Source organism: Artemia sp. Qi Xiang Cuo, chromosome 2 (genome assembly GCF_049724085.1).
Source record: "Artemia sp. Qi Xiang Cuo chromosome 2, ASM4972408v1, whole genome shotgun sequence".
In the NCBI taxonomy this organism is placed as follows: Eukaryota; Metazoa; Arthropoda; class Branchiopoda; order Anostraca; family Artemiidae; genus Artemia; species Artemia sp. Qi Xiang Cuo.
In genome coordinates this window covers 58,895,286-58,967,374 of record NC_142795.1, presented here as the reverse complement: position 1 = coordinate 58,967,374, position 72,089 = coordinate 58,895,286, and the positions used below count along the sequence as shown (strand labels likewise).

General features: G+C 36.7%; 1 protein-coding gene across 1 annotated transcript; it reads left to right on the top strand.

Annotated features, from left to right (window-relative positions):
- The first annotated feature begins 17,431 nt into the window (after positions 1–17,431).
- LOC148955437 (uncharacterized) lies at positions 17,432–66,084 on the top strand. The gene is made up of 4 exons (XM_089108201.1): positions 17,432–17,465; positions 41,712–42,333; positions 44,390–44,570; positions 65,721–66,084. The coding sequence occupies exons 1-4, from the start codon at positions 17,445–17,447 to the stop codon at positions 65,875–65,877; spliced, it is 981 nt and encodes a 326-aa protein (XP_088964327.1). The 5' UTR covers positions 17,432–17,444; the 3' UTR covers positions 65,878–66,084.
- Positions 66,085–72,089: the final 6,005 nt, after the last annotated feature.

Below are 72,089 nucleotides of genomic sequence, written 5' to 3'. Positions count from 1 at the left end.
TTGTGGTCAACCTTTCAAATATAGTTAATTATCATTTTAGTGGAAATATATTAAGACGCCAATACAACGTTTCAAAATACCACATTTTATTAAGATAAGAAATATATCCTGTCAAGTTTTCTCTTTAACGGTAAATTGAGAAATTACCACTTACTAGCATTTACGTGGGTTGGTTAAAGGAAGGTGTGGTTGACAAAAATGTATAAAAGATACATTTTATCGGAAGTTTGAGATCGAATACTAACTTTATGCCGGACTGAACTCTGGTCCGTTGTTTTTAGAAATACCTTGGAATTTTGTCTTATCATTGTAAGTGTCTAAGTATCTTATTATATATTATTGTAGTTTCTGAGACTTGTGGTCTACTTGCGACAGCCGGTTCCAGTAGAAAGTGTATATCTGATTATTATTATATGTTAAATGAATAAAAGTATTGTATTTTAGACAACCTCTCTACAATCTACCTTTAGCCCCTCGAACATACCCAGTCGGTACGCCTCATTAGTTCGGTCAAAGCCTAAGGCACCCTAACAAAGTCTAATTACCTTAGGGCCATAGTTTATCTCCCCTACAAAGGGAGAATAAAGGCATCTACGACTACAACACCCAATTACCATAAAATACACTTCACAACAACTTCATAACAACGTTACTTGGCCAGGGCGTCATTTAAGCTTTGCTGTAAAATGAATTTTATCAACAACAGTGCGTTTTATTTGTCATAACACCAACAAAAAAGGGAAGAAAACTGCCAAGATTTACCAAGATTTACTCAAGATTTACTGAAAACAACCAAGATTTACTGAAAACAACTAATAAAAGCTGACGACAGTTTATAACGATAATTATCACTATAATCATGTAGCAATAAAACTTTTGTTTGTAGCAATGAAACTTTCTGGCCGTCCTGATAGCGGCAATGAAGATTGATCGTATCAAGTCTAAAATTATACCTTCAACTGTGAACTTACACTTTATAGGTACTCCGATAGCGCCGCTTATAGCGCTAAAGATTGTGTCAACTAGGCTAGCGCCGACCTCAATTAATGGGAGAAAATTGAATATGCAAACATATAAATGTGGCCTCTTTTTTCTCGAGCTATCTGGAGATCCGATTTCCTGGAAGCATTTACCTTGGAGACATGCGAAATAATTACCTATTATTAGACTAGATGCAGACATATAAAATGAAATAAACACAGATAAAAAAGGCAATAGATATATTGAACTTACATACTTAGGTGCACAGCATTGGGTCACTTCAAATGACAATAATAGTGACAACGATGGAAGAATATAAGAATTTTGTCTGAATGGTTCTGAATCTACATTACGAATAATTTTAAAAAACACTTTTACCCCACTACCAAACGCAGTTCTTTCGTCCTGCACTGTAAGGACTGCCTTGCCTTTGGCTCACGTGGCCCAAGGACGCGAACCCTTGTCCAATAATACGTCTTAAATATTTTTGATGATTTAGGCGTTCACACGGTTCTTATCGTTTAAACTTCCTTAGAAATATTGTGCGTAGCACCTTTCTTATTGCTCACTGTCTTAGCGAAATCCAAAGACTGCAGTTTCTTTTCTTTGCTGATTAAGGACTTTTTATTTTTGAAACTAGATTTAGCTTAATTATAGGAGTCAGAATTATCTTTAGAAAGAAGGAACTTTATTTTGGTATTTTAAATACATCGTGTTTTACTCATGGTACATATTATCCTTCCTATCAGTTAATGATGTCCCGTCATTAATAACTGCTTGCCTTCGGGCTTTTAATACGTTCGCCATTTATTAACTATTTATTTTACATAATTATCTTAGATTTATGTTGTGGCTTAATCAGGAGTGTTAAAATTTTCCCTATGACTTTTCTTATTTAATTCTACATCCCTATCTAAAATTCCTCTACCGGACTAAGATTATTCATGGTTCTAGGCTAGCTACTATACTAAAGATTTTTAATTCAATTTTTACAAGGCTTTTTTTTTATTTTTCTGTCTATATGGCATACTACATTCTATCTACGCTACATTAAATGAATGACATGATAATATTACACCTAATTCTACTAGAACGTCTAGCAGTACATACATGAATGATTTATAACAAACAATATTGGGTTTACCATATTCACTGGTAATATTAAAACACTTTCACTATTGGGATTTTTTAGTTATCAAAGTTATTAGGAAGTGACATATGTAAATTCACATCTATTTCATCCCCTTCGTGTCCTTAGTGTACTCCATCCTTCTGATGCAAATTATTGTCCTTCACTCCTTTTGTTTTGGCAAAAATTTTGAAGCATTTGCGTTATGGTTTCTTAATGGAACAGTTCGAGCCTGATTGTGTTCACACGACAAGTTAACTGGGAAATGATGATTCCCACTACAGGTATTGGCATATGCTATCAGGGTTCATTCTCACCTGCCTTTTTTATAGTTCATAGGGTGCCTTATCATTAAGGGGTCGAACACTGGGCGTGCGTTTATTTTCTTCTCAGCATATCATTTTTAGGATATTTTGGGGCACATAGGGAATGTATTCTCGCGTAAAATTGTTCATTTGTGCCTTTTATAAAATTGTTAGCTCATGGCTTGCGTCGATTAGCCTTTGCGGTGATTCCTAGGTTAATCACGGGGTAATTGAAGTTTGGATTTGGAACGGGTTGTCATCAAATTATAGTGACCCTTTTAACATATTGTCTTTAACTTCAACTTCAAACATCTTCAAATATCATTTAACTTCAAATATCGTTAAATATCGTTTATCTTGTACTGATCGATGGGGTTCTCAGAATTAAACTTCAAATTGTCTTTAACTTTAACTTTAAATATCTTCAAATGTCTTTAAATATCATTTAACTTCAGATATCGTTAAATATGATTTAACTTCAAATATCATCACTATACATTAAAATGATTCTGGGGTCCATAATGAGTATCAAAGGCGATATCTATGTATTTATATCTTGTACTGACCGATGGGGTTCTAGCATTTATGTGATTATATAGTTCGATAAAGCACTGGATACTGAGATTCAAATATAATGTTACCTGACACGTAGTAAGATTCATGGTCGAAGAAACAACGATCAAAGGTAACTGTTGTTTTCGTAGCCGAAGCCGGGATGAAAATTGCCTGGAGTCTATGGTGAGTACTCTTCGTTGGTTGAGATATGATGAAAATAGATGCTACTAGGTTGTATCTGTGCTGGGCGACTCATTGTAATGCTCAATATCCAATTTGTCCATCCACTTCCTGTAATATAAATAACGAGGCAGAATCACACGTTCTTTAAAGTAAATATTTATAGTACAAATAAGTCACGTTTTAATTGGGTTATAATAAAACGACATGATTCCCATTGGGAAATTCAATACATAGAAGTTTCTTCTAAGTTGTTATGGCCTAACGACGTTATAAAATATAAATTCTTCAACTTTAAGTGCGGTCTCTTATTAAACTTTCTAATATACACTACTACATACACTTTATTTTAACTTCTTTCAACACTTAGTTAATTTTACATTAGATTTAAAATAATCATTTAAAGAGAGTTTATGCTACATGGTTAATATTGAGTTATAATTTTACAACATATTTCATGCCTGCGTTATTCGCGCACGTCCGTGCTGTTTATGAAACGCATGTTGCAGCGTCATAACCACACGGTTTTACGTAAACGATACTACAATGAGGGAACGAGACATAACAAGGACGAGTGGAGACCTCTATGCCCACTCGTATTCTAATGTCTTCCCTATTTCTTGGCTTAGACGTTCTCATTGGGCTCCGGGTTTAGCCTCTGCATTTCAGCTGTTACCCCGTGTTCTTCTCTTGGTTTCGCCTTCTTAGTCTCAGAATTTTTCTTTAATTACAAGTCAACATTGGTGCCTCATATTCGCCTTTCGAATAAGGTAATTAGATGCAGGATTTCCAAGCTTGCCCGCGTAGATTCCAGTTGATGCTTGGCAAAGAATATAAGCGCAATGAAGAACTGACATCAATATCTTTTTATAAGGCTATTGTTTGAGCAAACCCTTCAGCACTAAATAAATAAATATGATATTAAATTCTTATTAGAATCCGTTAAGCAAAAAACACCTTCACATTATTAGGGAATTCCTTGTGGGTTTTACTTAGTCGCCATTGGACATACACAGGGTTTGAATCCATGTATCTTAACTGATCAAATGGTTTTAAAATTTTACATATTATTATTGAGATATAATTCCACATCCGCCGTAAATTCTACATATAAACGTACCAATAGCCAACTATAGGTAAAGTTCGGATCGGGTTTTTTTGTATCCCTCAGTTTAAAAGTATTTTTGCCCCTAATATTGACTGATGGCCCATACATTAGGACTGCCTCTATACATTCTCCAGCTTATAATGTGTAGCCCTAATGAGTCATACTTAGTTACCATCTGATGTATACAGGGTTTTCTTACGCCAACTTCAACCAATCAAATTATTTCAAAATTTAAGCATCACTTTTGAGCTTTACAACAAATACCTGAATGCTCCATTTGCACTAGATTTATCTCAATTTATTATAATTAAACTGTTTTTAATCAAATTCAATTCAGCTTGAAAAAAATTAAATATAGCTCAATTTAGTCAAACTCAATTGCTCTAAAACATGAATACGGTGTCTGTGTAATGTACTGATGTTTTAACCTTGTTTCCTCCCCAGGCTTCCCACAAAACATGGTCCAACGCCAGTTGTCGTCCACAGTAGACTACTAGCTTCCTACCTTTGGTTATTTTCGGTGATCGTCGACGTTTTGACATCACTTGTATTATTTTTTTTTCATTAATATTGACTTGGTTAACTTTACTTTCACGCTGTTAAATTTATTATGGTGGATCACAAGTTGATTTTTATAAGGGATTTGAAATTCTTCTTTACATTAATTAGGGATATTTCCATCTGTCAGGTTTTTTCACCGTTCTGCCTGACTGTGTCGTTATTTTCTCGTCTGTTTCTTGCGGTTTTTTCTTTTTCGGTCTTTCTAGCGAAATAAGGTCAAACTTTTTGTATTAATTTTTCAAAAATTCTTGCCCTTTTAATTTCGTTTGTTTCCCGTGTGCGGCTGCTGAGGTCGGCCTTGATTTCCCTATTTCTTTAGCTACTATATGGTCTGATTCGCCGTCAGACTCTTTGGAACTAGTTTCCCACGAATCCGGATTAGAACTTTTAGAGGTGGCACTTTTTGAGGTATCACCTGCCCTTCCTTCGTAAATTTCTACTCCTCTGGAAGTAGAAGGTTTATTCTCTAAGTCCTCGTCTTGAGTCCTCAACTCGGGAGATTTGAAAGATTCTTGAGAGCTTTGGGAGGAATCGAGAGTTTTTGCGGGGTTCCTCCATTGTTTGAATGCAATGTCCTCAGGGGGGTGGGGCATTTTTTGCACTAGGGTTTCCCTCCATGAAGTCCACTGTTTAGGTTTGACCTTGGACACAGTTATATCATGATATTGACCTTGCTGGTCATCCTTTGGAGTTTTATTCCCGGGCAATGTAATTTGACTCGTTTTTATGGGAAAATTTATGAAATCCATAGCTTCTCGCAGGTTTGTTTTGGTTAAATCTTTGGGAGAAGTTTTCTTTACAGTAATACCGGGGGTTTCTACAGCTCTGTTTAATTCTTCCTGCAATGACAGAGGCCTTTCTATTGGTGATGCAGGGGAAACCATATCGTCTGGAAATCTTTTTGGGGGACAAGGGGTCGAAATTCTATCGGGGGAGAATTGGGTTTTGGAGATATTGTATAATCTAAATCTCCTGCGCTCGCCGATGAATAACTTTTTGGACTTTTTGGCGTTTTTATTCTTACTGGTATTAGGGATTTTTTCTGGGATAATTATATTTTTCATAGCTAAAAATTCTTCAAAATTCTCCTAATCACTGTCATTCTCGAAGTAGTCTTGCTTGAAATTAAAGGGTTTTAGGTTTGCCAATCTTGACCTAGGGGGCTCATTTTCTGCATATGACGAATCAGTAGAGGAGGGATGTGATACCCATCTCTCTGGAAATTTGGCTCTTTTTATTCGGCTAACATGTGCCTTGTAAGTTCTTCCACTATAGGGATTTTCCATTTTAAAAGTATAATCGTTATCGTACCTTTTGACTATTCTTTACGGTCCAGAATATTTGTTGGAAAGTTTTTTTCCTTCCGTTTTTGCCTCGTTCTTTAGGTAAACGAAGTCTCCTACTTTGAAACTTATACTCCCCTTGACTTTGGGTTGGTTTCTTAGCTCTTGGTTTATTTTACATTTTTCCAACTCTTGCCTAACTATTTTATAAGTTTTCCTCATCCTATTTATGAATTCATGTTTGTAATCTTCCGAGCTATTATAATACTGCCGAGATTTAATAATCTCATTATACGAGATTCTAAAATCACGACCAAAAATTAAATAAAATGGATTGTCTTTGGTTATTTTGGAATAAGTAGTGTTGATTACGTTAGTTAAACAAGGTAAGAATTTATCCCAGTCACTCCTGTTGTCTTTCGTATAAATACTTAATACGCTCAAAAATATTTTATGCCTGTTTTATATTTTACCATTGGCTTTTGGGTGGTACAGGGCTGTCACCATTTTCTCTATGTTAAGAAAACCATTAAGGCTTTTGTTACTTTTGAAACAAAATTGCTCCCGTTGTCACTCAAAATTTTATTAGGAACGCCAAATTTTAAAAATAATTTTGCTAACGCCTTACTTGTGGCATAAGCACCTTGATCTTTTAATGCTTTTACAAAAGTAAATCCGGAAAAATGATCTATAACCGAAAGAATACAAGTATGGCCTCTGCTAGAAACAGGCAAGCCTCCCCTTGTTCCGTATAGTTCAAATGAGATAATATCGAAGGGGTACTTTGCTACCGGGATCCTTCCCATTGGAGGATTAGGATAAGCTGGGGGGATTTTTCTTAAGTTGCATGCTTCGCATGTACTTACAAATTCTTTAAGTTTTGTCATTGCAGACGGCACGTAGAAATACTGTTTTAACTTATGGAACGTTTTCATAACTCCTAAATGCCCACCTGTATCTGAGTGAAAATATTCAAATGCAGGCCCTATTAAGTTTTGTGGCAATACAGGTATTATTGAGGTTTAGTTTCTATTTGTCTCAGCAGTCACGATTCTACATAGTATTTCTTCATCAAGATCATAGTAAAAATTATCTATCTCTTTTCTAAGAGTTTTTAATTTATCCGGTAACGCATCATCATTCACAAAATAATCAATTAGTGCTACACACATTTCGTCCTTTTTTGCTTTCTTTTTATATTTTCAAAAGACAAGGGACAATAGTTAATCTTATTTTCTTTTACTGTGTCTTTGACTTTGTTTTTCTTACGTTTGTGTTTGCTCTTAGCATTGGTAGCGTTAACTTCATTTTCTTCGGCTTCCGATGGAATATTTTCTGGGTATCTACTCAAAAAGTCACAAGCTGCGTTTTGTTTACCTTTTAAATGTTCAAATTCGTAATCTAGGTCTCGGATTTTCATAATCCATCTAGCTAGAATGCCCATGGGGATTTTAAATGTGCGCAGGTACTGCAAGCTTTTATGGTCTGATCTTAGTATAAATTTTCTACCAATTAAATAAGGTCTAAATTTGTCTAAGTGGTGGATTATAGATAATAATTCTAAGTTTGTGGCGGAATAACTACTTTCGCCCTTTGATAAGGTTTTACTCGAATAGCATATAACTTTTTCTGTTTTTTTTGATTAGAAGGTCCTTGTAAGGGATCAGGGTTTCCTATGGGAATTATTTGCGAAAGAATAGCCCCAATGCCTTTTGAACTAGCATCGGTTGTAACCACAAATTCCCCGTTTTCGAAATCAGGAAGTGATAAAATCGGTTCAGAAGTGAGCACCTTTTTGAAACGGTCTAGGGAAGTTTGAGCTTCCTGGGACCAGGTAACATTATGGGAATTTCCTTTGATTAATTCCTTAAGGGGATTCGCAACTCGGGCATAATGGCGTACGAATTTGCTAAAGTAGCCAGTAAGACTTAAAAGTCCCCTTAATTCTTTCAAAGTCCTGGGGGGCTTGAGGTTTTCAACACATTTTATTTTATCAGGGTCTGGGGATATCTCTCATTGGGTTACTACTACTCCTAAACATTTAATTTTAGGTTGAAATAAATTTACTTTCACAGGCCGGCATTTTAAATTGCCTTGTCTGAACTTCTTGAATACCTTAGCTAACGTTGCTAAGTGTTGTTCAGTGTTTCTCCCACACATATGACATCGTCGACAAAATGAATTATATTCTTTAATCCTCTTAACAGGTGCAGTAAGGGTCTACATAGCGCACTTGAACTTGTTTTAAGGCCAAATGGTACTCTCAAGCATTCATAAGAATCATATTCGGATGCTGAAAATGCAGTTTTATGGACATCTTTTTCGGCTATTTTCACTTGTTGGTAGCCTTGGGTAAGGTTCAAAGAAGTAAAAATTTTGTTTTTGCTTGAAATTGAGTCAAGAATTTCATCTATTCTTGGTAGAGGAAATCTACTGGTTTGTTGAGGGCTCTATAATCTACTACAAGTCCAAGATCTCCATTCTTTTTTGGTACTAAGATCACTGGTGCACTATACGGACTTATACTTGGACGTATGATTTCATTTTTTTCTAATTCATGAATCTTATTTTTTAACCATTCTTTGTGCTTATATGGCACACGATATGGCTGGTTTGCTACGGGATTACCAGTCGTTAAAATTGAATGTTCATAAAATGGTATCAGCCCGATGTCATCTTCAGATGCAGAAAATACATCTTTAAAATTCCATAATAATTCACATAATTTTTTCTTAAGTTCCAAGTCCGTAATATGATCCATATTAAATTTGTTTAAAAATTGTGATTTAGTTAAAGGATATTCGTTATTTGAAGTTCTTATGCCGTTAACTAGGTTTTTTTTAGAGATTTCCCATCAATTTAAATCAATTTCCATTTAAACTTGGATTTGGACTAAAAGCATCCCCTTTTTAACTGTAATATCATTAGTTTCGTGGTTACTAGTTACCCAAATAAAACCTTCTTCTTTGTCATAAGATATAACCTGTTCCTCGCATAGCAGATTTCTGGAATTTCAGATGGGGTCGCAAGCCATATTTCTGATTTGCTAACCACTGACTCTATCATCTGTGATATTTGAATTTCTTGCATCGTTTTGGGAGGGACTTTTGTTTTCCTTATCGCGAATCCATAATATTGCTCTTTATTTTCATTATTTATTAGATTCATACTGGCGCTATGCTGCGCCATTGCGGCATCTTGCGGCGTCACGTTGGGTTTTACTATGTTCTTCCATAATTCCGCTATTTTCTTAATTTCGTTTGACCTGTACTGTTGCAAATCTCCTATTTTTGTTTTCGCAGATTCAATACTTTTTTTATTTAAATTTACTTCATTTTTGCAATGTCTTTCAGGGTAATTGAACAAATTTCCAATTATGCCATGTCTTTGCGAGACACGAGGTTCAAAATAATGCGACATTGTACCACCAGAAATTTTGTTTACTGTTATGTTGTCTTCGTAACCTCTGTTACAATTTCTTAGGGTAGAAATTTCTTTCCCTACCTTAGCTGGGTAGACAAGCTTCTCATTCGCTACGTCTAATAGTATTATATTAGACCTTAGAAAATTTGCGCCTATAATAGCCTCATATGGAAAGTTATCGCATATTATAAAATTTGTTATAAAGGTCCTATAGTCTCTTTTTACGCTTAGGCAAATTGAACCTTTTGCGTCCAATTTATGGCCTGTCACACTACTCAAATTGGGATTATTAGGGTTTTTCTGTCGCCTAATATGCAGAGGCCATATATTAAATATGCATGAGCTTATAATGTTTACTGTACCTCCGCTGTCAACTAAAGCCTTAAAGTAAACGTTTTCTACACAAAAATAATTAAATATAGGTAACTTGTTATTAATATAACTACAAGACGGCACTAATATTGTCTTGGACCTATTAAATATTCCGGGCACCCTCTGGGTCCAATTTCTATTTCTGAGGGGCCTGAAACGTTTCCCTGAAGATTTATTTCATGTGTCGGTGCCTGTAATAGATATTCAGACATATGAGTTTCCGTAGGCATATTTAATTGATTTACGTCTGTCTGTCTTCGCCATGTATTATTATGGTAACGTGGATGTCTCGTGTCAGTGCCACTTGCTGGCGCTGACTGCAAATGCCGTTGGCTTGCAAAATTTTCATTTCTCATCGGCAAATTTTCGTGATTTCTATGTTGCATTCTCGCATTATATTGGCTTGGGCGAGTATTTGGGTTTTCAAATTGGTAATTTATTTGTCCGTCGGGGGGAGGGTTATACAAATTTGGTTGGTACGTGTTGTAAGGTTCTGATTGGTGCAATCCCCCTTGGCTATAATCTATTGCACGACCGGTGCTATAATTTGTTCTGTTGAACAAATAGTTGCCCTAATTTTTCGTATTACCGACAGCAATTCTTGGTAAGGAATCGGGGACGTAATGGCGCTCTCTCGCGATATGGCCAAAACTATTACAATTATAGCATCTTATTATTGTAGGGTTATTTTCGTAATTGGATTGTTTGATAGGCTGAAATCGTACTGTTTTCTGCTTAGCGGGTTATGCGTTTTAGTTCTTTGTGGCACTGGGGAGTTATCCCTTGAAAAGAATTTGGGGGATGCCTGATCACCCTTGAAGATTAGGTTCACGTTTGAATCGCCTTGGCTATTTATTTTTGCTTTACTCTGATTAGCGACCATTGTATCAACTTCGATTAATCGTTCTACCTCCTGAACTGCAAGATCCAACGTCTGAATATTTTTGGATATTACCACTCTATATAGTTTTGGGGGTAGCCCTTGCAAAAAGGTATTTAGTATGACTTTTTCATACAGTTACCCCGAACCACTTCCGTATTTTGCCTCTACAGAAATGCGTATATTATCAAGGTATTCTCTTATATTCTGTGAAAAGTCAAAGCTCACTGCTCCGTTTTTTAATTTATTTATGGAACTGGTTTCTATAAATCTCTCTTTGAATGCTTTTAACAAGTTATCAATCGTATTTATTGGCAAGTTGGCGTTATTGCCTATGGTATCTTCAATCTGTTTTAGAAAGGTTAGGGCCTGGCCTTTTAATCGTAGTAGGAGCATGTCTTTTAAAGCTCCAACGTCTGTTTTTGTTAGTTGTACGAACTGGGTCAATTGGATATTAAATTCGTCAATATCTGATTGACCATTGTATTCCGGGATAGATTTTGCTATTTCTATATTTTTCGCGACTAATTTCTGCACTATTAATAAGTCATTAAGTTCGTCCATTTTTTTTTAATCAATTCAAAATAATTTTTTTTTTAACTTAACCTAGTTTGGGGGAGGCTATTATCTCCTATGAGATATAAGGGGTTTCCTGTCGTAGCCTAGCGGTTATAGGCCTAATCACTTTACTTGTATGTCTGTATCTCTCTAATAATTAATTTCGAATTACAAAGTTTATAGCGTAATTAGTTCGCAATTTTTCCTCCAATTTCCGACTGTGCCATTTGTAGCAATAAAACTTTTGTTTGTAGCAATGAAACTTTCTGGCCGTCCTGATAGCGGCAATGAAGATTGACCGTGTCAAATCTAAAATTATACCTTAAACTGTGAACTTACACATTATAGGTACTCCGATAGCGCCGCTTATAGCACTAAAGATTGTGTCAACTAGGCTAGCGCCGCCCTCAATTGATGGGAGGAAATAGAGTATGTAGACATATAAATGTGGCCTCTTTTTTCTCGAGCTATCTGGGGATCCGATTCCCTGGCAGTGTTTACCTTGGAGACATGCGGACTAATTACCTATTGATAGACTAGATGCAAAAATATAAAATGAAATATACACAGATAAAAATGCAAAAGATTTATTGAACTTACATACTTAGGGGTACAGCAATGGGTCACTTCAAATGACAATAACAGTGACAACGATGAAAGAACATAAGAATTTTGTCTGAATGGTCCTGAATCTACATTACGAATAATTTTAAAAAGCACTTTTACCCCACTACCAAACGCAGTTCTTTCGTCCTGCGCTGTAAGGACTGGCTTGCTATTGGCTCACGTGGCCCAAGGACGCGAACCCTCGTCCAATTATACGTCTTAAATATTTTTGATGATTTAGGCGTTCACACGGTTCTTATCGTTTAAACTTCCTTAGAAATATTGTGCGTAGCACCTTTCTTATTGCTCACTGTCTTAGCGAAATCCAAAGACTGCAGTTTCTTTTCTTTGCTGATTAAGAACTTTTTATTTTTGAAACTAGATTTAGCTTAATTATAGGAGTCAGAATTATCTTTAGAAAGAAGGAACTTTATTTTGGTATTTTAAATACATGGTGTTTTACTCATGGTACAATCATACCTGAAGGACTTAGCATTCTTTTTCTTTTTCAACGTTATAAAAGAGAAAACATTTAAAAATCAATCGTTTTTCAGCATAGCACAAGTGACTCTCTGGTCATTTGACGGCTCAGGACCGTTAGCGTAGGCTATTCCTGTTTGTGCGAATTTCTGTTCGGTTTAAGTTTAAATTAAATTAAAAAAAACAATTTTTTTCAACTGAAAGTAAGGATCAACATTAAAACTCAAAACGAACAGAAATTATAACGTATATGAGAGTTCCGTCCCCTAGTCAATACCTCGGTCTTTACGCTAAAGTTCAAATTTTGTTCCAATTCTTTAAGAATGACCCCTGAATCACAAAGGCCGTTTAATTAGTATAGGTAGCTCTTTTGAAAGTACTAAAAGAATTTAGCGTAAAGAGTGAGGTATTCACTAAGGGGCGAACCCCCCTCATATACGTAATAATTTCTGTTCGTTTGAAGTTTTAATGTTGCTCCTTTTTTCAGTTGAAAAAACTTGTTTTTTTATTTAATTTCTGATCGTTTTTTAAAAGTGCTGGGAAATCCGGCGCCCTCTTCATAGAAATATTCCTTCGCCCATGAAAACATCCTCCATGGAAAGATCCTCCTATGTAACTCCTTCCTCCGACCCCCCCCCCCACCAGAAGAAAATCCCTTCTGAAAATGTCTGTATACTTCCCATTTACCAATACTATATGTGAGGGCAAAGTTCATTACTTGCAGCCCTTCCCCCGGTGACTATGTGGGATTAAGTAATCTTTAAAGACATATTTATTGGATTTTCGACTATATTGAACAAAATGGCTATCTCAAAATTTTGATCTGGTGATTTTAGGAAAAAATGAGCGTTTGAGGGGGCCTACTTGCCTTCCAGTTTTTTTTTTTTGTACTTAAAAAGGGCAGTAAAACTTTTAATTTCGGTTCGAATGAGTCCTCTCGCGGTATTCTAGGATCACTGGATCGATACAATCATCCCTAAAAAAAAAACAACAAATAAACATGCATCCGGGATCTTTCTTCTGGCAAAAAATTAAAACTCCCCATTTTTGCAGATAGGAGCTTGAAACCTCTACAGTAGGGTTTTCTGATACGCTGAAATGATGGATTGATTTTCATTAAGATTCTATCAATTTTTACGGGGGTTTTCCCCTTTTCTCGAAAATAAGGCAAATATCTTAGGCTCGTAACTTTTGATGGGTAAGACTAAACTTGTTTAAACTTATATATTTGAAAGCAGCATAAAAATCCAATTCTTTTGATGTACCTACTGGTATCAAAGTTTCATTTTCCAAGAATTTTGGTTACTATTGAGCAGGGTCCCTCCTTACTTACAATTACCACGTTACCACGAACTGTTTGATTGATTATTCATTGTACTTTCGGTTTATTTTAAGTTTCAATTATGATTTTGGTTTTGCTCGTCTTCCCTTTAATGTGGCCTGGTAATTCTATTTTTGACACAATTTTATAACAAATATCGACCCCCTCCTATCTTGTTACAATCTTGAATACAAATAAAAATTGGTCACCTATTCTCTTACAAGTAACCATATTTTGTTACATTTTGTTATAGCTGTTTGTTTATTTAAATAAACGCCTATTAAGCTTATCTATTAAAATGAGTTCTGATTTATTTAAAAAAAAAAGACAAGGGTTTCAAAAATCAGAGAAACCATATTTGTTTCCGGTTGAGCTCTCCTTGGTTCTGAAACTTTAATTGATATATCATAGCTGCTCGAAAGTTTAAGGAGATTATTATAAAAACAGAATACTTCGGATGAAGAGTCAATACAACCGCTTTTTCTTAAAATGTTTTTTGTCCTGGTTAACTCCTCTCTGTTTCCCTCAAATCGAAATTCAAAATCAACTTGGTCCCCCCACTAAATATTCCCTCAAAATTTTAACTGGGTGCCTAAGTCATCAATTTATACCCATAGCCGTATCTGAAATATTGATGACGTACAATTTTGACAAATTGTATGAAAATATTGTTGTTGTTTTTTTTTTTATTTATTTTAACAACCCCAGAAAGTTTCACTGCCCTTAGCCGCTTTTGAAACATTGCATATAAATAATTGACAACCTGGATGCCAATAATGTTTTTGATTTGGTAATGTCTCTTAAAAAAGTTCTGAAATTTTCAAATTTATACCTTAGCTGTTCTTGAAATGTTACAGATCTGTACACACCAAGTATTTGGAAATATGTGCACGCATAGGGTTTTTTGATTTTATGTAATATCCTTCCCAGTATGTTCTGTAAGTTCAACTAAATACCCTTAGCCGTTCCCAAGACATTGGAATACGCCCTGTTGACAAACGAAATGCAACCAGCGTCCTTTTTTTAGTTCAAAATCTCCCTCAACATGCTTTTAAACTTTCAACTTAATACCCTTAGCTGTTCCTCAAATATTGTAGATACACTACTACTACTACTAACAACTCACCGCAGCACCAGGCCGCCTGAGGCCAACACAGCTACGCAAGCTCCTCCTCCACCCCAATCTTTTCAAAGCCTCCCTTTTTACATCCGCCCACGAAGTTCCCATTTCTTTTAAATCTTTCTTTATGACGTCCTCTCACCCCAGACGGGGACGACCTGCTTTCCGTTTAACCCTAGATGGTTGGCCGAAAAGAACAATCTTCAGCAGCCATCCCCTCATCCGCACAACGTGCCCTACAACTTTTTGACAAACTGAATACATAAACCACCTTTATAGTAAAACTAGTATGTGAACAATGGACAACTAGCACAATTTACAGCTCTTACCCCAGGGCTGTTGAGGATCATGTCATCCCCGGAGGCATAGTTATTTGATCTTTAATCGATTTTGGACAAAATAGATAACTCAGAACTTAATTCAGATTCCTTTGGGGATTGAGGGTGGGGCATCTAAGAAGGACGTAGAAGGAGGGTTGGCTGAAATTCAATCACTCTTGACTCTTTAAAAGTAACCTAGGACTCCCAGTCTCGAATCAAATGTGTCTTCTCTGAAATTTCTACGGGAATCTTTCGCATACGAAGTGACCTGGTGAAAAAAAAAACATGAACCCAAATCGCTGTTTACTTAGGCTGCGCTATTGTGCTTTCTTTGTGCTCTCAACCTTTTAAATACATAAGTTCTTTTGTTAGATTAAAGCTTTGGTTTAGTAACTGTATTTTATAAGGAAGAACAGATCCAGAAAGTCTTGGTAAGGAGATTATCAACAATCATTGTCTTTCGCTTTAAAAAGCCATTAATATCCCCTACTATTGAAGAATTCTTTAATTTCTTATACAGTTTCTGTAAAAATATTTGATGGATCTGCTTTTCAGTTCGGTGCAAAAATTGTTACTACATTGAATATTTAACACAGCACTAATAGGACTCCACTTACGTACCTTAAAAATGAAATTGGCGATAAATATTTTAGTAAATAAAGTTTAAAAAACGCATCAAAGTTTTGTTTATATGTATTTTTGTCATGTTTTTGTGATTCTGACAAAAATTTTGAGGCGGAAGAGGGAGTAGTAGTAACCAAGAGTCTTTAATATGGAATTTTGATAACAAGCAATACATAAAAAGAATTGGCTCCTTATACTGATTCCAAATATATAAAATTCGAAAAGCGCAGATGTGTGTTTATTGGTTTAGCTTTGTTTTGTTTATTTGTTTGTTGTTCTTTTTTGCCAGGGTGATTGTATCGAACCAATGGTCCATGAATGTCGGAGAAGGGCTCTTTCGAACAGAAATTGAAAGTTCTAGCACCATTTTTAAGTCTTCAAAAATGGGAGGGCAATTAGCCGCCCTCTCACGCCTCTTTTTTCCAATGACATCTTTTAAAATTTCAAGACATCCATTTGATTCAGCATAGTCGAAAGTCCAGTGATTATACCTCCAGGGATAACGTTATCCCCCAGTATTCCTGAGGAAAGGGCTATAACTTGTGAAATTTGCCCATTGTTTACATATAGTATTTGTTATTAGAAAATATACGAACATTTTGTTGGGTGATTTTCTTGGGGGGGGGGGGATTATTCCGCGTCAAAAATTCTCCGTTGTGAAGAGTCTTTTGGGGGGGGATTTCCAGGGGAAATTTGCACAGAGGGAAGGGGTAGTCGGGCATGATTTGAAAAATAGTCAGAAATTAAATAAGAAAAGTTTTCTTTCAACCGAAAGTAAGGAACGACATCGAGAATGAACAGAAATTAATCAGCTTATGACGGGGCTGCCTCAATTCCTCGACCCTCACTCTTTACGCTATAGTTCGACTTTCTGTCACAATTCCTTGAGAAAGACTGCTCAAACACATGGTCCTTTAAAATTTGAATGAGAAGTATGTTTAAATACTTTAAGACTTTAGCGTAAAGATCGATGACTGAGGAAGGGGCAGCCTCCCTCACATACGGAATAATTTTTCTTCGTTTCAATTTTTGATATTACTTTTTATTTTCATTGAAAAAAAAACGTTTTTTTATTTAATACTGACAAAGTCTAAAGTTGTATTCCCTTTTTTTAAGGTTATGTCAAAAACTAACTCAGGCTTTTCAAAAGGATAAACAAGATATTAAGGTAGGGTCAGACTAATATTTATTACGATTCACTGGATAAACTAAATAATTATAGAATAGCAAGTATATAACATATTGAAAAAGTGAGTAATTAATCTCCCAATGAGTTTTATGAGGAACATGTCGGCTACACCTTCTCATCTCGGTAGGCTAAATCCTTCAGTATATTGATATGCAGAATGTAGCCTAGTAATTTGTTGAGCCCTTTAGTTTATTATCCCTCATTCAAAAATGAGGCGTTTTGAACAACCACGAAGTAAATAAACACTATCGCACAAGCAATCGTTTACTGTGCAAGAATGCATTGCAAGTAATTCGGTAAGTTTCTTCTCTACAATTTAAAAACTACGAAAAAAACTACTTACTGTAAATTAATGCACAAAGGTTATTACTTTGACTGTCAAGGTTATTGCCCCACCCTTTGGAGCTCTTGCACATTTGAAATGGTAGTCTTTAGTAAGGTTTGTTAACATGGTGGCAAGGAAAATTTTGGTAAAGTTCTAATATACTATATACTATATCTGTCTTAAATATGTTTTCAATTCCTTTTGTAGATCCGTTGAACCCAATTATTTGTTCTGGAACATCTTTATCTTAGTTGACTAGGCTTCAGAGCAAATAAAGATTCTCTCATATAGGTTCTATCATCATCGGTGGGCAATGGGTTGCTTTTTTTTCTTGTTTTGTTCGTAACCATGAGCGATTGAATATGCCAAACAAATTTACTATTTTTCTTCCAGTTAATTGTTTTGATTGAAATTTATTGCTCAAAATGTAACCAAGAGGGTAACCGCTTTTGGGAATCACCTATATCATGTGGCACTTGCCAAGTATATTGAAAATGTGCCAAGCATGACGGAAACTGCGCCAATTGTAGTGAAAACTATACCAAGAGTGGCAGAACTATGCAAGAAACGTGGTATTCTTAGATCTACTCGAGGCCGCGAAAAATGGGGGCTTACTCAGATTTAACCATCTAAATTATGGGAACAGAATTTTATTAAATATAGGCTACTTTTGTCAAAGCCCAAGGCTCTATTTTAGCTATCATTAAATTAAAAATAAATATCAAAGGAATTAAAGAGAAATGTTAAAACTAAAAATGCCCTGAATAAATGGTTGGCAGTCTCGTCTCGGCCTTCCTCTCTTTGCGGTAAAATTGAACTAGTGCTGACTAGTGACAAGAAGCATTATAGGGTGCAACAAAAAAAGTAAGCAGGAATTACAACTGCTTTTTCTTTTCTTTTTTACCAATTGGCTTTCAAAACATTTGAGCCAGAAATTTTATTGTTTAAAACAAATAAATCTGTAATAATAGCAATTAATAATAATAAAAATCATAATAGTAATACTCATTATGATACTCAATAAATGTCATTAATGATAGTATTAAGATTAATAACATGAAGCAATAAAAGCCGTAAATTGTTTTCGACTCAATGCACAAGCTCAGCTTCTTGTGTGGATTTTTTGTTATGTTGTAGAATGGACTTGAATAAACGATTTCAAGGCAACATTCTTATCGCATTATCAGGGCCGGATTTAAGGCTTTGACACTTTTCTGTCCAAGCGTTTTCGGAGCTCCGTATTCATATCATAGGAGGGAGGGCCAATTTTCCTTAAGAAAATCATCTTTATGATGACAATCTTTATTTTGTTACAAAATAGCATGACATATGTTACTTATTTGAGAATCAAATGTTTCTAAGTTGGGGGTATTAAGTAAATTAAATAAATCACCAAGGTATTGGAAATAAGTTTAATGTATTGGTAGATAGTAGCACACAAATACATGTACGCACTATACATTATTTGGTAGGTAGGACTATTTATCTCTAAAGCCAATTGAGAAAGCCCTTACTTTATTTCTTGCGAATGTGTCTATGATATCATCGTATAGCATCTCTTGAGTCATCCTTCCCTCAATAGCAAGCAGTGATAATGATGTTAATATGTCGTGGCTGATTGAAGATCTTAGGCAGTTCTTCCCCCGACGAAAGGTGAAGAAGGATCCTTTTTCTGTAAAGTTTGTGGCTGGCGCACTAAGAATCTTTTTTAAGGGAATATCAATGTTTGGATAGATGTCAACTGCATCAAAATGACGCAAACCTTGCTAACGTCAGTAAGAGTCATGCTTTTTTTTTCTTCATCGGTATTTTGCACCAGAAGGGTTTCAAACATAAGTATTCAGCTACGATCACAGGCTAAAGATCGTCGGGATAGAAACTCAATAGCTCACTAGTAGTATTGGGTCAATCTAAGGTATATGGCAGTCAACAAGACACATAATTCAAAAGACAGTACCCTTACCATACAAAAAGACACATACTAAAACAAGACAAATATCCATCCATACAAAAAGACACATATCAAACAGTTCGTGGTAACGAACTGTAAGTAAGGAGTGACCCGGCTTAAAAGTAACCAAAACTCTAAACAACGGATTCTTGATACCAATAGATACATCAAAAGAATCAGATTTTTATGCTGGTTTGAAACATATAAGCTTAATCAAGTTTAGTTATACCCATCAAAAGTTATGCGCCTGAGAAAACTTGCCTTATTTTCGAAAAAAGGGATAAACACCCCATAAAAGTCATAGAACCTTAATGAAAATCACATCATCAGATTCAGCGTATCAGAGAACCCCACAGTAGAGGTTTCAAGCTCCTATGTGCAAAATATAGAATTTTTTATTTTTTGCCAGAAGAAAGATCACGGATGCGTGTTTATTTGTTGTTTTTTTTCCCCAGGGGTGATCGCATCGACCCAGTGGTCCTAGAATATCGCAGGAAGACTCATTTGAACGGAAATGAAAAGTTCTAGTGCCCTTTTTAAGGGATCAAAAATGGAGGGCAACAAGGCCCCCTCCAACGCTCATTTTTTCCCAAAGTCAGCCGATCAAAATTTTGAGATAACCATTTTGCTCAGTATAGTTGAAAAATATAGTAGCTAAGTCCTTGAGGATGGGGGAAAGGGTTGCAAGTTATGAACCTTGCCCAATGTTTACATATAGTATTGGTTATTTGGAAGTATACAGACGTTTTCAGGGGGGATTCTTTCTGGTAGTGGGGGGAGACTGGGGTTACGTGGGAGGATCTTTGCAAGGAGGAAGTTTTCATGGGGGAAGGGACATTGCTATGAGTAGTAAGTTATATAAAGCTTCTAATTACACATGAAAATATACATTGAAATTGCTGTTGATTTGAACGGTACATGAAAATATACATTGGAATTGCGCAAGAAAAACCCATGGCTGTGGCATTAAACTTACACTATAATGCATGTTATAAAACTAAAGTCAAGGTTTTTTAAACTTGGCAAGGTATAATGTGGTCAACCATGTTTTGAGAGTATGGTCATAATTATATAACTTAAGCAGACAGGTTTTTTTCTGTTATTAATAAGAATTTCATAAGAATGTACGTCGTGAGTTGACGTGTACATTTTTATTTAAAGCTGGTATGGTATAAAGTAGTCAAACATGTTTTGGGGAGCATGCACGAAATTATGTAACTCAACATCCGGCTAATCTGCCTTGGAAACAGTTTGACGTGTTCGGGGGGATTACGTTCCTTGGCGTTTGATTGACATTTACAAAAAAAGGGTTTAGCATTTGCAAATTTGATCCTATTAAGGTGGAAAAAAAGAGTCTAGCATTTGTGAGTAATTCGATGTGTTGTCAATTTAAAATAGTTAAGAAATAAAAAATTTAACAAGAAATGGCTGAAAAGAGTTTTTTTAGGGGGGGGGGAGATGGGTTGATTGTGTACTGTATAATACATAAGTGATTAAAAACGGACAGAAAATAGAGGCTTTTTCCAAAAGATTTAGGATTCATTAACTTTATTGTTGCCAGTCAAAAGCTATGAGTTTGAAAAAATTGCCTGAGTATCGAAAAATTAAGAAACACCTTCCAAAAGTCGACAGGAATGGGATTGTCTTGAGGGGGGAATTTTCCATGGAAGAGGTGGAGGGTATTTTTACGTGAAAACTCCTTCAACCATGCCCAGCCCCCCGCGATCAGCGTTTGATTACATTTACAAAAAAGGGTTTAGCATTTGCAAATTTGATCCTATTAAGGTAGAAAAAAGAGTTTAGCATTTGCGAGTAATTCGATGTGTTGTCAATTTAAAATAGTTAAGAAATAAAAAGTTTAACAAGAAATGGCTGAAAAGTGTTTTTTTTTTTGGGGGGGGAGAGATGGGTTGATTGTGTACTGTATAATACACAAGTGATTAAAAACGGACAGAAAATAGAGGCTGTTTCCAAAATATTTAGGATTCATTAACTTTAGTGTTGCCAGTCAAAAGCTATGAGTTTTAGAAAATTGCCTGATTATCGATAAATGAAGAAACACCTTCCAAAAGTCGACAGGAATGGGATTGTCTTGAGGGGGGAATTTCCCATGGAAGAGGTGGAGAGTATTTTCACGTTAAAACAACTTCAACCGTGCCCAGCCCCCCGCGATCAGAAATTAAATTATAAAAAAGTTTCTTCAACTGAAAGTAAGGAGCAACATCAAAACTTGAAAACGGACAGAAAATAGAGGCTGTTTCCAAAAGATTTAGGATTCATTAAATTTAGTGTTGCCAGTCAAAAAGCTATGAGTTTGAGAGAATTGCCTGATTATCGAAAAATGAAGAAACGCCTTCCAAAAGTCGACAGGAATGGGATTGTCTTGAGGGGGGGATTTTCCATAGAAGAGGTGGAGGGTATTTATACGTGAAAACAACTTCAACAGTGCCCAGCCCCCCGCGATCATAAATTAAATTATAAAAAAAGTTTCTTCAACTGAAAGTAAGGAGTGTACTCTGGCATGAATTGCTTTCAAAAACTCGGATGATTTAGTTGAAAATAAGGTTTTAACAAGAAATGTCTGAAAAGCGCGATCAGAAATTAAGAATTGTCTTGAGGGGGGAATTTTCCATGGAAAAGGGGAAGGATATTTTTACATGAAAACAACTTCAACCATGGCCCGCCTCCCCCGCGATCGGAAATTAAATTATAAAAAAGTTTCTTCAACTGAAAGTAAGGAGCAACATCAAAACTTAAACGGGCCAGAAATAGAGGCTGTTTCCACAGATTTAGGATTCATTATAAAAAATTTTAACGAGAAATTTCTGAAAATTGTTTTTGGGGGGGATGGAGCGATGACAGATTGGATGTCTCAGACTAGTGATACTGCTCTACTGTGGTACGAATTGCTTGTGAAAAACCCAAATGAATAACTTGAAATAAAATTTTTAACAAGAACTGTCTGAAAAGTATTTTTTGGGGGATGGGGCGATGACAGAGTGGATGTCTTAGACTAGTAATAGTGCTGTACTCTGGCATGAATTGCTTTCGAAAACCCGGATGAATTAGTTGAAAATAAAGTTTTAACAAGAAATGTCTGAAAAGTATTTTTTGGGGGATGGGGCGATGACCCCACAGAGACGACACACACACACAGAGACGACACACACACAGAGACGACACACTCAAAGTGACGACTTACACATAGAGACGACACACACACAGAGACGACAAACACACAGAGACTAAATACATATAGAGACGACACGCACACAGCTAAGACACACACACAGTTAAAACACACACAAAGATACGACACACACAAAGAGACGACACACCCACAGAGATGACAAACACACAGACACGACACACACACAGAGACGACACACACATAGAGACAACACACACACAGAGATGACAGACACACAGATACGAAACACCCACAGAGACGACACTTGCACAGAGACTAAACACACACACAGAGTCAACTCACACACAGAGAGGACAAACACACAGAGACGACAGACACAAAGAGACGAATCACACACAGAGAGGACAAACACACAGAAAAGACACATAGAGACGACACATGCACAGATATGATACACACACAGAGTCAACACACACAGAGAGACGAGACACACACACAGAAATGACAAACACACATAGAGACGACACACACAAAGAGACGTCACAAACACACAGATACGAAACACACATAGAGACGACACACACACATAGAGACAACACACACACAGAGACAACATCCACACAGAGACGACACACACACACACACAGAGACGACACACACAGAGACGACACACTCAAAGTGACGACTTACACATAGAGACGACACACACACAGAGACGACTAACACACACAAACGACACACACACACACACAGAGACGACACACACATAGAGACAACACCGACACAGAGACGACACACACAGATAGACGACAACACAAAGAGAGACGACACGCAAACAGAGACGACAAACACACAGAGACAACACACACACAGATACGAAACACCCACAGAGACGACACATGCACAGAGACGACACACACACACAGAGTTCACTCACACACAGAGAGGACAAACACACAGAGACGACAGACACAAAGAGACGAATCACACACAGAGAGGACAAACACACAGAGACGACAGACACAAAGAGAAGAATCACACACAGAGAGGACAAACACACAGAAACGACACATAGAGACGACACATGCACAGAGACGATACACACACACAGAGACAACACACACAGATAGACTAGACACACACAGAGAAATGACAAACACACATAGAGACGACACACACAAAGAGACGACACACACACACAGATACGAAACACACAGATAGACGACACACGCATAGATACAAGACACAAACACACAGACAACACCCATACATAGACGACACACACACACAGAGACGACACACACACAGAGACGACACACTCAAAGTGACGACTTACACATAGAGACGACACACACACATAGACGACAAACACACAGAGACGACACACGTAGAGAGACGACATGCACACAGAGACGACAAACACACAGAGATAACACACACACAGATACGAAACACACAAAGAGACGACACACGCACAGAGAGGACAAACACACAGAAATGACACACACACACACAGAGACGACACACACATAGAGACAACACAGACACAGAAACGACAACACACACGAAACACACACAGAGACGAGACATACACAGAGGCGACACACACACACACACATACACACACACACACACACACACACACACACACACACACACACACACACACACACACACACACACACACACACACACACACACACACACACACACACACACACACACACACACACACACACACACACACACACACACACACACACACACACACACACACACACACACACACACACACACACACACACACACACACACACACACACACACACACACACACACACACACACACACACACACACACACACACACACACACACACACACACACACACACACACACACACACACACACACACACACACACACACACACACACACACACACACACACACACACACACACACACACACACACACACACACACACACACACACACACACACACACACACACACACACACACACACACACACACACACACACACACACACACACACACACACACACACACACACACACACACACACACACACACACACACACACACACACACACACACACACACACACACACACACACACACACACACACACACCACACACACACACACACACACACACACACACACACACACACACACAACACACACACACACACACACACACACACACACACACACACACACACACACACACACACACACACACACACACACACACACACACACACACACACACACACACACACACACACACACACACACACACACACACACACACACACACACACACACACACACACACACACACACACACACACACACACACACACACACACACACACACACACACACACACACACACACACACACACACACACACACACACACACACACACACACACACACACACACACAGAGACGAACAAACATACAGAGAAGACACAAAAACAGAGACGACCCAACTTTTTGGATATCTCTCTCACTATGACTCTGTTTGTGTGTCGTGTCTGTGCGTGTGTCGTCTCAATGTGTGTGTCATCTCTGTGGGTGTGTCGTCTCTGTTTTTGTGTCTTCTGTGTATGTTTGTTCGTCTGTGTGTGTGTGTGTGTGTGTGTGTGTGTGTGTGTGTTTGTCGCCTCTGTGTATGTGTCGTCTCTGCGTGTGTTTCGTCTCTGTGTGTCTGTCATCTCTGTGTCTGTTTTGTCTCTATGTGTGTGTCGTCTCTGTGTGTGTGTCGTTTCTGTGTGTTTGTCCTCTCTGTGCGTGTGTGGTCTCTTTGTGTGTTTCGTCTCTGTGTGTGTGTTGTCTGTGTGTGTTTGTGGTCTGTGTGTGCGTGTCGTCTCTCTATGTGTTTCGTCTCTGTGTGTTTGTCGTCTCTGTGTGTGTGTCGTCTCTATGTGTAAGTCGTTACTTTGAGTGTGTCGTCTCTATGTGTGTGTCGTCTCTGTGTGTGTGTGTGTCGTCTCTGTGTGTGTGTGTGTCGTCTCTGTGTGGATGTTGTCTCTGTGTGTGTGTGTTGTCTCTATGTGTGTGTCGTCTTTATGTGTGTTTATTATCTGTGTGTGTGTGTGTGACGTCTCTTTGTGTGTGTCGTCTCTCTGTGTGTTTGTCATTTCTGTGTGTGTGTCTCGTCTCTCTGTGTGTATTGACTCTGTGTGTGTGTATCGTCTCTGTGCATGTGTCGTCCCTATGTGTCGTTTCTGTGTGTTTGTCCTCTCTGTGTGTGATTTGTCTCTTTGTGTCTGTCGTCTCTGTGTGTTTGTCCTCTCTGTGTTTGTGTGTGTCGTCTCTGTGCATGTGTCGTCTCTGTGGGTGTTTTGTATCTGTGTGTGTGTTGTCTCTGTGTGTTTGTCGTCTCTCTCTGTGTGTCGTCTCTCTATGTGTTGTCGTCTCTGTGTGTGTCGTCTCTGTGTCTGTGTTGTCTCTATGTCTGTGTCGTCTCTCTGTGTGTGTGTGTCGTTTCTGTGTGTTTGTCGTCTCTGTGTGTGTGTCGTCTCTATGTGTAAGTCGTCACTTTGAGTGTGTCGTCTCTGTGTGTTTGTTGTCTCTCTCTGTGTGTGTGTCGTCTCTGTGTGGATGTTGTCTCTGTGTGTGTGTTGTCTCTATGTGTATGTGTCGTCTCTATGTGTGTTTCGTATCTATGTGTGTGTGACGTCTCTTTGTGTGTGTCGTCTCTATGTGTGTTTGTCATGTCTGTGTGTGTGTCTCGTCTCTCTGTGTGTGTGTGTATCGTCTCTGTGCATGTGTCGTCTCTATGTGTCTTTTCTGTGTGTTTGTCCTCTATGTGTGTGATTCGTCTCTTTGTGTCTGTCGTCTCTGTGTGTTTGTCCTCTCTGTGTGTGAGTGGACTTTGTGTGTGTATGTCGTCTCTTTGCATGTGTCGTCTCTGTGGGTGTTTCGTATCTGTGTGTGCTTTGTCTCTGTGTGTTTGTCGTCTCTGTGTGTGTGTCGTCTCTCTATGTGTTGTCGTATCTGTGTGTGTGTCGTCTCTGTGTCTGTGTTGTCTCTATTTGTGTGTCGTCTCTGTGCGTGTGTGTCGTTTCTGTGTGCTTGTCGGCTCTGTGTGTATGTCGTCTCCATGTGTAAGTCGTCACTTTGAGTGTGTCGTCTCTGTGTGTTTGTCGTCTCTCTGTGTGTGTCGTCTCTGTGTGGATGTTGTCTCTGTGTGTGTGTTGTCTCTATGTGTGTGTGTCGTCTCTATGTGTGTTTCGTATCTGTGTGTGTGTGACGTCTCTTTGTGTGTGTCGTCTCTATGTGTGTTTGTCATTTCTGTGTGTGTGTATCGTCTCTCTGTGTGTGTTGACTCTATGTGTGTGTATCGTCTCTGTGCATGTGTCGTCTCTCTGTGTCGTTTCTGAGTGTTTGTCCTCTCTGTGTGTGATTCGTCTCTTTGTGTCTGTCGTATCTATGTGTTTGTCCTCTCTGTGTGTGAGTGGACTATGTGTGTGTGTGTCGTCTCTGTGCATGTGTCGTCTCTGTGGGTGTTTCTGTATCTGTGTGTTTGTCGTCTCTATGTATGTGTCTCCTCTATGTGTGTGTCGTCTCTGTGTGTTTGTCATCTCTGTGTGTATTTCCTCTGTTTCAGTTTGTCGTCGGTGTATTTGTGTCGTCTCTGTGTGGGTGTTGTCTCTGTGGGTTTTTCTTCGCTTTCTGAATGTCGTCTCTCTCATTGTTTCGTCTCTGTGTGTTTGTCGTCTCTGTGTGTGTGTCGTCTCTATGTGTAAGTCGTCACTTTGAGTTTGTCGTCTCTGTGTGTGTCGTCTCTGTGTGTGTTTGTGTCGTCTCTCTGTGGTCATCGCCCCATCCCCCAAAAAATACTTTTCAGACATTTCTTGTTAAAACTTTATTTTCAACTAATTCATCCAGGTTTTCGAAAGCAATTCATGCCAGAGTACAGCACTATAACTAGTCTAAGACATCCACTCTGTCATCGCCCCATCCCCCAAAAAATACTTTTCAGAAATTTCTTGTTAAAAATTTTATTTCAAGTCATTCAGTTGGGTTTTTAACACGCAATTCGTACCACAGTACAGCACTATCACTAGTCTGAGACATCCAATTTGTCATCGCTCCATCCCCCAAAAACAATTTTCAGACATTTCTCGTTAAAATTTTTTATAATGAATCCTAAATCTGTGGAAACAGCCTCTATTTCTGGCCCGTTTAAGTTTTGATGTTGCTCCGTACTTTCAGTTGAAGAAACTTTTTTATAATTTAATTTCTGATCGCGGGGGGGGGGGGCAGGCCACGGTTGAAGTTGTTTTCATGTAAAATATCCTTCCCCTTTTCCATGAAAAATTCCCCCCTCAAGACAATTCTTAATTTCTGATCGCGATTTTCAGACATTTCTTGTTAAAACTTTATTTTCAACTAATTCTTCCGAGTTTTCGAAAGCAATTCATGCCAGAGTACACTCCTTACTTTCAGTTGAAGAAACTTTTCTTATAATTTAATTTCTGATCGCGGGGGGCTGGGCACTGTTGAAGTTGTTTTCTTGTATAAATACCCTCCACCTCTTCTATGGAAAATTCCCCCCCCCCTCAAGACAACCCCATTCCTGTCGACTTTTGGAAGGTGTTTCTTCATTTTTCGATAATCAGGCAATTTTCTGAAACTCATAGCTTTTTGACTGGCAACACTAAAGTTAGTGAATCCTAAATCTTTTGGAAACAGCCTCTATTCTCTGTCCGTTTTCAAGTTTTGATGTTGCTCCTTACTTTCAGTTGAAGAAACTTTTTTTATAATTTAATTTCTGATCACGGGGGGCTGGGCACAGTTGAAGTTGTTTTCACGTATAAATACCCTCCACCTCTTCTATGGAAATTCCCCCCCCCTCTCAAGACAATCCCATTCCTGTCGACTTTTGGAAGGTGTTTCTTCATTTTTCGATAATCAGGCAATTTTCTCAAACTCATAGCTTTTGACTGGCAACACTAAAGTTAATGAATCCTAAATCTTTTGGAAATAGCCTCTATTTTCTGTCCGTTTTTAATCACTTGTGTATTATAAAGTACACAATCAACCCATCTCCCCCCCCCCCCTAAAAAAACTCTTTTCAGCCATTTCTTGTTAAATTTTTTATTTCTTAACTATTTTAAATTGACAACACATCGAATTACTCACAAATGCTAGACTCTTTTTTTCCACCTTAATAGGATCAAATTTGCAAATGCTAAACCCTTTTTTTGTAAATGTCAATCAAACGCCAAGGAACGTAATCCCCCCGAACACGTCAAACTGTTTCCAAGGCAGATTAGCCGGATGTTGAGTTACATAATTTCGTGCATACTCCCCAAAACATGTTTGACTACTTTATACCATACCAGGTTTAAATAAAAATGTGCACGTGAACTCACGACGTACATTCTTATGAAATTCTTATTAATAACAGAAAAAAACCTGTCTGCTTAAGTTATATAATTATGACCATACTCTCAAAACATGGTTGACCACATTATACCTTTCCAAGTTTAAAAAACCTTGACTTTAGTTTTATAACATGCATTATAGTGTAAGTTTAATGACACAGCCATGGGTTTTTCTTGCGCAATTCCAATGTATATTTTCATGTACCGTTCAAATCAACAGCAATTTCAATGTATATTTTCATGTGTAATTAGAAGCTTTATATAACTTACTACTGCTATGAAGGGGGTGCAGTATTTCCCAGCATTATTAAAGAAAAAGATCTGAAATTAAATAATAGAAAAAAAAACAAATTTTTCAACTGAAAGTAAGGAGCAACATCAGAACTTAAAACGAACAGAAAATATTCCGTATATAATTGGGTTCACCCCCTAGTCAATACCTTGCTCTTTAAGCCAAAGATTTTTTAGTACTTTCATAAGAGCTATTTATTCTAATTACCGGTCTTTGTCATTAAGGGGTCATTCTTAAAGAATTGGAAAAAAAAATCGAACTTTAGCATAAAGGGCGAGGTATTGACTAGGGGCCGAACCCCCTAATATACGTAATAAAAGTATACGAATATAGAAGTTCGTTATATAAATGGGTTCACTTGCCTAACACTCGAGCCAGACAGGCCTTTTTGGGCTTTGGACGCTTAATGGCCTTGCAATTCAAGGCGACTTGAAGGTCAACTAATATTGAATTAAGTTTTTGTTTCTGCAAATGTCTGAATTTATGAATTGGATGACTTGCCGTGCCTGACACATTATGCAGATGGCCCCAATTTAAGCTTTGGACGCTTGTTTGTTTGTCATTCCACGCAAATTAATGGTCCTCTGTCAATCCTAAATTCTTGATCAACCTGCCTAAGACCATAGGCGGGTGTGCCTTGTTTGCCTCTCATTCCAGGCAATCTAACGGTCCTGTGTCAATTTTAAATTTTTAGTCAACCTGCCTGAGACTCTAGGCGGGTGTTCCTTTCTAAATGCTAACACAAAGATTTTTTTCAATAAGATAGTCATACTTACTCCCGCCGTTTAGCCGTGCCATTTAATTAAACACTTGGAAAACTATAGGCTTCACTGTTCGCCTGCGAGTCCAGGGGACTTGTTGATCATGTATCAATCCTGTGACACGGTATTTCACCTTTAGACTACAAGTGGCCAAGCCTATTAGGCTTAGGTCACTTGTTCACCTGTAAGTCTAAGCAAATTCAGTCTTAGATTTTGCATACAAGTCCAGTGGACATTTTCCGTCACACGTCAACCCAAATTAATTTAATCTTTCATCTCTTAGTTCTATGACTGTCTACCTTAGTTCTGCCCTAGGAATGACGCATGGACGGATGATAGATAGACTTATCAATAAACAAATGAAAAGACATCATTTTTATACAATCCTACAAAGGGCTTAGCCAGATTTCCCTCTCACTCACTCAGACTATCTGTCTTGGCTTTTTCTACAATTAGCCATGTCTTAAGGCCCGCAACTACTTAACTTTAATTCAAAATCAACGGACTCGGTCGAGGCCTTTGACCTCCACCTCGACCTACCTTGTTTTAGGATTAACACATGACCAACAAGTCCCCTGGATTCGCAGGTGAATGGTGAAACCTATAGTTTCCCAAGTGTTTGGTTAAATGGTAAACGGCGGGAGCACGTATGACTCTCTTATTGGACAAGTACTTGTGTGTTAGCTTTTGGAAAGGCACGCCCGCCTAGAGTCTCAGGCAGGTTGACCAAGAATTCCAAATTGACATAAGACCTTTAGATTGCTTGGAATGAGAGTTAAAGTAAAAGTATTTAAAAATGAAAAAAGTAATTAGTTACACAAAATACAGAAAGCAATAGCCTACTTACAAAAACTAAGATACAAACTCCCAGCATTAAGTTCTGTTGAGCAATGCCGAAGCATTGGACGGATATTTTTAACCATATCGACAGTTTTGAACTTGGTTTACAAGCACCAAAATATTGAATGCCTTTAAACTCAGTGTTTATAAAAAGTAACGCAAAATCAAAGTAGTTTGTTCAAAGTAAAACATCAAAATTAAGATTAAGAAAATCAAATAAAAATATTTAATTCAATATTTTTTAATTTAATTTTGAATGCCCCGGGTATTTTCCGGGGGGGGGGGGTATTTTCCGCGGGGGGTATTTTCCAGGGGGTATTTTCTGGGGGGAGGGGTATTTTCCGCGGGGAGGTATTTTCCGCAGGGGGTATTTTCGGGGGGGGATATTCGCCTAGAACCCTCTGAAACGCTCAATCCGATGGTGTTATTTTCATTAAGATTCTCTGACTTTTAATGGGTGTTTCCCCTTTTTCGAAAATAAGGCAAATTTTCTCAGGCTTGTAACTTTTGGTGGGTAATACTAAAGTTGATGAAACCTATATATTTTAAATCAGCATAAAAATCTGATTCTTTTCCGTTTCGGTTTCGGTTGCTCTTGAGCCGGGTCGCTCCTTACCTACAGTTCGTTACCACGAACTGTTTGATATGTATTTCTTATATCATTATATTGTCGAAAGAAAAGCGTGTATAAATATTGTATTCACTGATTACGTCATAAATGGTTATTATTGTGGCTACCGTAGTATGGAAGAGTCTCCGATGATAGAATGGTAAGCATAGTGTGTACATGAAAGCGCAGTTTTTTTTTGTAAAAAGTGATAATAGTTGCCCTCCAATTTTTTGGGTCATTTAAAAAGGGCACTAGAAGGTTTAATTTCAATTCGAATGAGCCTCTCTCGCGACATTCTGGGTCGTATCAACCACTGGGTTGATACGATCACCCCTGGGGAAAAGAAAAGAAAACCAAATAAACACGCATCCGTGATCTTCCTTCTGGCAAAAAATACAAAATTCCACATTTTTGCAGATAGGAGCTTGAAACTTTGACAGTATGGTTCTCCGATACGCTGAATCTGATGGTGTAATTTTTATTAGGATCCTATTAATTTTCGGGGGTGTTTCCTTCTTTTTTTGAAAATAAGGCAAATTTTCTTGGGCTCGTAACTTTAGATCGGTATAACTAAACTTGATGAAATTTATATATTTCAAATCATTATAAAATTCCGATTGTTTTGATGTATCTATTGGTATCAAAATCCGTTTTTTAGAATTTTGGTTACTATTGAGCCGGGTCTCCTCTTACTAACACTTTGTCACCACGATCTGTTTGATAAGGTGGATGATCAATTGACAAATAAGGCAATATTTGCACGCTACTACTACTACTACTGCTACAACTACCGCTGTTACTTCTGCTATCATTACGACTACTACAGTCACAACTACTACTATTATTACTACTACTACTACTACTGCTACTAAAACTACTAATACTACTACTACAACTACTACTACTACCACTAAAACTACTGCTTCTGCTGTGAATACTACCAAGGCTAAGGATATTGAAATGAACAGTTGAGGAAACCTTAATAAAAAAGTCGAACTCCCTCAAAACATACTATGTATACACAGATTGCTGATACAAGTGTATTATGTTTGGAACCGCTTGCGGTATCAAGATGAAACTTCTGGGACACCACGAGGGGGATGTTAAACCAACTACAAGGCAACATGTAAATGCTACTACTGCTATTGCTACTATTGCTACTTCTGTTACTACTTCTTCTAACGCAACACTAATACTGCTTATGCTTATCCTACTACTACCATTAGCCTACTAATATAATACTAGTACTTTTAAGGCTACGCGTACGAAATTGAAAATTTGACAGAATATTGAGGAGGTTTTTGAACTTAACCAAAACACACTAAGTGCATGCAGATTGTCAAAAGGGCGTATGCAAAAATGGATTTTCGTATTAAGTTGGAACTACCAGAGAATACTTAAAGGAGAAGATTAATTGACTAAAAGATAATACGCACAAACTGTTACTAACACTGCTACTTTTACTAATGCTACTAATACTACTAATATTAGTACTAGTTCTACTTTTTCTGCTGCTGCTACTGCTGCTGCTACTACTACTGCAGCTATTACTGTTACTTATAATACCAATACAGTTGCTGCTACTACTACTACTACTACTACTGTTGCTACTACAACTACTGCTACTAAACTACTTCAATTACTATTTCAATTGCAACTACTTACAAGGCTAAGATTATTATCATCTTAATACTCTTAATTTGATTGGATTTGATAGGAAATCGAAAGTTCTAGAGCCTTATTAAGAGTCTAAAGGGAAAAATTGTTCGGAGAAACTACAGCAAAAGCTACCACTGCTACCACTACCACTACTGCTAATACAACTACTGCTTTTATAGAGAGTACTTCCAAGGCTGAGGGAATTAAAGTTAAAATTTGAGGAAATGTTGAGGGGAAAGTTTAACTAAATCAGAACATACTAAAATGTATAGAGGAAGTATCAGCAATATTTTTGGAACGGCTAACCGTATCAAGATGAAACTTCCACGGCACCATAAGAGGTATGTTTTACTGGGCAAAGGGCAACATGTTTATACTACTACTGCTATTAATAATACAGCTACTACTGCTACTGGTAAAGACCTAATTTTGCTACTACTGATCCTACTACTACCACTACTAACTTGATGCTAGTGCTATTAATGCTAAAAGTATGAAGGTGAAGGTTTGAGAGAATATAGACAAGACAATTGAACTAAATCAAAATACACCATGTGCATGCAGATTGTCAAAAGTGCGTATCTCAGGAATTGATCAGGGAATTGAGTTGGAATTTTCAGGGAATACTTAAGGGGGAAGATCAATTAACCAAAAGACAATGTACACCCTACTACCAATACTACTACAACTGCTACTATTATTACTACAACTACTTCAATTACTGCTTCTATTGCAACTACTACTGATGCTAAGAGCACTAAGATGAAAATTTCAGGAACTGTTGAGGGGAAAGTTCAACTAAATTAAAGTAACTATGGATGTACAGGTTTTCAAAAGGGTATATCTGCAACTTCTTACTATACATATGAAATGGGAAGTCGTCGCCCTGGCACTCAAATCGTAACACGAGTGTCATTCGTACTTTACTGAAAGCAATAGTAAAAGAAGCAAACTGAAAGCAAAGAGAGATGATCAATAGACCGCACGGGCAAAATTTGAACGGTACTACTGCTATTGCTACAACCACTACTACTACTACTGCTACCACCACTAATACTACTACTACTTCTATTACTACTACTGCTACTGTTACTACTGCTACTACTACTACTACTGCTTCTGCTACTACTACTACTACTACTACTACTACTACTACTACCACTACTACTACTACTGCTACTACTACTACTACTACTAACAACTCATCACAGCACCAAGCCGCCTGAGGCCAACACAACTACGCACGCTCCTCCTCCATCCCAATATATTCAAAGCCTCCCTCTTTACACCCGCTCACGGGAAGTTCCCAATTCCCTTAAATCTTTCTTTATGACGTCCTCCCACCCCAGACGGGGATGACCTGCTTTCTGTTTAGCCCTACATGGTTGGCCGAAAAGAACAATCTTTGGCAATCTGTCGTCCTTCATCCACACCATATGCCCTAACCATCTCAATCTTTCTTTCATTATAGACCTAGAAAGCGGTATTGAACCACATTTTTCGTATAGCCTATTGTTTGAAATACGGTCAGTCAGCCGGGTACCCAGAACAATCCTTAAGCAATTTCTCTGGAAAACATCTAGCAAATCTTCATCCGCTTTTCGGAGCGTCCATGCTTCAGAGCCATATTTGACCACTGTCATCACTGTAGCTTCTAAGATTCTAATCTTGGTTTGCAGACTTATCTTCCTATTCTTCCAGACTTTTTTAACTGTGAAAAAACACCCTGAGCCTTGGCTATTCTATTTTTAACATCTTCACTGCTCCCACCATCTTTACTAATAATACTACCAAGGTAAGTGAAACTGCCCACCTGATCAATCTTTTCATTACCCAACGTCACCTTTTCATCTTCACTTATTCCTAGCCTTAGTGACTTAGTCTTCCTAACATTAATTTTCAAGCCAATACTAGCACCCTGAACTCGCAAAACCTCTAAAACTTCATTCATTTTGCTGACACTTTCATCTAGGATGCATAAATCATCAGTATAGTCCAAGTCCAGGAGATTTTTTTCTCCCTATTTGATTCCGTGGTCTCCCAATGCCTTTACTTTTCTCCTTAAAACAAATTCAATTAAAATAATCCATATAAAGGGGGATAGAACACAACCTTGCTTAACTCCGGATTTTATAAAAAATCAGCTGATAACCTCATTCCCTACCTTAACCGCAGCAGTGTTATTGTCGTACATAGCACTAATCACTTTAATGTACTTCTCTGGTATACCATACAAGGATAAAACCTTTACTAAAGCTCCTCTATCAACAGAATCGAACGCTTGCTCATAATCTATAAAACTGAGGACCAAAGGTGTTTGAAAACTTAGGCACTTCTCAATTATTATCCTAAGAGTGAAAATTTGGTCAATACATCCTCTACCTTTTCTAAAACCGCACTGCTCTTCTCTCAAAACTTTGTCTACGGCATCTCTCAGTCTAAAAAGTATCATATTACTAAGCAATTTGCTACTTACAGAGACCAGACTAATGCCTCGATAATTACCACACTCACTTTTATCACCTTTCTTATAAAGTGGCTTAATTAAGGTTTTCCTAAAATCGTTAGGTACTTCCCCTTTTTCAAAAATCATATTCATAATCTTCAATAACTTATTTCTAACCTCAGAGCCACCATATTTAAGAAACTCATTTACTACCCTATCAGCACCTGGAGCCTTATTATTCTTTAATCCTTTTAGTACTGTTTCTATTTCCTCCTCACAAAACAAATCTTCCTTCACATCCAAGGTATCACAAACTTTTTCATTTTCCTCTATATTTTTTCCTGCAACTCTATCTCGGTTAAGCAAATTCTCAAAATGTTCGGCCCATCTCGCTTTAGCTTTTGCCTTATCGCTGATTGCCACCCCATTCTCCATTTTTAACTGGGACCAGTCCGGACTGACTACTACCTCTCAATTTGTTAACGTGCCAGTACAATATTTTACTATTATGCCGTCTAGCTGCATCTTCTAAATCCTCGACAATTTTATCCATGGCCTCCACTTCACACCTCCTTAGTTCATATTTCAATGCTTTCTCCACTTTCTTTACATTTCTTTTGTTTTCATATGATCTATCGCTAAGATAATACTTGTACAAGTCCTTTCTCCTTTCTATTAAACATAAAGCTTTTTCAGTTATATTCTTGGTTGCAGTTCTGGATTTTTTCCCTAATATACCTTCAGCAAGTTCACAAATTATTTTTCTAAAATGATTTCAACCATTTTCAACATTGTCAAATTTTAAACTCTCAAATTTAGTATTCAACTGTTCCTGGAAAGTTTCTCTCAAATTTTCATCCCGGAGTCTACTAACATCATAACTTCCTGGGAGGTACTTAGCCTTCCGATATTTCAGCTTTAAAGTAACCCTTGACACTACTAGATGGTGATCTTTACTTTTAAAATCAATGACAGCACTCTTATATACCCTAGTATCTTTTATTGATCCTGTCAGTCTTCGGTTTCCTATAGCATAATCAATAACGTTTGCTGTCTTACCATCACGTGAATACCATGTTAGCTTAAGGGCCATTTTATGACCAAACACCGTATTGGTTATAACTAGATTGTTATACCTACAAAATTGCAAAAGTCTGTATCCATTACTGTTTTCTTTTCCTACACCAAATTTACCTAAGCTGGGATACCATCTATCCTTATTTCTACCAACCTGGGCGTTAAAATCTCCCATCAATAACATCATATTTCTACCTGGGACCTTGTCTATTTGCTCCTGTAACTGTAAGTAAAATTCATCTGAGTCACTAGTATCTCCATCAGTCGGTTCTACAGGGGCGTATACTACTATAACTGATACCTTGAACTTTCTAGTCATAAAATGAGCAATTAGTGTTCTATTATTAAGACCTTCCCAGCCTAAACAAGACTTAGCAGCTTCCTTATTCATCATGAGCCCTACTCCCTGTCTATGTAACCCATCCTTCCTGCCTGAGTAAGCAAATTCTATATCACCCAATTTCATGATTCTTACCCCTGTTATATGAGTTTCTGAAACCTTTAATAAATCCAGTTCGAATATTCTGAGTTCGTAAGTCAAAATGTCGATACGATGGTCATTCTTTAATGTTTTAACATTACAAGTTCCAATTTTTCATGGTCTTTAAATCATTGAAATTATTTTCGCCTCAGGAAAAGCAATGATCCCGGATAACAGTGCAGGACGGGGATCACATATCTTCTCAAGTATACACAAAAGTGCTTAAGTCGGCTTAGAACTGGACAGAAAAAAGTCCCTGGAACCTCCATCAATGGAGGCTTTGTGCAATCCTCGGCCCATCTTGGTCACAACATGGTATTCAGCACTTGGCGATGCTCTTCTATCAACAAGAGTTTAAATCCTGCGCAGACAATCTCAAGCCTATTACCTCCGACTCATTATATATTCATGCCTACTAATATTATGCTACTGCAGGGATGTAACCCATAACAGATAAATTAGCTAGGAAGAGGTTTTTCAGCCCAAAGACGCCCGTCAAAACATACCAAGCCCAGAAGAATTGTCCATTAGTCAGAAGCCCGTGTGGATGCTGTATCATTTACTAGGCTCTAATTTCCTCGAGGGGCGCCACTCATCAAGTGGGAATAGAGTTGACCACAAGGTCCCCAGTCTTGTAGGTACCCCGAAAAGGTTGGGGCAGCCCTGTGCAGAAGCCATTGCCTATAGATCTGGATCTTATGTCCTGCCACAGTTGTCCTCCTATAGAGGATCCTCTCGCAATGGTGTTCTGCATTACCATGCAATTTAACCCATTACTGGGAGAAGATTTGCAACTCATGGAACTTGTGGACAAACCAGTGGGCCCTGTTGAGTGTACATTTGAGGGGCCTTCTTCCTCCTCCACCTGTATTTATGACCCCGGGCAAGGGTGCCCCAGATTCTATTATGGACCCCCAGGGACAAGGTCCCCCTTGGTCCATGCCTCCTATGGAGGTACCCTACATATCTGTAGAGCGTTCCCCTATCGCCACCTGGGGAAATGCTGAATGGCCTGGGGGAGGCCAGATAAACGGATCACTTTTGTTTTGCAAAGGCAATAACTCAGTGACATATTTAACCTTTCTTCTGGCCTGAATCAGTGTGAATCTTCTGTTCGGGGCACGAAATACTACTACTGCAGCTACTACTACTACTACTACTACTACTACTACAAGTACTACTACTACTAATAATAATAATAATAATAATAATAATACTATTACTACTACTACTACTACTACTACTACTACTACTATTACTTATACTACTACTAATACTGAAACTACTACTACTATTACTCCACTACTGCTACTAATAATGCTACTACTACTACTACTACCACTACTACCATTACTAGGGAAGCTTCCAGGGCATCATGAGGGGGATGTTCAACTCACCACAAAGCAAAATGTTAATCCTACTCTGTTATTAATACTGCTGTTACTACTGTCAGTACTACTACTAATACTGGACTACTACTGCTCCTACCTCTCCTACTACCACTACTACTATGATACTACTTCTATTAAGGCTAAGTCTATGAAGATGAGGGGACACCTGAGCTAAACTAAAAGACATTATGTGCAGGCAGAATGTGAAAAGGGCCCATCTCAAGAACGGATTTGGGTATTAAGTTGAAAATTTCAGAGACTGCTTAGAGGGGAAGATCAATTGACCAAGAGACAATATAAGTACGCTACTACTAATACTGATACCACTGCTACATTTACTACTGCTACCACTACTTATACTCCAACTGCTAATTCTCTTGCAACTAATTTTAAGCTAAGAGTATCAAGATGAAAATTTTAAGAATTCTGTGAACATACAGGTTATCAAAAGGAAATATCGCTAATATCATAGCAACGGCTGATTGTATTAGTTGAAACTTCCAGGACATGATGAGAGGGATGCTCAACTGACAAAAATGTTACACGTTAAAACTATTGCTTCTACAACTAATACTTTTACTGTGGCTACTATTACAACTATGCATAAGGGTATAGAGGTGAAATTTTCAGTGAATTATGAGCGGGGAAGGTAACCTGAACCGAAGCATGCAGTTTGTATGCAGTTGGTTAAAAGGACGTATCAGCAATATTATTAGGAACAAATTGTTATGTGAATTTGAAACTTACAGGGCTTGTTGTGATGTTGAATTAACCAAAAGACAATTTTTGCATCCTAATTTTGCTGCTTGTATTCATACTACTACTTCTACTATTGCTACTATTACTGCTAGTATTATTATAACTGTTACTATTACTGCTGCTACTAAAGCTAAGGCTACTGCTATTAATTCAACTGCTACAACTACTGCTGCTACTATTATTATTGGTACTACTACTACTGCTACTAAAGCTAGGGTTATTAAGGCAAAAAAAATGGGGAATATCGAAAGTATGTTGGTCTAAATCGCAATACACTATGCCCACACAGGTTGTCAAGAGGAGGAATCAGCAATACTGCAGGAACAGTTGATGGTATGGTGTTATGCGCATATGGCTTCTAATGCCACTACTGCTATTACAATTATTCCTAATACGCAAGCTAAGAATATTAAGGCAAAGCTTTCAAGGAAGATTTAGGCAGATGTTGAAGCAAATCAAAACGAACTATTAGCAAGTAGATTGTCAAAAGGGTGACAAAGCAATATCTCAAGAACAGCTTTAATTATTAAATTAGACATTTCAGGGTAAGTTGTGGTAAATTTTGAACTAGCCAGAAGGCACTATGTGTACACTATTAATACTACTACTACTACGCTTACGGTAACTAATAAAACTAAGAGTATTAAGGTGAAACTATTAGGGGATGTTTAGGGGGAGTTTAAATAAAACATAAAAATCATATGCATGTAGGTTTTGAAAGGATTATATAAGCAATATCATACACAGCACTGCTCTATCATAGAAAGCAGTATCACTGATACTTTTAATGGAGCTAATTCAATTGGAAATTCAAATTTCTAGTGCCCTGTTTAAGAGTCAAAAGTGATGGGAGGGCAAGGAGCCGTCCTTCCAAGACTATTAATTATCCAAACACACCCAATAAGTCTTTTTAAACAGTCATTTTGTTCAACATACTTCAACTATCCAGTATTTATGTCTCAGGGGATATTGGGTATGTCAAACCCCAACTGTTATGCGGTTCACTCAATATGCTTCAAAACTAACTATTGCTTTAAAACTAAAACAAAATGCACAGTGTGCATGTGGATTGCCAATAAATATCTCAAAAAGTTTCTCCAACCTACAAATAGCAAGCCAAACAATGGGTTCTTATTGGAAAAACCGAAAAAATATAAAGTATTATTTTATTTTTCCATGAAAAATATTGTGAAAAAGAAACAAACAGAAATTAATTAAAACAATTTTTTCCCCAAAATCAGTTTTTCAGAGAAAGTTAAAGAGCTCCATCAAACCAAAAATGAGCAAAAACAAAGTCAAGTAATCTTCTAAGCGTAAAAGTACAACAAATAGCCTAACTATCAATATATAAATGAAATTCAAAACAAACTGAGATTATAATCAATAGCCTAGTCAAACTCAAAACAAGTAAATATTAACATGACTAAAACTGACAGCTCCATGCCTTTTCAATATAAAAACATAATTTGCGCTTTACTGTAAGCAAAATACATTATAAATATTTTCAGTTTTTTAAGTTTAACAGATCAAAAAGTAGTAAGACTTTATGGATATATATATATATATATATATATATATATATATATATATATATATATATATATATATATATATATATATATATATATATATATATATATATATATATATATATATATATATATATATATATATATATATATATATATATATATATATATATATATATATATATATATATATATATATATATATACATATATATATATATATATATATATATATATATATATATATATATATATATATATATATATATATATATATATATATATATATATATATATATATATATATATATATATATATATAAAAATATATATATATATATATATATATATATATATATATATAAGAATATATATATATATATATATATATATATATATATATAGATATATATATATATATATATATATATATATATATATAAGTATATATGAATATATATATATATATATATATATATATATATATATATATATATATATATATATATATATATATATATATATATATATATATATATATATATATATATATATATATATATATATATATATATATATATATATATATATATATATATATATATATATATATATATATATATATATATATATATATATATATATATATATATATATATATATATATATATATATATATATATATATATATATATATATATATATATATATATATATATATATATATATATATATATATATATATATATATATATATATATATATATATATATATATATATATATATATATATATATATATATATATATATATATATATATATATAAACTACTACTACTACTACTAACAACTCATCGCAGCACCAAGCCGCCTGAGGCCAACACAGCTACGCACGCTCCTCCACCACCCCAATCTATTTAAAGCCTCTCTTTTTACACCCGCCCACGAAGTTCCCATTTCCTTTAAATCTTTCTTTAGTTCGACAAGCAGATTCTTACCTTTATATTTCGTTTCCAGATACAAGGCCTGATATTCCAACAAGTGTTAACATCTTTATCGATTGCTTTCAATGGCAATCAACAAACTTCATATTATCCTACTCCAAGAGTTGTTGAGGAATTTGACTATAGACTTACAGGAGTACGATCTACATATTTAGACGATATAAGAGACTCGAGATTAATTGGTGAGCGTCCAACATACCCTGAAAGAAACTACCCTCCTTGCTCCATCTCACCAGAACTGTGTAATAGGTTCCACGAAAAATCTAACCACTATAGCAACAGGTTTCAAAGCTACAATGACTATACGAGGGACCAAGCATATGGACAACGAAATGCACAGGTAACAGAACATGCTAGTGAAACAACAAACACTAATATTTCAGAACGAAGCACAGGGAATGACACTTCTATTAGCAAAGATGGAGACTCCCTTTACAGCCCAAGTCTCTTAGAGAATCTCCTTTCAGGCGGAAAAATAAAGAAAGAATCGTCCAATAGAATAGAATTGGGAGCAACTAATAGCACTCAGTTGTCTGAAAGTCCAAAGAAGCTTCTTGAATTTGGTTCTATTCCAGCGTCAGTTCCCATTACCACTTCCGATGTTGCCAATTTGTCAGACCGGGTGACATCTACTGGTAAGCCTCTATGTTTTAATTTCCTTCTCAGGGACAAGAAACCTAACTAAAGTGTTTTCATGGAATTTAACGAACTATTACAATACAGAAAAAAAAATCTAATCGCACTGACCAAATACCATTACAACAAAACTGTCGCTATAAACAGGGGTCAGCCAAAAGTTCTATAAAAAGAAGAATGTCTTCAGAAATTTGAGTCTGTCCAAAGCTTGATTTTTGAAAGCAAATTAGTTACCTGCTAAAGAAAGTTCAAGCACATTATAAGATTCTGGCAAATCTAATAGATACGATGTGAATGCAAAGTTTTTGCAAAATCTTATAAATACTAACTTGTATTGGTAACAGTTAGCCTACGTACAAGATTCGTCAGCTTTCATTTTATGCAAAATATAAGTTGTCCCAAATGTTGCTGTGTACTTTCGTGAAATGGATATTTATATTTATATACTCAATCACCTTGGAAAGATGATTCAAAAATGACCTTTAAAGAAGATACTTTTGATAAAGGACAAATATATATTGCCACATTTATAGTAGCGAGCTAAGAATGGTGGTCGTGTTTTCTAATGAGGTAGTTTCTTAGAATATTCAAATTTTATTTGTTTTTTAAAGTTTGTATGTTTTAATTTTTCTTTTAAGTTTCATTGTTTTTCTGAAGTTTTTCATTGTTTTTCTTTGAGTTTGTAATCTTCTCTTTTACTTCTTATGGTATACAAGTATTTTTTACAATAAGATTGGTTTTTTGATTAGATAAATGGAGAAGGCAGGATCAGACTCAAAAGTAGGTTTACGCTCTTCAAAATTATCCCAGAAATAGTTTGAGAAACAAAAAGTCTTATGATTAAAAGAAAGTGTAATAAATCTTGAAAATATTTCCAAAATGACGTTTTTTAGTCATATTTGTTCTTTTTAGAAAGGTGCAGTTTCAACTTAACACATTCTATTTTAGAATCACTGTATTAAAATAAAATCGTGAGTACTTTACTTTAGATCGTATCAAACAGTTCACGATAACAACCTCTAAGGAATGAGCAACTTATTATTTGGATGAGATAGATGTCAGTGTCGTGACTCTGTAAGCTTAGCCAGAGTCGACCCAGCTCTAAATGGGTACCTGGAGAAATCTGGGGAAGACAAACAGGAAGGGTTTGCAAAAGCAAAGGATGGCTGGGCCCCCAATTACACTTCCTGGCTGAAGGCCATGAAATGGAGATCAGCACCGCCGGTAGGTACTGTAAAAAGTCTAGGTTCATTACTTTACCTCTAGATTCCCAAGAATATTTGTGTCCACTTTTATTATTGGTGCTAGGAGGGGAATAATAAGATTCCCATTGCAATCATCCTTTTCGTAAAACATTAAATTTACCTATTTATCCGCTCAGAGATGAAGATAGGGAGGCGAGGTATTATGAGTCTTGATCCAGGCAAAAGTTTTGATTTATATAAGAAATTCCTATTTATATACAATATTTCAATGTTTGAAAATAAATCTGCACAATGCATATATTCCGTATTGTGGAGGTCACAATAGCTTTAGCTGTGCATAAGATCAAAAGTCACGCAGAATTTCCATTGATATGAACGATAATACCCCTTATCCTCAACCCAAAATTCTGTAGTAAAATTATTATTAAGGACTTTGTCGGAAAACTACTGTTCATCGTAAATTTTTACTTAAAATTCAAATTTTATCCAATAAGTGATTACAATGTATTGGCTTAGTTCTTAATCAGAAAAACTAAAAAAGCAGAGGCATGATTTGAAAAACGATCAGAAACTAAATTCAATAAAAAGCTGTTCAACTGACAGAGAGGAGTAAAATTGAAACTTAAAACGAAAAGAAATTATCCCATGTATGAGGGGTGCTCCGCCCTCATTAATCCCTTGCTCTTTACATTATAGTTTGGCTCTTTGTCCCGAAGTCTTTCAGAACCAGTTGATCATTTCCACAGACCGATCGGAACTGTATTTGCACTTAAATTGACGAGTGAGCTAATGTATTTTTTTGTCCGACTCAAGGGTCTAAAAATTGTTATTTGTTTAAATTTATCTACAGGTGTTCCAGTTAGTCCTGCCTTAACGGTACTTCAAGAACTTAAATCATTAGATATTGGAAATGATTCTTTCATAGACACTGATGGAAGTGAAGAAACAGTTGGTTCAGACGAAGATGGTTTTACTGTTGGAGATCCAGGCGATTTTCTATCTTCAATTCGGTATCGCCCGGTTAAATTTAGGTATAACTTGATTTATATAAGCACCTAACAATTTGATATAATAGTATGAGTCTTAGCTATGACATAGTAAGTAAACATCTAATTTTTGTCCGCCTTAATTGAAAATAAAAGAAAAAATATTTTTTAGAAAAAATATCCTTTAAAAAAAGGCTTGCAAAAAGTGGAACCAAGAGGGACACTGACCTAAATTCAAACATCTTACACGTCAACAGAATGAAAGCTTCCCTGCCTCACTTCTGTAATTTGAAGGCTTAAATTCGATATTTTGTGTATAATATACCAAATACACATCAAAGGACACTAAATAACAACGTGAAACTAATTCGCAAATTATACACCAATAGACAAACACTACGTTACAATTTCAGTTTTTCACTAAAACATTACAAACATTAACGAGACCACTATCGATAGTCTTTCTCAACTTCAGTTAGAAAACAAAGAAAACATAGAAGGAAAAATAACCTAAAAAGTAAAAAACTTCTTTCTTTCCATTTTTCTCCTTTTTGTTTTAGCTACCCTTGAGGAAGGGTCCTTGAAGTTGTTATAACATGTTTGCTATTTTAATATAATTTTAGTAATATGTTAGTGTTTTTTTGTACGACCCATTTAACTCAACCCCGTTCTACTCAACACTTGTAGCTCAAGCCTCGTTCAACTCATACCGATTACACTCTGCCTCATTTAACTCATCCCTATTCGATTCTACTCCATTGGAATCCGCCCCTCCCCTTAGCTTCTGCCTTTCAACTCAAATCAATTCAACTAAACTCTGTTTAATTCAACTCCATCCAACCCAGCCCTGTTCACCCCAGCCTCATTCGCCTCAAACTCATTCAACGCCTCTTTTATGTCAGCCTTTATTTAACTCAACACCCATTCAACTCGCTCTTCGTCTAGCACAGTTCCATGTAACCCAACACCCATTCAACTCAATCTCATCCAACAAAACTCCGTCTAACGGAATCCTTTGCAAGTGAATCTTATTTCACAAAACCTCGTAAAAATCAAGCCCATTCAATTTGTAGTAATGTACTATAGGATTTGAGAGTTTACTCAACTCATATTTGACGATAAAATATCCATCCAATATTGATTTGTCAATTGAGACGGATTTTCTCAAGTATCGAACACCATGGCAAAAAACGTTTTGTGTTCGATCAGCTGAAAACTTATATGCCCGATTCTCTTGACAAAGCATAAAATAAGAAATACTCTGAGAATAAATAAATAATGAATTAAGAAGTTTCATTTAAGATTTTATGCCAAACTTTGACGACTTGCAACAAAGAGGTTTTGTTCAGATATACTCGTATCGCTGAGTTATTTAGGGCTGATTTAAAGGGAAGCTACATTGAATCATGAAGGGTTGAGCTAAATTTAATCATGGGGGTTGAGTTACAGAGGTAGAGCTAAATGGAGGCGAGTTCAAACTGACTTGAATTAAGTTGGGCTGAACTGAATGAGGGCTGAGTTAAAAGGGTATAGAACTTAAATTGCATTCGGATTGAGTTAAGGGAGGGGTTAGTTGAATGGGTTGACTTGGAGAGGGCTGAGTCGAATGAAGTTGACTACAAAAATACAAAACTTCTTCGAACGTCAAAATAATTATGATTATCGGCTTTGTATTTTAAATAGACCCTTTATGTACATGTATGAGAGCTTCAGTGGCCTTTTATAAGGAAAAAAAGGCTTGCTTCGTTGGGTGTGAGTTTGGACTGATTTATTGGTCGGCGACACCATCTTAAGTGTACCTCTACTTTTGCCAGGCAAAAATATCGGGCCTTCTGTCGTTGAAAATAAAGCCTAAAGCAATTATAATATATTTTTACCGCAAAATGGCGTTGACATTTGAATAATATGCTACTTCTAATTGTTTGCAGCCTACCGACTGAGGTAATTAATAGTGGGGCATATGCCATTTGGGTCAAAAATCAGATATGTATGTATCCTGGGTAAATCAGCACGACAAATCGAATGGTGCACTCAGAATTTTCCTATCTCGTATTGTTATGAAGGTAAAAAAGAAACATACGCCACTTTTGGACGGGGATTGCATAACCAAAAAGAAGACACGTGTAGACCACATGTCTCCTTTTTTACCTTGGTCCTTCGGACTTTGATATTTGGCATTTTTCTCCTTTTTGGCTTAACCGTCTACCGTATTTCATCATGATCATCACGATTTCAAGAAACGAAGAAACAGTATTTGTAATGTGATCGACAGTAGCCTACAGAGCATTCCAGAAGTCTTGTACTTTTACAAAAAGCAATTAAAATAGCAAAGGAGACTGAAATTAGGAGGCAACGGCGAACTCAGCTTTCAGCCCATTGCTGGGGAATTCATGACAACGTAATGGAGCCGTTTGACAACACCTCCTTTGTCAGTGACTGACTTGATCATCAAGATACGGTTACAGAAATAACCAAGAATGATGATGCAGAAATACTGAAAAATCTGTCCCTAAATTTGTAAACTTGGTTTTTCGCCTGATGGAGATATGCTTGATTTGGACATGGTTCAGAGTTTATGCTGTGACAAAATCCTGAGACGCAACGCTCAAACAATAAATAAGACGAGAAAATTGGCGTATTTGAAATTGTGTCCATTGATGGCAATACATAAAATTCATACCACTCCAAAGATGAGAAACCGAATGGTTTGCCACCTGTGCCTACCCAAATGAGAAATTTAACGGCTTATTCAGACACTGACGAAGCTTCTAGCATTAATTCAGATGAGTATTTTCCAGTTTAGGAAAGTTCAATTGAGAACAATGCAACAGAAAAAGCAAGAGAATGAAACAAGTTTTGATATGCAAAAAGTACTTTTGCTGCCCATTATGCCAAAAATCAAGGAGTCATCCTTCACTAGCCGTCCAGTAGTCTTCAGTGAGACTTTTGCTCCTTTATAATCAAGAAGAAGTGTGCCCGATATCACATATTGCATAGTGTGGCATGAAGCCATCTATGGCAGAATTGCGATGGTGGGGTCTCAGCCATATACAGTCTAATCCGTGAGCTATGAGAAGTGAAAGAATTTGTTTTGTGGTTTGACAGTTCCTCGGCCCAAAATAAAATTGGATTATGTTTAGTGCACTTGTTTGCATCGTCAATCAGAGCTCGAAGTCAGTACCTTACCAGGGTCATACACATATGACGGCGGACGCTATCCATGGCTGCATCGAAAAGACTGGTTCTGGATACAACCTATTTTTTCATTTGGAAAAATGAGAAGTCAAATAAAAAGGGCTGCGAAAAGGATTCGGTCGTGTTTAAGAGGATTTTGCAGGCTATTTTTCAAAAGAGTCAGAAACACCTACTCTACAACTACGATTTCAACGACACTTTACAAGGTTTTGATTTCCCAAAACAGAAATTGAAGCGCATGAAAGATTTGCTAAAGAGTGTCAAAAGTCCAAGAGGGATTTCAAAAGAAAAAACCATAAGGAATTCAAAGACTATTCCCACACTTTTCTGATTAGATGCGCACAAAAAGAAAATTCGGCTTGACTTACCAGTGAATAAAGGATCCTCTGATCTAACCTCGTGCTTTGAAGGATGCCAAAGTGATGATGTTTAAACACATCCAAACAAGCTACTCAATTATTCATTTCTTCTTGTAGATTCAAATAAAAGTAGCCTAGAAAGAAATTTGCACTAATTACAACAATTATTTTTTCGTTGTGGAATACGACGAGGACAAACTCATTTTGTCATTATTTGAATACCATCACTTTCGTCTGTCTTGTGCAAGTAAATCTTTCAGTGTTCCAAAGAGATTTTGTACCTATTTCATACATTATATTTTACTTTTGTGTTATTCGACGTCCTTTCAAGAAGTTGTGCCAATGATTGAGTTCTATATTTTTTTTTCCTTTTTTGTTATTTGAATTAAAACAATTATATTATCTGAAATCCTGGAATGCAAAAAGAGACTCTGCCTAAGTACTTTGAGTTTCAAAGTATTTCGATGAAACGATGGTTTTAGAAAACTGGATAACAAAAGAGAGTTCAGATGCGCCGAGTCAAAAAGAAATAAAATAGGCACAATCCGAAAGGTTCTTGCAATTGATTTTGGAACGAACCAATCATAGGCAGCGCGCTAGCGCTGCCTAAGTAAAGCACGATGTTGGCACAATGTGTTTTTTTTTCTCCATACCCGGACACTTTGTATCGAAGGAGTTGTCGTAAAAACTTCAAAAAGGGCTCATTCGATTGGAAATTCGAGTGGCAAGTGCCCTTTTTAATAGTGTAAAGTGATTGGAGGGCAACTAGCCCCCTCCCCCACGTCCATCATTCCCCCAAACACATCCAATCAAAATTTTGAGGTAGACATTTTGTTCAGCGTAGTTGATTTCCAGAGAGAAAATACGTTTTTGAGGAGGACACTCCCCCACATCCCTCAGGGCAAGGGTTTTAAGTTATGCCCTGGGTGCATATAAGGTTTTTATAGAAGGCGTTAGAGAGAGAGAGAAAGAGAGAGAGAAAAGGTTTTATTAAAAAAAAAATAAAACACATTAACAACAAAACCCGAAGTTTATTAAACTTGTATGGGCAGACATCACCCATTACAAAACCCTACATACACAGTTACTACCAGCCATCCTTAGCCCCCCCCCCAAAAAAGGGCAAAAAATAATAATAAGAAAATAAATAAATAAAAATAAACGAAATAAATTGATTTATAAAAATTTCCCGACCTAATTGGATACCGAAGACACAAAACTAAAAATCATTCTTCTATTCTACCTCCTCGTCGCCCTCCCAAAAAAAGTGTCACAATCACTTGAGAGAAAAATCGCCCAGCAAGGATTAAATCGCCCAGCAAGGATTAAAACTTCAGGTTAATAACCTGAAGTCGCCGAACTAGTGTTGATGTTCTAGTCGAGTAATTATGAAAATTAACACCACTTGTAAATATTTCCCTAAAACACTCAGGTAATAACGCGTGTGTATATTTGAACATAAAAAGAGCATTATAAAAACGGAATAATCCAGCCATCGGTAATATACTTACTTGATTATATCTATGTCTAACAGACATATTATGATTATCTCCAGTTAAAACACGTAGGGCATTATTTTGTAAACTTCTAAGGGGACGAAGGTGAATTAAAAACGTACTTGACCACACAAGACAACCATATAGAAGGTATGGATGAACAAAAGAAAAATAAAGCAATCTCGTAATGTCTTTCGGAAAAAAGTGCTTCAGTTTCCTCATCATCCCAACATTTCTTGCAACCTTGCCACTAACACATGGAATGTGCTCTTTGAAGTTAAGGCACTCATCAACAATCACCCCTAGATACTTTGTCGAAACTCTCCGAGGCAGAATAGTTTCACCGAACTGTATTTTGTCAATCCAAGGGTAGTAATTGCTACTTCTCCCATACATTACAAAATGGGATTTCGCATGATTAGCTGAAGTCTGTTAACCCTCATCCATTTTTCAATGTTTAACATGCCAGTCTGAAGATTCTGTATAAGCATTTCCCCGGTTTTTGCAGCAACAGTTAGATGCGTGTCATCAGCAAAATAAGGCAAAATAAATTTTGATGATCCAGTATCACTACATTTTAAATCAAAAGACAGTCCATTGATAGCATTTTGCAGGTCATCAATATATATAAGAAACAGTAGTGGCCCCAAAACAGACCCTTGAGGGAAACCGAATTCAACACTTTTAACTTGTGATTTGATTTCACCAGCACTGACAAACTGCTTTCGATCTTGGAGAAAATATTCCAATAGGCGATAAAACATACCTCAAAAACCATAATTCTTCAGCTTCACCAGAAGAATTCCATGGTCCACTGCATCAAAGCCTTTCACAATGTCCAAAAAAACAGATGCAACTTTCCACCCTTGGTCCAGAGCATCCTTCACAAAAGTCGTGAGAAAAAGAAGAGCTTGATCTGTCAACATTGCTTTACGAAATCCAAACTGAGTTTTGCTAAAATACTTTTTATTCTCAAGAAAATCAACCATCCTGCCACTAATCAATTTTTCAAAAACTCTCGGTGAAGCTGGCAGCAATGAAATAGGCCTATAATCATTCGGAAAATTTTTTTCTCCGCCCTTAAAAAGCGGAACCACTCTAGCAATATTCAAAAAACTTTTAGGCACATATTAAATAGAACACAAACCTGGTCGCATATTTCCGAGAAAACATACTTAAGTACACGCAATGAAAGGAAGTCAGCACTCGAAGCATTATTTCTCATGTTCCACAATGTGGTACGTAATTCACTAGTAGTTCCTGGTTTCAGTTATCCAGATACATCACTTTCCTCGGGTAAAAATTGGTGGTATGTTCCATCCTCAGAAAATTTTGTTGTGGAGTTCGCTATCCGTTTACCAACAATAGAAAAATGGTCACACATATTATCTACAATCGAAGCATCAGTGTTGAAATTTTCAGGTAAAATTGAACTTTTGGAAGGGCTCAGAACATACTGAATTACTCTCCACGTTTGCTTGGGATTACCTGCACTTTTTTTAAAATGATTTCGATAATAATTAATTCTCGCTGTTCGTAATAGGTTATTGAGTTCACAACTATATTTCTTGTATCTCACTTTCGCCTCAGGAGACAACAAGACACTACAGAATATTTATATAGCAGTCTTCGATTTGATATGGCCTTCATCAGTCCTCTAGTAACCCAGGGTTTTCTAGGGGTAACATGAAAAGCCGGCTTTTTAATAACTGTATAACTTTCTTTTAGTAATTTAGTTGTTTCTGAATACCGCAATGAAAACTTTTCATTCACTTGCAGATCACTACTTTCTAAAAAGTCAAATTGAGTGTTCTTTAATTTTCTTCTGAATATGTTAAGAGCCTCAGCATGCATTTTCAATGCAGAAATTTGTGGTGGTATATTCATAGCTGTAGGAACACCAAACTCTCTAATAACAACAAGAACACGAAAATGATCAGAAACATCATTCAAAATAACATCAGCGAAATCATACTTCACATTAACAAATATATTATCCAAAAGTGATTCCGAGCGCAAAGTCACTCGACTGCATATATTAACTGTCGGTCTTAAACCGTAACCCAACATTACATTTAAAAAATCTCGAACTCTCGGGTTTACATTTATTGAAAATAGAACAAGATTGAAGTCTTCATAAACAAAGCATGGGCGATTTGAACCTGACAACTTATCCATTTGCCGCTCCAGCGAATCATTGAATTCCTGCACATTTCCAGATGGAGGTCGATAAACAACCACCACAAAGAAAAATTTTCCTGACTTACAAAGTTCAACCACCATTGATTCAAAAACCATCTCTTTATTCACACGTAGATCATTCCGTATTTTCATTGTAATATTCTTCCTGCAATATAAAGCCAACCCACCATGTAATCGTGATTCCCTATTCTGCGTCACACAGTCATAACTATCAATTTCAAGTAGACTCATTGTATGATTACGAAACCACGTTTCATTCAATGCAAGCACATCCAACTCAGAAAACTTACATAGTTCGGTTAAAAAATTAAATGAACTATAAAGACCTTGACAATTCAAATAGAAAATGCTCAAACTTTGCTGACCCATAGTAGATTTATTTCCAATATCAACTGGAAATTTATATTTAACCACTGGAAAATCCTCCATCGTTCCTTCATCATAATCTGGATTTAAGACCCCATTCCCCAGAACATCCAAACCCAACGAATTTCTCTCAAGTTTTTTCAATCTATTATTGTCATAATCCAACTCATTTTTTCAAGACACAAGCTAAGGAGGCAAACGAGGAAAATCATAGAAAAATTAACTCTACTTACAACAACCACAAGTGATCTCCAGTATCCAGGAGAGCCGCAATCAATAACAAAAGAAAAAAAAACTGAAAAAAAGAGAAAATAAATTAAAAATAAAATTTATCATAAATAAGATAAAAAATAAAAAGATACAACATAACATAAATAGGGACGAAGACCACACTGCCATTTCATCATAAACAATAAGTATAACAACAAGGAACCCTCCATACAAGACAGTAGAACACGTTCCACCGTTTCGTACAAAAAAACCTCCCCGCCGCTCCACCCACTGCCCATACAACATAACAAAAAAAAAACTCATGGAAAACAAAAATGGGACAACCTCACACAAACTAAAAAAGACTGGATAATGCAATCAAAGAAAATATAATTGGTTTTCTTCGTCATGCACATACTTGTGCTAGTGCCGCTAACCACGATAACAAAATACATAGAATAATAGCAAAAAAATGACCCTTAACTTCAAAACAAATGAAATGCTAGAATCAACAATCAAGTAGCTCTGGTATTGGCTCATTATACATATATTTCACTTTTCCAACACATTCTCTCTCAATCTGAATGAAGAGAGGAACAGTATTAGATACCCAAGCTGGAATACTCTTTCTACTCAATTTGGATTTAGTCTCGTAAAGTCTCTTCCGCGCTTCACGAACACACAATGGAGCATCATCACTGACGTAAACATTTTTCATAGCTGTATTTGAACCGAAAGTCTTATTCTTAATTTTTTCCCGTTACGAAAGATCATAAACTTCGCCTCGCGTGATTTAACATTCACTTTGAAAAACTTTTGCTCTTTTTTATTCGTAACAATTGTAAATTCTGGAACCTTTGTTAATTCTAAGCCATTGGCACATATCTTTTGAAATAAACTTTTAGCAGTAGCTACATCATCACAAACTGTATTCCATACAATAATGTTATTTTCTGTAGATAAATATTCCACTGACATCAATCTTGCCGACAACGAAGACGTCATTTCACGGTGATATTTTGCCTCAGTGCATACAATATGCATATGCGTTTTTAGTGAAATTACTTCTTCATTTACTGCATCGCAATTTTTTCCAACTTAAGCAACATTGGATTGTAAGATAGCTTGAGCATTTTCCACAGAAATTACTCGATTTTCTAGATTAGCCAATCTCGTGTCAATTGATTGTAATGGTTTTTGAGACTCCGTTACGATTTCAAGAATTTTCGAGAAATCGTCCGCTAATGACTGGATCGAAGCACGATTTATTGACTTATGCGCAGTGTTTCCACTTATCTTTTCAAACAATCTGTAGAATCTTGCCAATTTTCGGGAGAAAATCGGGAGATGGCTCTCAGGATTCAGAAGAAAATCGGTAGATGGATCTCAGGATTTGGTAGAATTTTCAGTTTTTTGTATTTTGCATTGAGTTTTTGGAGGTGTTCGAGCGATTTAAGTATAAAGTACCACATTCTAAATTTTTGGAGTGCAGATTTACTGGAGCCAGCTGCAATTCCGGAAAGAAAATTCGTCAATGAACGTTGTCAAACATGACAAAAGGAAGCAGCTAGAAGCTTGATATGTATTTAATTTTGAAACTAAGTGCATTTATATTTCATTCAGACTCTAAAGCTGTTTGATTAAGACATTTTTCTTTATCGACCCTTACTTTTTGTGGCCCTTTCATATTCCACACAACAGCCCACTAAGTTCAGGACTGGGACAGAAAATATGGACGAATTACAGACACTAGGTCTTTGACCATTGATTCTAGGTTACGTGGATAATTTTTTTTTACCACCATCCCCAGAGGTATTCACAAATGATAAAGAGAAAAAGCAAAGTCGTAGCTCATTAGCATTGATATAACTAAAAAAAAATGTAAGAAATTGAAAAACCTTCAGATACATATACCACATTGCATTCATAATCTGTATCTATCGCATTGCTTTTTATGTGAGCAGCCTCCTCTGATCATGCAGTAACTCAGCTGTGCTGGCATACGCTACTACTCCTTTTAGCCTCTTTCTGAGGGGCTGGTCAACCGTCAGTGTGTCTGCTGTAACTCCGTCTCGTTTCATTTCAAGTTTCGTCTGAATTGTGGAATCCAAAGTTACTGTTACCAAATGATTCCTTTTGTCTGTCTTTATCTCTTGAGTAAGCTGCACAGTCTTTCTGAAGCTACGTTCGAAAATGGCAAGGATAACAAGTATTTTACAAACTTTGCTAAGTTTGGCTTCCACGATGTTCCCTCGCACTCAAAGCCGATTTCCATTAATCCACGGCTGTCAGAGTCACTGTTTTATCATCGTTGGCTCTATCGGAATGTTCCCACCATTCTTTGTCAGTGGCACTTTTCGACTTTTTGTACTCGTTTTCATCCTTTTTTCACAATTTTATGTTTTATAATACACTGACAGGCCCTGGCGGACTATATTCGTCACTTTCTGCTTACCCAGTCTTTCTTTATCAGTAACATTCTTACGAGTATACGGCATACTTTTCAGGAATGGACTAACTTGTCAACCAGCAAAAATCGTAAATTGTTTTCAAAATGCTGCAATTTTCGTCTCTGTTTCTTGTATTGGATCATTTGAAGCAAACCGCTTCAGTTCTACAGAGCAACTGTAGACAAAGTCTAATTTTTGTCATATTTCTTTAAATTTGCCGTAACTCTGGATACTTTTTAACCTAATGAATCAGCTGGACCCACATAGTGCTAGTTCCCATCTTCTTGGTGCAAGCCAGCACCTGTGGTTAGTTTATGAATTGAAAATAATTAATTAATTACAAACCTTGAAGGTGTTTAAATGATCAAAAACAGAAAATCAATGCAACCACTATGGAATGGACAATGGGCATTGTTCACCCTATGCCAATAAATTCAAATCGCAGCGCCTCAATTGCCTGGGACGTCAGGAAAAATCCCTAGAAGACCACAGGCAAGGGCCAGGTAAAAAAAAAGAAAAAAAAAGAATGACCACAAAGTAAAATGTTTCGGGGATTAAGTTTTCTGGAGATTTTCGGGAGATTCGGTATCTTCTTTTTTTATCGGGAGATTAATTAAAAATTCGGTAGATCTCCCGAAAAATCGGGAGAAGTGGAAACACTGCTTATGCGTTGAAGATGAATGCCCGGATTCGTCATGCGAAACCGATCCAAATTGGTCCTCTGTTTTACGTTTACGCTTATTCCTCGTCATCACAAACCAGTAAATAAAAATTAGAATATTCTTACCGGAAAAAGTACTTCTTATTTATCCACGTAAGTACCGTCGTGCAGTTCGCTAAGCCGTTAATGCACGGCTAACAGGAACTCCTCAAATCTTCGCATTGGAACCCTCAGCTAATAAATTGACTTCTGTTTATGCGTAATCATTAATTAGCAGTCTCCTTACATAAAAAGAACTTGTTCGCATTCACAGAACAAAACTCCGCCCACTTTGCTATTTAAATTTATTTTATCTCACATCAACCTAGGTTAAAAGCACTAGCCAAACGATGTTACTTGGCTGATAGCTGATTCATAACTCGTTGTCGTAGAAACTTCAAAAAAGGCTCATTCGATTGGAAATTCAAAGGGCTACTGCCCTATTTAATAGTCGAAAGTGATTGGAGGGTAAATAGCCCCCCCCCCACCCATCATTCCCCCAAACACATCCAATCAAAATTTTGAGAGAGCCATTTTGTTCAGCGTAGTTGATTTCCAGATAGAAAATATGTTTTGAGGAGGACACTCCCCCACAGCCCTCAGGGCAAGGGTTTTAAGTTATGCCCTGCGGGCATATAAGGTGTTGTCGTAAAAACTTCAAAAAAAGCTCATTCGATTGGAAATTCAAAGGGCTAGTGCCCTTTTTAGTAGTCGAAATCGATTGGAGGGAAACTAGCCCCCCCCCCAATGCCAATCATTCCCTCTAACACATCCCATAAAAAATTTGAGATAGCCATTTTGTTCAGCGTAGTTGATTTCCAGATAGAAAATATATCTTTGAGGAGGACACTTCCTCACAAACCTCAGAGTAAGGATTATAAGTTATGCCCTGGGGACATATAAGGTTTTTATTGAAATCTATGTCGTAGAAACTTGGAAAAGGGCTCATTCGATTTGAAATTTAAAGAGCTAGCACCCTTTTTAATAGTCGAAAGTGATTGGAGGGCAACTAGCCCCCCCCCCCACCCCCCTCCTTCCCCCCAACCCAACCCATCAAAATTTTGAGAGAGCCATTTTGTTCAGAGTAGTTGGTTTCCAGATAGAAAATATGTTCTGAGGAGGAAACTCCCCCACAGCCCTCAGGGCAAGGGTTTTAAGTTATGCCCTGCGGGCATATAAGGTGTTGTCGTAAAAACTTCAAAAAAAGCTTATTAGATTGGAAATTCAAAGGGCTAGTGCCCCTTGTAATAGTCGAAAGCTATTGGAGGGCAACTAGCCCCACACACACACACACACACACACACACACACACACACACACACACACACACACACACACACACACACACACACACACACACACACACACACACACACACACACACACACACACACACACACACACACACACACACACACACACACACACACACACACACACACACACACACACACACACACACACACACACACACACACACACACACACACACACACACACACACACACACACACACACACACACACACACACACACACACAAACACACAAACACACACACACACACGCGCACACACACACACACACACACACACAAACACGCACGCACACACACACACACACATGCACAGAGAGACGACACAGACATAGTGACGACACACGCACAGACACGACACGTGCACAGAGATGACACACCCACACAGAGAGAGAAGACACACACACAGAGACGACACAGAGACGACACACACGCACACAGAGAACAGAGATGACACACACACACAGAGACGATACACACATAGAGACGACACACACAAAGAGAAGACACACAAACAGAAACGACAAACACACATAGAGACGACACACACAAAGAGACGACACACACACAGATACGAAACACACATAGAGACGATACACGCACAGAGACGACACACACACAAATACAACAAGCACAGAGACAACACGCACACATAGAGACGACACAAACACATAGCGACGACAAACGCACAGAGACGACACACACACAGACACGACAACACACAGAGAGAAGAAACACGCACAGAGACGACACCCACACAGAGACGACACACACACACACACAGAGAGACGACACGCACACACACAGACGACACACTCAAAGTGACGACTTACACATAGAGACGACAAACACACACAGACGACAAACACACAGAGACGACACACATAGAGAGACGACTCACACACATAGCGACGACACACGCACAGAGACGACACTCACACAGAGACGACAACACACAGAGAGAAGACACACGCACACAGACGACACACACACAGAGACGACACACACACACACACACACAAACAGACGACACACACACATAGACGACACACTCAAAGTGACGACTTACACACAGATACGACACACACACAGAGACAACAAACACACAGAGACGACACACATAGAGAGACGACACACACACGGAGTGACTACAAATACACAGAGAAAACACACACACAGAGACGAAACAAACAAAGAGACGACACATGCACAGAGACGACACACACACAGAGTCGACACACACACAGAGTCGACTCACACACAGAGAGGACAAACACACAGAAACGACACGCACACACATAGACATGACACACACACATAGAGACAACACAGACACAGAGACGACACACATACACAGAGACAAAACACACACAGAGACGACACATACACAAAGACAACACACACGCACACAGAGAAGACAAACATACAGAGAAGACATAAAAACAGAGACGACACACCCACAGAGATGACACACACATTGAGACGAAACACACACAGACAGGATACACAATACAGAAATTTAATTCAGGAAATTATGAAAAAAAAATTTAGACGGGGGTTATGTGCGCGCACGTAACCCCCGTCTAAATTTTTTTAGATGCTCAAGATGCTCAAGGTAAAAGTTTGAATCAAACACTTTAAGCATATCGAATTTCTTTACTGAAAAACTTCTGCATTAAAAAAAAAATTAAATTTATCATACGACCTAAATTATTTCATCAGATACGCCAGCACTTATGATCGATCCTTTTGAAATTCTGCTAAAAACATCGATGCTCAAGGTAAAAGTTTGAAACAAACACTTTTAGGATATCGAGTGTCCTTACTAAAAACTACTGCATTAAAATAAATAAATTAAATTTATCATACGACCTAAATTACTTCATCAGATACGCCAGCACTCATAAGCGATCCTTTTGAAATTCTGCTAACAGCATCGATGCTCAAGGTAAAAGTTTGAATCAGACACTTTTAGGATATCGAGTGTCCTTACTAAATTTATCATACGACCTAAATTATTTCATCAGATACGCCAGGCCTCATAAACGATCCTTTTGAAATTCTGCTAACAACATCGATTCTCAAGATAAAAAGTTTGAATCAGACACTTTTAGGATTTCGAGTGTCCTTACTACAAACTACCGCATTAAAAAAAATAAATTAAATTTATCATACGACCTAAAATATTATACAGATACGCCAGCACTCATAAGCGATCCTTTTGAAATTCTGCTAACAACATCAATGCTCAAGGTAAAAGTTTGAATCAGACACATTTAGGATATCGAGTGTCCTTACTAAGAAATTTGAAATTATTTAACGAACCAATCAGGTGTTAAAATCCTTTTGTATGCTCAAAATTCGACAAAGCAAGGACGGTTTGGCTAGTTTATTTTGCATGATATTTCTAAAGCCAATTAAGATGAAGAAATGTCTTCAAAGTCAAGGCTATAAGAAAAAAAGTTCTGGATATTTTTGTCAGTTTGTAGTTTATGGGATTGAATCATAGAGAAACATCGAATTTACTTTAAAAAAAAAATGTGACTCAAAGATGTTTCGTTCTTTTCTCTGGCTTGAAATTGCATACAAACGAGCCAATCAGGTGTTACAATCCTTTTGTTTGCTCAAAATTCGACAAAGCAACGACTGTTAGGTTAGTTTATTTTGCATGATATTTCTAAAGCCAATTAAGATGAAGAAATGTCTTCAAAGTCAAGGCTATAAGAAAAAAAGTTCTGGATATTTTTTGTCAGTTTGTAGTTTACGCACTAATATCAATATCAGTAACGATTCTATTTGAACTTTCTCCAAGTTGATCAAACTGGTCTCTAAAGGGTTCATGAAAAAAAAAATAGCGCACGCCATGCTGAATGTGCTTTCAAAAACTCATCTGGTCGAAAACATGTTTGTTATCGTTAATGATTTCCAAAGATGTAAGAAAATTATGGAAAATCCAATTCTCTAGTTCAAATCTGAAACTTTAGTCTATTTTGGGATCGAAAAATAAAACTATTTCTATAAAATCTGAGCTAATAAGGGTTTTTGGCCGTAAACTCTAGTTTCTTGTAACAAAATTATGGAAAATACAATGCAACCGAGTCTCTCAAACCCCGTAAAGCTCTTTTAACAGATACAAGAACTACTTATTTAAGACAAAAATTTCGTTTTTAATGGGCACCAAGTAAAAAAAACCACACGGAATCAGGCAACCGAGTCTCTCATTCCCTTAAAGCTCTTTTAACAGATACAAGAACTACTTATTTAACACAAAAATTTCGTTTTTAATGCACACCAAGTAAAGAAAAACCACACAGAATCAGGCAACAGAGTCTCTCAAACCCCGTAAAGCTCTTTTAAAATATAAAAGAACTAATTATTTAACACAAAAATTTCGTTTTTAATGGGCACCAAGTAAAGAAAAACCACACGGAACCAGGCAACAGAGTCTCTCAAACCCCGTAGAGCTCTTTTAAAAGATACAAGAACTACTTATTTAACACAAAAATTTCGTTTTTAATGCACAGCAAGTAAAGAAACACCACACGGAATCAGGCAAAAGAGTCTCTCAAACCCCGTAAAGCTCTTTTAAAAGATACAATACCTAATTATTTAAAACCAATATTTCGTTTTTAATGGGCACCAAGTAAAAAAAAAACCACACGGAATCAGGCAACCAAGTCTCTCAAATCCCGTAAAGCTCTTTAAAAAGAGAAAATAAATAATTATTTAACCAAAAATCTTAGTTTTTAATGGTAACCAAGTAAATAAAAACAAAACGGAATAATGCATCCGAGACTATCAACCAACGTTAAGCTCTTTTAAAAGATAAAAGATATACTTATTTAACAAAAAATGTTATTTTTTATTTTGCACAAATTAAAGAAAAACCACACGGAATCAGGCAACTGAGTCTCTCAAACCCCGTAAAGCTCTTTTAAAAGATACAAGAACTACTTATTTAACAAAAAAAAATAAATTCGTTTTTGAATGGACACGAAGTAAAGAAAAACCACACGGAATCAGGACATTTGCAAAAAAAAGAATGTCAATCAAAGAATTCTGTTTGTAGCGTCCAATTTTTTAAATCACAAAGCCTACACTTAAAATATTCTAGCGATATCCATTCGTGTATGTAGGGGAGGCTACCCCCGGTCCATTCTTGGTACACAAAACCTGGAGATTTTCACGACCCGTCTTATAAACTAATGTAGTTCACCTATAAAAATGTCAATCAAAGAATTCTGATTGTAGCGTCCAATTTTTTAAATAACAAAACCTACACTTAAAATATTCTAGCGATATGCATTCGTGTATGTTGGGGAGGCTACCTCCGGTCCATTCTTGGTATAAAAAACCTTGGGATTTTTACGATCCGTCTTATAAACTAATGTAGTTCATCCATTTTTGCCTTTTTAAGCCCCTCCCCCCGCCAACAAAAAATTCCCCTCGCACGTGCCTGGTGATGTCAAACCTACACTCCAATTCACAAATCTATTACCCCTTTTTTTGCAAATGTCAATCAAAGAATTCTGATTGTAGCGTCCTATTTTTTAAATAACAAAGCCTACACCTAAAATATTCTAGCGATATACATTCGTGTATGTAGGGGAGGCTACCTCCGGTCCATTCTTGGTATACAAAACCTTGGGATTTTCACGATCCGTCTTATAAACTAATATAGTTCACCCATTTTTGTCTTTTTAAGCCCCTCCCCCTCCAACAAAAAATTTACCTCGCACGTGCCTGGTGATGTCAAACCTACACTCCAATTCACAAATTTATTACCCCTTTTTTTTGGAAAGGTCAATCAAAGAATTCTGATTGTAGCGTCCAATTTTTTAAATAACAAAACCTATACTTAAAATATTCTAGCGATATCCATTCGTGTATGTAGAGGAGGCTATCTCCGGTCCATTCTTGGTATACAAAACCTTGGGATTTACACGATCCTTCTTATAAACTAATGTAGTTAACCCCATTTTTACCTTTTTAAGCCCCCCCCCTCCAACAAAAAATTTCCCTCGCACCTGCCGGGTGATGTCAAACCTACACTCCAATTCACAAACCGATTACCCCTTTTTTTGCAAATGTCATTCGAAAAATTCTGATTGTAGCGTCCAATTTTTTAAATAACAAAGCCTACACACATGTACACACTGTGCTTTCAAAAACCCATCTGATTGAAAACATGAAAAGGTGCCAAGGAACGTAATCTCCTCAAAACTTAATTTTTTTGGCAATTTGCACGTGAAACTGTGTGAGGGAGGACTGACTCTCTTTGAAATAGAATAGCATGGGAGGGAACATAAGCCCTTAAAATAGCATGGGAGGGAACATAAGCCCTTATAATAGCATAGGAGGGAACATAAACCCTTAAAATAGCATGGGAGGGAATATAAGCCCTTATAATAGCATGGAAGGGATCATCAACTCTTAGAATAGCATGGGAGGGAACATAAGCCCTTAAAATAGCATGGGAGGGAATATAAGCCCTTAGAATAGCATGGGAGGGAACATAGGCCCTTAGAATAGTATGGGAGGGAACATAAGCCCTTATAATAGAATAGGAAGGAACATAGGCCCTTATAATAGCATAGGAAGGAACATAGCGCTATAGAATAGCATGGGAGGGAACATAAGCCCTTAAAATAGCATGGGAGGGAACATAAGCCCTTATAATAGCATGGGAGGGAACATAAGCCCTTATAATAGCATAATAAGGAACATAAGCCCTTATAATAGAATAGGAAGGAACATAAGCTCCTGGAATAGCATAGGAAGGAACATAATCCACCCAAATCCATAGGTACATGCTCTGGAAAGACGCCAAGGAACATAAGGCAAGCAAATCCATAAGTTCATGCTCTGGAAATGTTTTTCCTATAGGTCCAAGCAAATAGCATGAGAATTGCTATTGGGCCAAGCAAATTCCATAGATACACCCTACTGAGGTGTGAGAAAGTCAAACTTTAGCGTAAAGAGCGAGGCGTTGACGAGGGGACAGCCTTCTTCATATATGGAATAATTTCTGTTCGTTTTAAGTTTTAACGTCGTTCCATACTTTCAGTTAAAAAAACAAAATTTGAATATTAATTTTACTTTTATTTGGTTGAATGGCTTTCTTGAAACTTGTTTAATTTTTTTACGAACGTTTTTATTAGTAATAAATATACGTAACTTACGAATTAACTTACGTAACGAACTTCTATATTCATAGATTTTTAATTGTATATTAGGGGGCTCATCCCCTAGTCAAACCTTGCTCTTTAAGCTAAAGTCGAACTTTTTTCCAATTCTTTAAAAATGACCCCTTAATCACAATCAGTTGATCTGTTGAATTCAGTTGAAAAACTTTTTTTTTAATTTAATTTCTAATCTTTTTCTTTATAATGCTGGGAAATCCGGCGCTCCCTTCCTAGCAATGTCCCTTCCCCCATGAAAACTTCCTTCGTGGAAAGATCCTCCCATATAACCCGCCCCCCTAACTACCAGAAAAAATCCCCCCTGAAAACGTCTGTATACTTCCCAATAACCAATACTATATGTTAACATTGGGTATAGTTCATAACTTTCAGCCCTACCCCCGGGGACTTTGGGGGATTAAGTCATCCTAATAGAAATTTTTATCGTATTTTCGAGCATTCTGAACAAAATGGCTATCTCATAGTTTTGATCGGGTGACCTTGGGAAAAAATGAGCGTGGGAGGGGGCCTAGTTGCCCTCCGTTTTTGGTCACTTAAAAAGGGCACTAGAACTTTTAATTTCCGTTCCAATGAGCCCTCCCAGGATATTCTAGGACCACTGGGTCGATACGATCACCCCTGGTAAAAAAAAAAAAAAAAAAAAAACACGCATCCGTGATCTTTCTTCTGGCAAAAAATGCAAAATTCCGCACTTTTGTAGATAGGTGCTTGAAACCTCTACAGTAGGGTTCGCTGATACGCTGAATATCATGGTGTGATACTCATTAAGGCTCTATAGCATTTAGGGAGTCTTTCTCCCTTTATTCTAAAATCAGCCATATTTTCTCAGGCGCCTAACTTTTGATGGGTAAAACTAAACTTGATTACACTTATATATTTGAAATCAGCATTAAAATCTGATTCTTTTGATGAATCTATTGGTCTCAAACTTCCGTTTTTTAGAGTTTCGGTTACCATTGAGCCGGGTCACTCCTTACTTACAGTTCGTTACCACGAACTGTTTGAAAGTAAAAGCAAATATTTTACTTCACACTGCTGTGAGAATTGAAGGGCTTATTTCTTTGCAAGTGCTTTAATTAATAAATATTCAGTTCCAATACTTTAAGGAAAAATCGTAAATATAGTTTCTAATTGACTGCTTGAAAAAGCTTTCAATAAAATACTAGTAAAGCTTAAGTACAAAGGTTGGGGACTGAATGGTAGCAACCATCATATATAGGGAAATATCCGTTCTTTTCTACCTTCAATGCCATTATTTACTTTCATTTGAAAGAACAACTTTTTTTTAATGATATGAAAGATAGTATTTTAACTTCGATAAACCAAGAAAATAGAAGAAAACAAAAGAGGCCACAATAATTCAAAAATGCCTTATGTGATATTTCTTCTGCAGAATAAACACATATGCCCTAATAATTAGTTTAATCCATTTTCAGTATTTTAGCCTATTTAGTTCTTCAAATACTTCAAAATTTCTGTTTTTTTAATGGGTGCCTAGAGAAATCTAGGGAAGGTAAACAGGAAGGGCGTGCGAAACCACAGGATGGCTGGCCCCCAACAACCCATTGAACCCCAAGCTGAAGGGCCATGAAACAGAAATCAACACCGCCTTAAATATTGTAAAATCTTATGCCGTATTCTTTACATTTTCATATATCCTGGTATTTCCTGTTATTAGTTTTAGAAATGGTTCTAAAATGAAAATTTTTGCATCAAAGTCATTTTCAACGTATTTTTAATTTTGAAAAAGCATTATGAAAAAGTTTTTTTTTTGACTTTAGAAAAATTATTTTTATTCTGATTTGTTTTCTTGGTAAAATTATGTTTGGCAGCGTATCACTTTTAAAACTGTACCTACAAAAACGTTTACAAAGGTAGGCGAGTGTATATTTGAATTGATTTTATTTGATTGTGGCATACTTAAAACTTCTTTAATTCTATGTGAAACAACCTGTAAACGGTATTATTGGCTAATTCGAAAAAGAAATTGTAACATAATAATATGCCTTTATTTTCAAAAAATAGATAAAATCTTTTGACCGTGTTTAAAATCTTTTCGATACATTAAAAACGTGATGCCCACAGTGCCTCGCATAGTTTCATTTCAAACAAAAAAAGACAATAAAACACAATACAAAAAAACAACAAAAAACAACAAACAAACAAGAAATATAACGTGTATTAATCTGCTACAAATTACTCATCATCTCATTCTATTTGGTCCAAACAAAAATTTTATTGAAAAGAAGCCATTTTGTTGTTTTTGTCGAGACCACCATTTTGCTGGAAATATATTATCAAATAGAAGGGTTGAAATATTCACAAACAGACAGATATATCGAAGGCAGTCGCCCACCCTATAGATGTAAGTATTTTGTGCCTACTTCCATATTTTCTGAAAATTTTTATATACTCAGCTGACGTCTTACACTGTTGATTGCCTTGATCCCCCGACCCTCTCTCCAATCCTATTGACTCAATGTTATGCTTGCATACATGTAGCTATATATTCTATTTAGACCATTTTATCTCAATCATGAAGAATAGTATGCTGCTATAGCTGTTAGAACGAGAGTCCGAATAGCTTTTCTGTTTTGGTTTCTAGCGAGGTTTAGCCTATAATCTATATTAAGGGAATTAGATCGAGGAGAATGAGTGTTACTGCATGAGTACATGTATATATATATATTTTTTTTTTAGACCTTTTCACGTACTGGAAATATATGATCATCCTATTCAAGCGTATCCACGCCTTGCGAAGCCGGTGAGGGCTGACTCCATCATTTCCCTTTTAAAGAACAATTTTGCTGAAGTGGTTGAAGAATTGCAAAAGGACGACTCTGAAACAGGCTTATGAGGCTTTTAATTGCGTAAATTGTGTTTTTCAACATTTTGAAGTATTTTATCATCATTGTCTTTTCTATTTTCATTAGATATTGTTCAGTACTGTAAACATTTTGGTATATGAAATATTTCATACGCTTTTAAATTTAAACTGATTTATAGAATAATTAAAAATCATAGGCAGCGTAATAGCGCTGCCTATGTAAAGAGCGATGTGGGCGAAATGAATTATTTTTTGTTTTTAGACCAGGGCACTTCGTATCAAGGGACTTGTCATAGAAATTTCGAAAAGGGCTCATTCGATTGGAAATTAAAATGGCTAGTGCCCATTTTAATAGTCAAAAATGATTGGAGGGAAACTAACTCCCCTCCCTCGCCTAACATTCCCCAAACACATCCAATCAAACTTTTGATATAGCCATTTTGTTCAACGCAGTTGAAAAGTACGGAAATTATATCTTTGAGGATGACAACCCCCCTTCCCAGCCCTAAAATCAAGGGTTGGAAGTTATACCCCGGGGGCATATAAGGTTTACATCGAAAGGGTAATTGAGCAAACTTTGGAAGGGGCTCGTTGGATTGGTACTTAACAGTTTTAGTGCCTCCTTTAAGATTCAGAGTGATCGGAGGGATACCCCCCCCCCCTCACACCTCGAACTTTCCTGAAATTCATCTGATAGAAATTTTGAGATGGCCATTTGTTGTAGTAGAAACTTCAAAAAAGACAAATTCAATTAGAAATTGAAGGGGCTTATGCAACTTATAATTGCCGAAAGTGATTGGAGGGCACCTAAGCCCCTCCCACTCCCACCATTTTCCCAAACACATCTAATCAAAATTTTGAGACAGCCATATTGTTCAGTGCAGTTAAAAGGTCTGGAAATTATGTCTTTGAGGATGACATCCTCCCACAGTCCTCAGGGCAAGGGTTTTAAGTCATACCCTTGGGACAAGTAGTAGTAACCACCCTGTGGATTCCACAACATCCCTATCCCGCCATTCCACAACTTCCCTATCTCACAATTCCGACGACAGCCATCAGGTGTATGTTATGTAATTGGGAATGTTCTCTAATAGATGTAGGTGGTTATTACATAATAAGGTTTGTTTACTTTTAGTTGTTACGTAATAGGGTGTGTTTAGTTTGGAATACTACATAATAGGGAATGTTATCTTCAAAAAATTTAAAGATGTTTTTAAGACATTTTTCTTCAAGACGTCTCTCAAGACTTTTCAAGACATTTACAGACGTTTCTTAAGACATTTTTCTTCAAGATGTGTTTCAAGACGTTTCAAGTCGTTTTTTAAGATATCTTTCTTCAAGACGTCTTTAAAGATGTGTTTTCTTCAGAGTCCATGGGAATCCCAGTCCGTAACTGAGGAAAGCACACACGTGGGATGTTACGTAATGATGATAGATACGGGGGTTGTTACATAATACTTTAAGAAATTCTTTTCTTCGGGATTTCTTGTTTCTTTGCAGAGGTTTTTTTCTTTCAAGGCTTTTTTTCGAGATTTCATTGACTTCAATACTTTTTTTTCTTCAGAGTTTTTTTTTTCCAAAGAACCTTTATATTCCAAAGTTTTTTGTCTTCTTTAGGAATCGAAAGAAGATATATATATATATATATATATATATATATATATATATATATATATATATATATATATATATATATATATATATATATATATATATATATATATATATATATATATATATATATATATATATATATATATATATATATATATATATATATATATATATATATATATATATATATATATATATATATATATATATATATATATATATATATATATATATATATATATATATATATATATATATATATATATATATATATATATATATATATATATATATATATATATATATATATATATATATATATATATATATATATATATATATATATATATATATATATATATATATATATATATATATATATATATATATATATATATATATATATATATATATATATATATATATATATATATATATATATATATATATATATATATATATATATATATATATATATATATATATATATATATATATATATATATATATATATATATATATATATATATATATATATATATATATATATATATATATATGTGTGTGTGTGTGTGTGTGTGTGTGTATATATGTACTGTGTGTGTGTGTGTGTGTGTGTGTGTGTGTATATATATATTTATATATATACATATATATATGTATATATATTTATTTATACTATGTTGTGTATGTACATATTGATATAGTGGGTTGGACTATGTTTCTAATATTCTGATTCGGCAAATACTTTCTACATTATAACCTATTGCACGTAAGAAGAACTCCTTTCCTGCTTAATTGAATGATTAAATGGAGTGCGGGTTCCAATTTGGCTACACACACACACACACACACACACACACACACACACACACACACACACACACACACACACACACACACACACACACACACACACACACACACACACACACACACACACACACACACACACACACACACACACACACACACACACACACACACACACACACACACACACACACACACACACACACACACACACACACACACACACACACACACACACACACACACACACACACACACACACACACACACACACACACACACACACACACACACACACACACACACACACACACACACACACACACACACACACACACACACACACACACACACACACACACACACACACACACACACACACACACACACACACACACACACACACACACACACACACACACACACACACACACACACACACACACACACACACACACACACACACACACACACACACACACACACACACACACACACACACACACACACACACACACACACACACACACACACACACACACACACACACACACACACACACACACACACACACACACACACACACACACACACACACACACACACACACACACACACACACACACACACACACACACACACACACACACACACACACACACACACACACACACACACACACACACACACACACACACACACACACACACACACACACACACACACACACACACACACACACACACACACACACACACACACACACACACACACACACACACACACACACACACACACACACACACACACACACACACACACACACACACACACACACACACACACACACACACACACACACACACACACACACACACACACACACACACACACACACACACACACACACACACACACACACACACACACACACACACACACACACACACACACACACACACACACACACACACACACACACACACACACACACACACACACACACACACACACACACACACACACACACACACACACACACACACACACACACACACACACACACACACACACACACACACACACACACACACACACACACACACACACACACACACACACACACACACACACACACACACACACACACACACACACACACACACACACACACACACACACACACACACACACACACACACACACACACACACACACACACACACACACACACACACACACACACACACACACACACACACACACACACACACACACACACACACACACACACACACACACACACACACACACACACACACACACACACACACACACACACACACACACACACACACACACACACACACACACACACACACACACACACACACACACACACACACACACACACACACACACACACACACACACACACACACACACACACACACACACACACACACACACACACACACACACACACACACACACACACACACACACACACACACACACACACACACACACACACACACACACACACACACACACACACACACACACACACACACACACACACACACACACACACACACACACACACACACACACACACACACACACACACACACACACACACACACACACACACACACACACACACACACACACACACACACACACACACACACACACACACACACACACACACACACACACACACACACACACACACACACACACACACACACACACACACACACACACACACACACACACTCACACACATTTTTCCTATGCTTGGCACTCATTAAAAAGCAAAGATTTTTTTAAGTAAATAATTCTTATATCTTTTAAAAGTGATTTACAAAGTTTGAGACACTCTCTTCTCTGATTCCCTGTGGTATTTTCTTTGTTTAACGCTCATTTAAAAGCAATTTCCTTCATTTGGTGCTCATTAAAAAGTAAGGATTTTTGTTAAATAATAATTTCATGTATCTTTTGAAAGAGCTTTACAGGGTTGTTTTAATAAGTGTAACCCTGGCTAGCGACAAAAAATCTTCCCCACTCCATTTCTTTTACTGATAGTTAGATTTCAGCCCCCTCCTTCCTCATTTAAAAGTGGGGCCCTTGGGTCCTGAGGAAACAATTCACGTGAGATTGCGTCATCCTTAACAATTTTAAACATTCCCTATTACGTAAGAACTAAAGAAATCTTGAAAAATGTATTGTAGATAAAACGTTTGAAAAAAAACCTTGAAAAGTCATGAAACGTCTTGAAAAACATCTCGAAGAAAACTGTCTTCAAAAAATCTTGCAATTTCATGATACGTCTTGAAGAAAAATGTCTTAAAAACATCTTGAATGTCTTGAAAAAACTTCTTGGAGAAAAATGTCTTAAGAAACGTCTTGAATTTCTTGAAACGTCTTTAGATGTCTTAAATACATTCTTGTATTTGTACATCTTGTGTGTCTATCTTGTCTCTGTACAGGAAACTAAGAAAGGTTTTATTCTCGTTTTTTTTTTTTTTTTTTTTTTTTCTCTTTTTATTTTTTTTTTGCACTGAGGACCACATGGCGGAGGTCCTTGTCGAAATATTTGCTTATATTTTGTCATTTTAATGGTTCGCTGGCTCACAAAATCCTCGTTTTTTCACCCCTTTTTTGACTTTATTTTTCATTTTGTTATTTTCTCTCTTCTCTGAGTTTTCGGATGTCTTAAAATGTCTCGAAAAAACGTCTTGAAGAAAAATTTCGTAAGAAACTCTTGAAAGAGGTCTTGAAAAAAACATCTTAAAAGACGACTTGAAATATCTTGAAAAAATGTCTTGAAGAAAAATGTCTTCAAAAACGTCTTGAAATGTCTTGGAACGTCTTGAAAGACGTCTTGAAGAAACTTCTTAAAGAAAATGTCTTTAAAACGTCTTGATAAGTCGAAAAAACGTCTTGAATAAAAATGTTTTTAAAATGTCTTAAATGTCTTGTAAAAATGTACTGAAGAAAAATGTTTTAAGAAACGTGTTGAAATTTCTTGAAACGCCTTGAAAGAGGTTTTGAAGAAAAATATCTTAAAAAAACATCTTGAAATGTCTTGAAGAGAACATTCCTTATTGCGTAACAATGAAAAGTAAATAAACCTTATTACGTAATAAAAAAAGGAAACAAACCCTATTGTGTAACAACCACCTTCATCTCTCAGAAACAGTCCCAATTACGTAATATGCACCTGCTGGCTGTCATCGGAATAGTGGGATAGGGATATTGTGCAATGGCAAGGTAGGATGCTATGGAATGGCGAGATAGGTATGTTGTGGAATCCACAGGGCGGTCACTACTGGGGCATATGAGGTCTTTTGTAGAAAGGGCGGTCGTATAAACTTCGGAGGGGATCATGTGATTTTTAATCAGTTTTATATAATAACCTTTTTTAATATTCAAAGTGATTGGAGGGCGAGTACCCCCCCCCCCCCCGACACACACACCTCATATTTTCCCGAAATGCATCTGATAGAAATTTTGAGATGGCATTTTTTTCATAGAAGCTTCAAAAATAAATATTCGATTGGAAATTGAAAGGACCTTTTTTAATTGTCAAAAGTGATTGGAGGGCAAAATGCCCCCCCCCCTCCAACAAACCTATCAATTCCAAAAAAATATTTAATCAAAATTTTAGATGCCCATTTTGTTCAGCGTAGTTGAAACGTCTGGGAATTATGTCTTTAAGAATGACAGCCGCCCCCCCCACAGCCCTCAGTGCAAAGGTTATAAGTTATACCCCAAGGGCATATAAGGTTTTAATGGAAAGGATGGTA

Bases quoted from the DNA above. Each gene is read 5' to 3' on its own strand.
- LOC148955437 (XM_089108201.1), top strand. From the start codon at position 17,445: ATGGTGGCAAGGAAAATTTTG. The intron at 17,466-41,711 runs GTAAAGTTCTAA...TTTCGTTTCCAG, and splicing joins TGGTGGCAAGGAAAATTTTG to ATACAAGGCCTGATATTCCA. The intron at 44,571-65,720 runs GTATAACTTGAT...TTTTTTTTTTAG, and splicing joins TATCGCCCGGTTAAATTTAG to ACCTTTTCACGTACTGGAAA.